The 72089-nt window shown below is 40.1% G+C and overlaps 3 protein-coding genes across 3 annotated transcripts in view; all 3 read left to right on the forward strand.

Moving 5' to 3' along the window:
- Positions 1-2598: 2598 nt before the first annotated feature.
- On the forward strand, positions 2599-3771 carry T265_00459 (hypothetical protein; the record flags this gene model as incomplete). Its single annotated transcript, XM_009164232.1, has 1 exon — positions 2599-3771. One exon carries the CDS (start codon positions 2599-2601, stop codon positions 3769-3771), a length of 1173 nt encoding a protein of 390 aa, XP_009162496.1.
- A 19553-nt stretch (positions 3772-23324) lies between these two features.
- Positions 23325-54516, forward strand: T265_00460 (hypothetical protein; the record flags this gene model as incomplete). The annotated part of the gene is made up of 8 exons (XM_009164233.1): positions 23325-23427; positions 32956-33062; positions 42248-42484; positions 43725-43793; positions 47478-47614; positions 52052-52155; positions 53944-54126; positions 54365-54516. The coding sequence occupies 8 exons, from the start codon at positions 23325-23327 to the stop codon at positions 54514-54516; spliced, it is 1092 nt and encodes a 363-aa protein (XP_009162497.1).
- Positions 54517-66447: 11931 nt separating this feature from the next.
- Positions 66448-72089, forward strand: part of T265_12550 (hypothetical protein) — a gene marked incomplete at both ends in the record, with an annotated part of 14994 nt that continues 9352 nt past the window's right edge. The window contains one exon of the mRNA XM_009164274.1: positions 66448-66503. Within this exon, the coding sequence (XP_009162538.1) occupies positions 66448-66503 (56 nt within the window). The remainder of the gene's footprint in view (positions 66504-72089) is intronic.

The raw sequence follows: 72089 nt of genomic DNA on the forward strand, positions 1-72089 counted from the left end.
TGCCTGCTAGTTTGGGGCAAGCGGCGTCGATAGCACGTCGTAATAAGCTTCAACAGGACTGGTTAAAAAGATTACTTGGAATAATAAATGTTCACCTTTTATGGACAAGTGGGTGTGAGTGAATATCGACAGAGCATTCATTGTCACCGATCCTATCAACATTGGACTACGGCGGTTGATTTGATCAAGGATACTTTGTTCACCAGTAACACAAACCGGATTTGCGCGAACCGAAGTTTTTGTGTACCACCCTTGCTGTTATTTTGGCCTACAACACAGATTATTTGCCTAAGATAGATAGATATCCAATTTTGTTCTCTGATTCAACCAAGAATCAAACTTAAGTTGATCCTGTTCCTGTTACACCTGTTGGGTAAACATGCCTTCGAGGTCAAACCGAAGTGGACAGTTTTATTTGACAGCGAATCGATGACCGGTTTTATTATCAAAGTACATCCATGACAAACTAAGATGTTTTTCGGTCGATTTAGCTTATTTTACATACCTGTAAAATAGCTGCAGATAAATGAGAAATAATTAATTATTGCCATCATTATTATTAGGTGAGAAATTATTATACTTTATATTACCAACAATCGCATTGGATATCACACTTCCCGTCACATTGCTCGTTTTGTTTTCATTTTGTTGCATTCGTTGGTTGGCTTTCATTTCCAAAGCAGCTGGTGTTCACTTATCTGATTAACTAGGTACCGATATGGCAACATTTAAGTGGCCGTAAGGGAAGAGTAAAATAGTGGTTCATCCTCGCTGTCCTTGTCGATCGCAACAACCATATGAACAGCCAAACTGATTTCAGCGTTCTCTTGCTACTGAGGACACGTAGTCACTGGAGAAGTTTTTATTGTTTAATGAAACCACAAGCAGTTAGCTTGGCTACTGCTGGAGAATCGCGGCCACAGTTTCAACCTCTTAGGCATGCGCATTACCCATGCATTACCATTAATGTACACTACACTTCACTCACGTCTACTCGTTTGGGAATTTTTGTGGCAGTAGAAAACACTTGAGAACGACTCAAGCAGTATTTTTTAAACACAGTGGAAATAAGTTTGTACTTCAATATTTTCGAAGATGGAAGTTCGGAAACACTTGAAAAGTGGTGCAAAACACGAGAAGTGGCTTACAAAATGCTGGATTTGCGAATGATTTGTAAAGCATTTGAATTTTTAAGGTCGAGCTCTGGGTTCAAAATAAGACATTGCTAGCAGAACACCGAAGTAAAACTCATGTGAATCTCTTGTTTATAACATTTCTGAACCAAACACACTACACAAACGTCAGTGACCTGTCATTCAGGTTCGCGACACACGACTTTCAACAGCTTAATGGCAGTTAAAATCTGTTGCAATCCAAAGATTTCAAACCCCTTGTTTTTGTTCATGTGTTTACGAATCATTTCGATTATCAACTGCGTTACAAATCTAAGCTCTAAGGTCAACCTTGAACGATTGGTGGCCTTCCCAGCTTTCTTGTGCACATCGCAGCATTACAGTAAGGTGCCTGATGATATCATATTTTGGTTTCATTCAGGATGAACCGTCTGTTTACTTTCCATCAAAACACTTTCTACCAGCAGTAGAGAAGTGAGTGTTAAGCATCAACAACGTTTAAACTTTTTTGAAGGGAGATGTTGATCTGTGTAAATTTGTGTGTCTTGTAACTACTCAATAAACGCTGAAAGTGTAGCAGACCTTGACAAAGGCCATTTCCAATATCAGTCACCTGCAGTGGGAATAATTTTAGCTGCCACTGGTTTGTTGAAATTCCGTGCCGTTCGTTCGGCCTCTGTTGGGTTTTCTCCTCTAAAGGCAATTCAATGTAACTGTGATAGAATTGTTTTTTCGTCTTAATAATAAATGACTTGTGACAACAGAACCCCCGAGGTATTTAGTTCTGTTGTGTGCACGAAAACTAGTACTGCTAAGAACAAAATAGATCTCATGAAAGCCAACGACGTTAGCTATGATGAAGCGTTTGTCCTCTTTCTGTCACAATTTTCCGGTCCGCATGAGACATCAAAATGTCCATTCGTTCTTCAAATCTGTAAGTACTTCGGATGCCTTTCTTTGCAAACGCCTACATAATTACAATTAAATGTTTTCTAGTCCCGTTTCCACTATAGTTTTTGAAGGCCATCCGGGATACCACTTACTACAATAACAGGGGTTCTGAAAGCAAAATTATCATCCTTAATGGCTTAAAGAAGGTACACGTTTTTTTTGTTTTTATTCATGAGCTCAGCTCTTTTAGACAAAACATGTTTCAGTGCCAATGCGCGAGTTGACACTAACCGTTAAGCCAGCCAATCAAAATATCAACTTCTGTTAGCGAATCAGAGCACAGAGATTTTCAGTTTGTTTGCTTTTAGTGAGTATGGGAATATTTGGCCTGAGAGATTAAAATGACGCGTGCCCTGCGGGAGAGAATTACATACCAAACCGTTGCAATGAAGGTGATTCTTCGACGCTGTGATGAAACACATGAGGCTTCTTATTATTTGTATTGACAAACATGAAATACATTGAGAGAAATAGGTCACACTCACGCATTCCAGAGAGGTCCACTGAACGTTCGATGCAACCAGATTACTCCGGTCCCTCTTTGATGATGGCTAGCTCACAAATTCAAAATGGACTACTCAACACGGGAGTTCTGGGTAGACCATCGTTTTTTGCCCGGCCGTCAAGTGCAGCACTTGAACAGGATGGGGCAAAAACCTCGAACTGTGAATTGCCTCATCGGGATTCACTCACAGCGGAACGTGAGGATCACACTGAAAAAATGCGTGATTCCAAATATAAACCCTTCAGTAGCGTGCCACCCAGTGTCCCTATAGGTGGGGCTAATCAAATCCAAGTTTCCAATCAAAAAATTGGAATGCATTCAGCAAATGGTGAGAGTCAAACTGTGTGTGCATCAAGAGGCGTCGATTATTTGATTGAAAGCATAAAAACGTATCGCTGTGAGTGCTGTTCGAAATTCTGTCAGTTATTTGCTCATCCTATCGAACGAAAGCGTGCGTTGCTGATTATTTGTTTATTTTTTCTCTTTTTAATCAGTACAATCATATTTGTTGTTGCATTAATGTTGCGTCGAACAGAGTCTAAAAGCATCTTTGAAGATTCTGCCGCAGAGATCATAAAGCCAACTGATTTTCCCCACCAGAAAATTTCGTCGGTAAACGAAACGGTGCAGTCTGTGTGTATGAACGTTTCCTGTTTAAGGATGGCTTCTATTTTAACAGAACATCTTGGACAATTTAAAAACCCGGTATTATTTGAAGAGCTTCGTGGAGAGTGTGATCCCACTTCTTTGGGCAAACTGACAAGATTATTGGCTTTCGGTGAAAACCAGAGATCAACATCAAACACAAACAGTATTGTCACCCTAAAACAACGTTTGACAAATGCAGTTTGGACTTCTATTAGCGAAACATTGCAAAGTATTCCAACAGAACCTTGGGAGAGCAAATGGTTCCAGAAACTGGCGTTTATCTATCAACGACTGATATCAGCCAGTCCCAACTTTGGATTCAGGGATACTTCGACTGTAGGTCATTCTGGAGACGGGACGGTCCCAGACAAATCCCACATAGAATTTTCAGAACAGAGAGATGAATATTTTCTCCAAAATATGAGAGCACATTCTGATGAAGAGCGACTAAGACAACTGTTACAACGAGGAAACATCGCTTTCCATGGATTAGGTAAGTCCAAAGACGTTGCCTTATTCAGCGAAATACCGTAGATATAAAAGAATTATACTGTATACATAAACCGCTAATGATGTATATGACTGAAAATAGACTAAACTTAGCTAATTTTCGAGAAGAAACTGATGGCGTTTGTCATGAAACTGTCATTTAATTTCAGGATTAAGTTGAAACTGTCTGGGCTGATGATATGTCACGATAATTCGGTTTCACGCCTTTTTGTAAGATGCAGATAACATGCTAATGATTGTCGTCACAGTCATTAGAACAATTGGACCTGCTACAAAGAACGTAACTTTCCAGTGTGAAAAAAGCTTTGATCCAGCGATACATTTTTGGGTCTTTACAAAACTAAATCAGTCCAAATAAACTCAATTACTCTAAACAGCCGATGAAACAAATTGGAATTAATTCTGACGTGTAGAAATCTCTATTTACTAGCAGCGTTCTGTTGTTCGCGTCAAGGCATTTTAAAGCAAAGGGGTTTTCGTGAATCCGAATGTTTTGATTTAGAATATGCTTCAAGGTCAGCTAAGTTCTAGAAACCAGTTTGGTAATTTCTCCATCGCCGATGGCTTGTAGTCTTGCAAGCGGTAAATCTAAACCAGAAGTGGCTGCTGTTGCAAAGGCAACCACCTTACGCTTGGTCCTGACTAGGTCCTTCCCAGGCAAACGTAGTAAGATTCAATCAGTTGGATCAAAGGTCGCATTCGTAAGCTAAAAAATTCGCTTTGTAGACCCCAGTTGTCCGGATGACTATTAGAGGGTAATGTATGAAGAAAAAGTCTCTCCCTATGTTAGAAGCTTCTTTTCGCTTCCGAGGATTGTTTAAGCAATCTAATCATGTTGGTCAAAATTGCCACAAAATAACACTTTTAAGGTAAACATTGCATTAGCAAAAATATTTTTTGTGGGGGGGTTTCGTTAGGCAAAAGTTTAGCTCCCTGGTATTTTTTGCTTTCGTAAGTTTGGATGTCTGCCTAGACACCACTTTCCGACAGCTTATTATTCTCTGACAAATATGTGACGCAAGCTCTTTTCACCAAAATCAATCTAAGTTTAATTGTATACGGCGGCACACCTTAATTTGTGGTCATCACCGAAACCTGTTCAAATTGTGGCATGAGCTTTTCCCACAATTACCCAGCTAAAGTGTTACTATCTATAAAACTTTGGTTTCAAGGCTATTCCTGTTGAAATATCAGAGATTTTTTGTACAGTGTATCATTAATCATATCCTAAACAATCGTTTATCCCACAGGCCGTTACTGTGGCTCAAAGGTGACAAATAGTTTCATAAGTATGATCGGGAACCTTAAATCCGTAGTGATACCTATATTCAGCTAGCGAACAAAAAAATTTAACACAGATTGATGCTGGTATGGACAGTTTTTTTCAGAATAAGTGGACGATCAGCATAGAATTTAAGGTTGAGAAGGACAATGCTATATTTCCCTTCTCGTTGTTTTATTCACTATTTTCTGCAGTGTTGTCTATCTTCGTTCCAAGTGTTTGTTGACGCTTGTCAAATTCACATCGATCACACTTGATACGTGTCTATTCCGAAGAACTGGCAGCAAAAAAAACCCGACATATCATCCCTTCTGCTTACAAATGAAATATTAAAACAAAAACTGCTCTCTTGTCCCGAAGAGGCCTGAATGTATGAAATTGCACTGTCATGATACCAATTTTTTTACTCCCATTATTCCGTCGCATCGGAACTCGCTGTCTTCAGACACTAAATTGTTGATTTAATGCCCCGTTGACATGAGGGATTTCTTCACTTGTCTTTACAACAGGTAAGTCACTAGCATTTGCCACTAACCCAAGAATCCCATTCGTGCGGCAGGTCCAGCTTGCCGTAGGGGCCACGGACCGTTCATTCACCAAGGAAGTGGACGGCCCTCGGACTTCAGCCAAAAAAACATTAGGGACCGTTGAGTGAAAATTGACAGGTGAATGATAATTCAACATGAATTGCAAGGTACATTAACCTGTCACAGGGATGCCAGACTGAATAACATAAGCAATGTTTCAGGAGATTTAAGTCCAATTCATTCCAGTGAGGCTAAATTGAGTAGAATACTCCTTTATTCTTTAGCGTTGTTCACAAAGCTCTACCCGCCTAGTGAAGATTAGGGTCAATCTTTGATAACGATTTCAATTTCTGACCTTTAACCCGATTTTTCGCCACACATTGAGGCTGGTCGCATAAAAGGACAATCCGTTCAAGGAGAATTTACAAAATTTCCCATGAGCGAGAGAGTTACAAAAACAAAACTGAGTTTCAGGCAACTTGAAACGCATCATATATCCAAATGTTCCCGCAATTATTGTGAAAGTTTGCATACAAGCAATCAATTTGACCTTTGACGCCGTAGTTATGTTTGCTTGAATTCTCAAGTTACTCTAACGGGACAGGCGTTTGGGTAAGTGTTCCACCCTTTTCAATGCGCGGTAATGGGCATTGTGCGCGTCTATAGTGCTAAAAACAGTATTTTTATCCAGGCGACATCTTGGGATATGTCATCAGGTAATCCTAGCAGCTACTTCACTGCACTTAAGCATTTGGCTTTCGAAAACTCTGCGTCAGTTTTGCATGCAAACTCAATCTCTTTCCATTAGCGCTGCACTATCAGCTTCATCAAGGTAGTTATTTTTTTGGGAATGGGTCGGCACAAATGAGAGAGGTATATTGTGCCCAGGAGCTGTTAAAAGCTTTTTTTAAATTTTCAATGTGGATGAGCAGTAGATTTTGTAGGAACGAATGACTTTGTAAGTGATCAAAAACAAAGCAGGACAGTTAAGATTGGGGGAGCGATTATGTCTGCTCACTGTCCCTAGGCTCACTGTCCCCTGCTCCCTGAACAAAGGCGTGAATGTCCCGCACGCTGACAGCGATGCACTTGTAACGCGTGGTTCTCAGAGCGTAGATGGCAATTTAAAATCGCTATGAAAACATGATGCCCACAGGATTTCAAGCGAAATTGAAAAAACTTCTAGTACTCAGTGTAGACATGAAGCTGAAAAATTTTTACTTAGAATGGCACCAGCCTTCCTGTTGGTAATCGTTGGGTTGTTCACTGATTAAGCATTTTTTCTTCCGATGAAGCAAACTGGTTTGTCATTTGACGGATACCACTTGAAAGCTACTAGATGTAAATTATCACTACTAGCGAAAACCAGGTAAAATAAAACCAATGTTGAACAACCTCCGTACACAAACCACCTAACATTGTGAATCAATAAAAAATTTACAAGGATCACAACTATCTACAATAAGCAATCAGTTGTTACGACTGATTTTCGTTGCGTCAGGTAGTTAAACGCATGTGTGATATCTGTAGCAGGTAGAACAAACGACATGGTTTGCTTGCTTTTCGATTATTTGGGTGTGAATTCCCAGATCTCGTCATTGATTAGCAGGTTTTAAACAGTTCCAAATATATCATAAGCCGTTTCCGGACCTGTTATTCTAATTGACTATCTTCAAATTGCTTATATTAGTTTGTATTCACATTTCTAAAATGGTACACATTAAACACTTGTGCGTGGAAGATAGCATGATATCACGCCTTTATGACATCAATGGCTTTGTTACCGTGCGACGGAGGACACTGTGGGTGACAGTATCGATTGATTCTCGGGCGTGACTTCTATCTATGAGGAGAAATTTTTTCCTGAGAATTTTCCCGACTGTTATTTGTTTCTGTTTTTGGGAGGCTCATATGAACTCACCTTGACAACTATCAGGTGCATCTAGATAAAACTTACATGCACAAGCAAGATTATCATGTAATCCAATAACAAGTCAAATTTCGACTGAACTTACTGATTAATCCTAACTGCCCGGTGGGTAAAATGGAATATTTGCGCCTTATTCTTTAGATGAACAGGTTTAATTCCAGACACTCTGGTGCACACCGGATGCACCGAACACTAAACCAATCGGCGTATCCACTCAACACTTGTGGTCTAATTGTTCAGTTCAAATAACTTTCCACAGAATTAACTGTGTGTAGCAATATCAGGAATAATCGGCGACTAATTTACACTGAATGTTCAAGTGTAAGAACCAACGTGCTTGATCAGTGATGTGGAGCTGACTTCGCAGAGGTGGAGCTTTTTTGACGCTAGGAACACTGTTGCAACAAAACTGTTACATTCTGAAAACTGACAGCCAAAGTCAGTAACAAAAAACTAAGCGATTACTCGCGGTCCATTTAAACCATTATGCTTGAACACGTGTCACAATTAATTCCGTTTAAGCAACCCTCTCCCCGCACTGGTTAGTCCACCAAAAAGCAGCTTAACGAAAATGTCACTTTTGGTCAGCTCATCAGTAGTGCATAACCGGAATTTAAACTTGGTTCATGTCGAATAAGTGCCAAAATATATTACCAATCACCCCGTCGCAATTTGGGGCAGCGAAATTTGAGTAAATACGTCGTTTGACACTAATATTTGATCGATGATCCTATGCTTCCCTTGATTACAGCAAATACGCAAGTTTATTAAATCTGTCTGATTTGTGACAGCGTTGGCGATTTCAGTTGCTCTGTACATTTTACTACTTATACGAAGTGACTAAGTTAGTTAGTTTGCATACCATCACTTCCAAATAGAGTGCCCACTAGCGCGCGTTGGCAAAGCAGAGTTAGCGCAACGATTTTCATGCGAACGAATGAAATTTAAATCCCAAAATGGCTCATGATATATACTACTCTTGAGGAAACGTCTTTTATTCAGTGGCTTGAAACGATTTGGCGTGTCAAATTAAGACGCACAGAGGTCAGCTGGAATAAGATAAATATATATAAAAGAGGAGGTTCGACAGTTTATTTACAAATAACCTTTAGTTACTTTTAAAAGCAACACACAAACGTACCACGAAGTCAGCCGATAAGTTTTTTGGAAGTAACCGCCAAACATTGATATACGCGGGAGTAGTTGGCTCAGCTCACGGTAGAAAATTAACAAAAAACCAGCCATAGACTGTGATGTTATTTTAGCCTGCACCCACAGAATAAACAAAACGTTTACTCCCAGCCATGACTGTGATGTTATTTTAGCCTGCACCCACAGAATAAACAAAACGTTTACTCGATGATATGTCCCAATTCACTAGATATACATACCCAAGATGGCTTAAGAAAAATGATAAATGAAGGTTGTTGAATTTTTATTACTAAGTGGTAGTTTACAATTTCAAGCTTCTTGATCAGTTTGTCTTTATAGTGCAGCATGCCAGATGATATATTTCAGAAAATTCGCTTTTGTCATTTAGGGCATTTCCTCCTGGTAGTGCTGCCATGGTCAGAATGACTTTCTACAATGGAGTTCGATTAGTCGGAAGAACGCTGCTTATTTTTGCGAATGGGACTCATCTGGGGAACATTGAAACTTGCAGCATGACACCTACTGCGCCTTTTAACAGAACTGTCAGCCACTTCAAACTACTGTTGTTATCATTTCAGGTCATTGCTTTGCATGGTTTCAATGAAGTAGAAAAATCTGCTAAGCAAGTGGCACAATAATATCCACACTGGAATATTAGTTTGTTTTCAACCAAAGATTAAAATGCAACTTGCCTTGGGAATAGCAATAAATGTTGCTTTCAACAAGCCAAAAGTAGTCTGATAAACATTTATGTAAAAATTTCAACGCAATAGGGTATTTTGTAAAAGACTCCAAATTTTCCAGCAGCAAAAATCTACTGCTAGGAGACAGTGTCTCCCAAGAAAAAGTCATTAAAAATTGTCTGTCTGTCTCAAAAGATTACAATTCATCCACAACCCAGTATACAGCAGCAAAAAATTATGGGTTGATATTTTCAAACAGGCCAGAAGTTCCACGTTGCTTATCAATATAGTTCATCAAATTTGAATATCATGAAGCAATCGAAGGTTGGTGTGCAATAAAAAGACGGACTTACACGCCAGAATTTAACACCAGAGAATGGTTTTTATACTATAGGCAGAGTAAGACACAAGTGAACAGCAACGAACTGAAGGATACTGATGGCTCGCTTTGTGCCACCGCATTTTGTTTTATGTTAGAAGGCTATAGTAAAAGATCAATAAAAACATGTTGAGTACCGTCGCATCATTTTTAGTTGTACACTGGTACAGAGTTACACAGCGTGAGAGTATTAGGCGATATAGCAAAACAACCTTGACATAAGGCATTTTCGTGTTTATTCTTGTTTAACCAACATCTGCCTTAATTGGTTGAATTTTCAAAATTTTGGTCGCCTGGACTGTGATCCATAAAACGGGTTATATAATTTTACACTCATTGGTTCAAGAGAATTGTAAATTAGTGCGCCTGCTGCTTACCCACATTAAGTCTATACACTACTGGGGGTGCTGGTATATTTCGAATATTCTTTCAATCTAGCCCACCAGAAATGGGTCTTTCAGTTGCAAGCGATATGTTCAGGAAGGATTTCTGTGACTTTATCCCAAGTGCTGTAGGATAACCAGACCCTTGGTAAAATGCTTCTTGAAAGCTAAGTAAAAGAAGAATACTTTAGGGATATCAACTCATCTCAAGTAACTTCTTGGTGATCGGTTGTGAACTTAATACGGAACGTTTTGAGACCCTAAAGCGAACAGCACTGAACATATGATCTCTGGGTTATCAGGTCGTCAATGTGTTTATACTTCCCCATTTTCCGAATAAAGTACTCCATTTTTTCCACATAGAGAAAACACTGGTGAATTTTATAATGTAATCTTATAGTTATACTCACCTGCCGAGAGTGCCTAGAGTGAACTCCGCGGCATGTTTCCTGCATTAATTTAATGCAATTTCAATTGTACTTGAGTCGTCTTGAGAGCATGGTGGTTTTTATCCAAATTTACTTCGAAGTGATCCACGCACGCGAGCGTCACACAATAGATTCTTATAATGGATTCGCTCTCCCCATCTTTCATTTGAACAAATCAGAATAGGGATCACTTAAACTTCATTACAGAGAAGTGCACTGACATAACGCTGAAGACGGTGGTATTTAACGGCGATTGTGACCGAACCCTTAGCTCTTCATTTAGTTGGTTCCACATCTGTACTAATGGATATATTTGTAGTTAAATCACCGATTAAATCAATGTAATTTTAACCGCAAAAGGTTTACATATCTGCTTATAACGAAGTGTTGAACCAGTACCCTACTAACAGAATACAGCACTTTCCATGCACTTCCTTCAGGGAGAAGCCGAAACGATCTTTGTTTTGCTTTTTCGGGTTTGCTTCTTTAAGAGCTGAATACAATAGAAAAATCCCTTCTTAAATCTTTCCTCTCTTAGAGTTCTGAACAAATATCTGACCGTATTCTCTGCTTCTGTGTAGACTGTATTTCCGGGTTATCTTCCTATGCGACAATCTTCGAATAAGTAATTTACTGTGCTTATGCGAAACATTGCAAATGGGAGGTTTTACAGCGCACCATTGGTAAATATTCTGTGTACGGGGGAGCAGCGCAACGAAATCTGCTTCATCACAGCTAAAAAATGAAGTGAAATACCTATTGTGTACCTCCGAAACACATTTGAACTTTGAACTGTTACTCAGTTTACCTTTTTCAGCGTCAGCGGAAACTTTCAAACGATCCCCCTCCATTGTAACACTCATACAGTGATCTTATGGACTTTATCCCTTCCAAAGATTTTGGCTACAATTAGGGACTGATCTTGCATTCCTTGATAAACGACAGCTAAAAAACTCGCCTTCGATTAGCCAACCGTGTTGTTTCATCCAAAGGTTGGGGTGATATTTTTGGTGTTTTATAGCAAAATTTTTGAGTTACAAACAGACAACAGTTGAACAAATGCAACACGGAATCCGTCAGGTTAAACTAACCGTTTTCAACAGGTACATTACTAGGTGGTATACAGAAGTCTCAAAGCATATCCAGATTAACTAAAAATTCACCAAGTATGTGACCTATAATTTTTATTATGACAAAAACCATGTTGACTTCTGGACGGACCTTTTGAGTTTTTTCCCATTAAATGACATACTGGATACGTTTTATGATGTTGCCTTCCACCTTTAACTGTTAAAACAAGCAAGTAGCGGACTTTTTATTAACTACAGTTGCAACAGATTTTACTTGTGGTTTTTATGCTTAATTTTATTGGCTGGCTCGATACGGCGACTTGTCTTACCCGCTTCGAGAGTATTAACTGGATTATTTTGTTTATACTCAAGTTTGAGATTGTATAAGCCGGAATCTTCATGGGTACCCATAGTGAGTCAATTTTCACTATAAAATGAAGACTCAAAGTTTCCAAACTCTTAGTCAATAAGATTTTTCCACACCTCTTCTTTTTGACTGAGTAAAAGAGGATGTATTGATCGTTTGATGCTTAACAGTTTATGCATGCATATCCCACGATAGATTATTTTTGCCGTGAGAATTAAACCATGCAGAATTACACAAGGGCTGGATGTTTAAATTACAAAACAAATTATAGAGAACGTTTACGATGACTGCCCATTTCAAAATGCCTTAAAATGCTTGACGAAAGTTGTTTTTTACCATCCAAACGTCTCATAAATTGCTGTAAGAGCAAAAGCGTGATTTATAATGCTTACAGTAGAATGAGCATTGATGATCTAATGATAAGGAGTAATATTTGTCGGTAACGGGATGGAAGTCGAGTGAATATTCCGTAGCGAGTGAACACGGTATGACGAACTAGTCTAGTAGATGGTAATTTAATCAGTGTTGTCTGCGCTCTAGGAATATTAACGCAGTAAGAAGAATAGCCCTTTACTCTGTATCCCTTACGGTTGACTTGTTGATAGGTCAGTCAAACAGAAGTGACTTGTCGGTAAATCAACTAACCACTTGGTTTTGTAGTCTGTTTTAATCAATGATAACACCTAAGTAGATAACAGTACCTGGTAACAATTAGTTGTCGTTACAATGTGGTTACAATCTCCTCATGAAACCAGCTCTGGTACCCATTCTATCCAAATTTAAAACTTGAATTTGATTTACCGTTCATAGTACCATTTTGGCCGGGTAAAAATCTCAAATTTTTGCATTCTATGATAAACTCCTAATTTTCTGATTTTTCTAGAAACTCCGTCCCCTTCAATTACTACCTCGTCGAAACTGCAATGTGATGCCTAGTCTTTATTTGCACCAAATCATTTCATCGTACACTGTAAACGTCTGCATTTACTACCCAATAGTGAATAAACATGGAGTGTATATTATTCAGCGATAAGCATTCGCCTGCAACGTTATGAGATATAAACCTAGATGTTCACCGCTGGAAGCAGCTGAGTGTCCTGGGAAATGATATTAAAAAGGCGATAAACGGGTACCTAAAGAGAGAGGGAGAGAGATAGAAAAGGAACCCGTTTTGTCTAAACTTGTTAGGGATGGTACAAGACTCTGATAACAGTTCATTAGGACATGTTTATATTGAAAGGTTAATACTTTCAAAAAGAGTGCTGCCCGCACTGGTTAAAATTGCTCTTGTATAAGGAGAGTTTTCCTATTTATGCGAATATAAGATACAAACCAACGATGTAACCACTGAATACTCAAAAGATTTTAGTAGGATTTATTCCAAGTCCAGGTGATCTATTCAGCTATGCTGACCGAAATCTGCCTCAAATAATCAAACTGCTCCGGAAAAACACAAGACCAGACGCAAATCAAAATACGGCCTTTGTCCTGGAAGTGAAGCAGATCAACTCTAAAAGACTAGAATTTGCCATCTTTTAAAAGCTTATGGCCATTCAGATTTCCGACCTTCTGTTTAGTAGCTGTGCAGCAGTCACTGACCAGAAGTGTGGCAAACGTACGTTTGGACGAGACGTAGTAGCGCCGTCAATCAACCACTCAGTTCACGTCACATAATCCAGTGTCAACTGGCATTTCGAATGACGGCCTATTGGATGGAACAGTCAAGTGACCCGAGGGATTTGCGTCTTAGCAACGCACTTGGAGTTTTCATCCATGTCTGAAAACCAAACAGCCATTGGTCCATATACCCTACTTCGGGTGACCAGGGGCAAAGTCGCCGAGACCGAAAAATAATGAAAATTACACAAGAGGATAACGAGCATCCTAACGCAATTCTGACCGGAGATATGATACATCTACATAAATGCTTCGTCCAGGCGAAATTATGGACGGTCGGGGACAAAAACAGGATTGAGATGAGTTTAATTAGTTCACCATTAAAACGGGTTAAATTTACCCAGCACGGTAGCCGGTTTTGTTTGTACTAGTTGACAGACTGGTTATATCGTAACTGTTTGCGATAGAAACATGACATGACCCACGGTCTCAAAGAGCACAATTGAGTGAATATAATGGCGTTAAGAAGTAGAAAAAGTAAAGAGCATATATTTTTATGTGTAGTTCTTTCGTTTTGCTGCTCTTAATGACTCAGTTAATGATGTAGCAAATGAGCAGTTCACCGTAGCCACCTCACGCATAGCTCAAACAGCTGTTAGGAGGCCAGACATGTAAAATTCATTCAAACTAAATTATTCTCCTGCTTCTGACCGACAAAAGTTTCACATGGTTATTTTTAAAAATGTATTTTCATAACTGGTATATTGTACATTGATGTAAGGGAATAGTCTAAACCCATTGAACAATGAATATATTCTGTAAACACTGTTTACGGATTTACATATAAAAAAAACCAGTGATTCCGTATGTTTCACTATCCTTGTTCTTAATTCTCGTGCTATGTACAATCGCCTTAAGTCCCGTTTGACTGTCGAATGTATTGTATCATACATTATTATCGTCCTCGTACAACCAAGCTTGTCTGCATTCACCATTCTGAAACGCAAAATCCTGTCAAAAATGGTTTTGGTAATAAGGTAATCAAAACAAACAGATAACAAGTTTAAAAACCGTCACATGTTCACTGATTTAGTTGTTTCGGTTGACTGTAGCTGACAGTAGTCTACTCTTCCCCCGGCGTTCTCTCTAGATGAATCTGTCGAGAAAGTGTTTCAGTATGCGCTTAGGACTCAGCAACTCAGCAACTGATAACCCTCTGGTGCTTTAAGCAAATGTTTAAAATTCAGCAATTTTATCACCGAACGCTTTGAAACGCTGTTTTATTACGTGTCGTACAAGATTTCCTCATGTTGGGCCACCATGCTTGCTTCAGTTTAGGTGATGTTGTTGTGCATGACATCTGAAAATGAGGTGCAGTTCTGAGAATGTGGACACTGTATCCAGCACGACTGAACTTGAGTGCAGCTTGCGCTAGGTGTGGTGTTAATCAAACTAGAATCCATTTTTATTTACCGTGTCTCCACATATTGTTTATTTGTTCTTCTGACCATGACTTTTATTTCCGATTTCGACCTAGCAATAAAAGCGTTTCTTGGTTTGTAACAACCACATTGCTGTAAACATTTGGAGCACAAGATGAGCAAATTTATTTGAACAGGTGCCTGACGATTCATTTATTCGACAAACTCCTGAACTTGTGGATGGCGTTTGACACACGGCATGGACTGATCCAAAAGTAAACATGCTCTTTATTGAAAAGCAATTTATTTCAAAGAAACAAAGATTAATTCTTATAAAAGCATCGTTATTACCAGATTTGTATTAACTTGATCATGGATGAGAAAATTATGGGATCAGGTAAACAACTTCAAAAGAGGATGGAAATAATTCATTCTCGTTACTTAACACAGTAAAATGAACCGAACTGTGCAAAACCAGGGCAGGCTTCACAAGATTAAATAGGAGATTAAAGAGACCAACTTAGATGTTTCATGGTGTGATTACCTGATGAACAGATAAATCGCACGAAAAAGTTAAAATCTGGTATCTATTTCAGGAAATGTAAGAAACCACATGAGCTGCGTTCGTCCATAGAAAATGTGTACTCAAAAAATTAGTAAGTAGAAGTTTCCGAGGTGAGTCAGAAAAGAAGGAAAGTAATTGTTCTGTTTGGTAGTAAAACTGAGACATGAATAAGGATTGCAAGATCAGTTTTGATTGCCGGGTGATTGAGAGCAGTAAGAAGAACGTCGGGACAACCGAGCTAACTTGGAAATATCCTGACTATCACAAGAAATACACCGACTATTAACTGTGTGAGAGCAACTCATGAGGGGCAAAGATTTTTACTGGTTATTTCGCATGAGTCTGCCTGCAAACGTAACAATGAACTCCAGGGTTGATGTTGATCGGGAGCTTATACCAGGGCATTTGGGACAGGTAAATATTAATGGTAGCAAAACTGGTAACTACGTTACCTAAAATTTTAGAAAGCAATACGTTGTTCACCCGAAAACAACGGAAGTTGTCTGAAACGATAGACTGGAACGAGTAGTTTGATCCCCGACGGTATCAGGATAGAAATGATGCAAAAATATAAAAGCACGGATGGATTTTCTGGAAAATAATGTTGATATGCTCAACTAGCCTAGAACATGAATATTCATGAATTTGTTTGAATGCATATTGATTTGGCAGGCAAACGGTCGTTTGGGTAAGTGAACATCCCCTATTTTAAGGGTTTTTAATATCCGCAAACTTTTAACTGAAACGAGAAACAAAAGGAAGATGGTAGTGCTCCGAGAAACATACCGTTTTCCTGGTAGGACATGAAGAAATCGGGTTGCCTGATTTCTGGGTTGACAGTTGACACTTAATTCCGATACAAATGACCATCGATCTCTCTTCAGCATATAGCGTGTAAGAAAGGAGTTGGTTTTCTTGATTTGAAGGGGATGCCGAAACTCGTCAGGAATCGAACGTCTGGCAAACAACCAGATAATTGTACACGAGTTATCCAAACCCTCCAACAGACCGTAAGCTTTCAGCTACATGCTTTACTAATGACAGTCATAAAGCATGTATGGTTATTTCTGAGAAAACAGTGTACCGTGAATTTTTCTCCATCGAGGCTTCAGTATTCTTCGTACATCCGTTCATGAGAATGCAGCATTTTGCTTGTCTCAAACACTTTGTTGATATTTAACTGAAGTTGCACTTCTGCGACAGTCATGTTGATGCTGTCATGTCTAATAGTTTTGCACCTGACGTAATAAGTTTACTGTCACTGTTTGAATCGTTTGATTATTAGGCAAGTCCGCGATGGATGGTGATCATTTTCCTCCTTGCCGTAAGTTGGCAATTTTCGGACAGACCTCAGACAAAAACGATAATTTTCCGGAGACTGGTGCGGTTGTCGTATCGAATCAAATTTTCTCAGAAGCGTCAGATTAAATTATCTGAGCCGTCGCAAGTAAGAATGGATTGGTGATACATGGAGAAAAAATGATGAGCGTAGTGGGCGAATTGTTTGAGGGTTGGTGCTCAGTCAGGTGAATACTTTCAATAATAAGCAGAAATTTTGGGATTTTGAATGAAGAGAGTGCAACTGGTTTGGCAGGTGTATGAGTTGTAGACATATAACCAGTGTGACGTGTGCGGTGATTTCCTTTTTTTTGATAGCCTAAGAAGACTTAAGAAGGTGTTGTTGATGTTCCGAAATGGGTGATGGTATACTGTGCAAAGATATCGTAACTGAGCGGATTTACTTGTTCTGTAGATACTTTAGAATAGAGCAGAGATACTAATTCCATTTTGAAAAACAGGATCAGCAACGCGCTTTGTCCCCAAGGAATCACCACCATCTAAAGTGGTTCTCTACGGACTCATTTCTTGATAAAGTTTTTGTTGTTCAAGCGCTTGATCGATCCAAAGGAGTGTACGGACAAACGGCCTGCTTTATAATAATTGGAATGGTTGATCAGCCGAGCTTGAACCAATAACGTAGCAGTTTGATTTGATTCGCGGATGGCATTTCGAACGTTTGCAACCTAGGTTAACTGTGGTCAATGGTAAATTCAAATCTTCGCAGCTCAAACAGAACTGTTGACTATTAGCTTTACATCTATTCCCGTCGCTGAGATTTATTGTCCACCCAAGTTAATGATATACAGGAGTTGTGTTACTGTTTTCATGTGTTTAGAAAATGTAGCACATACATCCACATCCCAAGAGATTTATCCAGTTTTAACCGGCTTAAAGAAAAAATGACCATACCTCAAAATGAGCATATTTTAGATCCACAGATTCGAATATGTAAATTCATTTACATTAGATAGAAATTTTTTACTCTTATGTCATTAGGTCAAATGATGATGAATTCGTTCCCATGTTTGTGAATCCACTCTTCATTCACGGCCACCACAGTTTCTGGGTTCATTCAGAATGAGCACCAGGGTACAAGATATCCGCAGAAGTTCATGCAGTATTCTATTGATAGACTACATGCGAGACTCAGCTGCAAGGCACAGATTCCTGCTGACCAGCTTGAAACACGAAAAAAAGCTTTCCTGTTGGTTGACTGCGAATGACTTTCTGATACCTATTCTTCTACCTACCAGCAACGTAAACAATAGGTACTGACGTTCTAGCAGTTTTCGTGGCAAATGAGAATAATCAGACAGCCGCGGAAATGGTAAAGGAATAGTGTGAGCACATGTGTCGCAANAAAAAGCTTTCTGTTGGTTGACTGCGAATGACTTTCTGATACCTATTCTTCTACCTACCAGCAACGTAAACAATAGGTACTGACGTTCTAGCAGTTTTCGTGGCAAATGAGAATAATCAGACAGCCGCGGAAATGGTAAAGGAATAGTGTGAGCACATGTGTCGCAAATGTTCGTGGGCTGAGATTTCAACACATAATCAGGTCAGCAAGCCGCGAACTGTGAAAATAAAGTTCTGCCTATACTTAATCGGTAGCTGCGTCCAGAAACAACAACTTCTGATCACCCGTTCCTTGTCAAGGTTCAAGTGGCGATATTGGAGACTGACGTTTATCACGTTTTTAACATTCGCCACAATGTGTTTTCCAGCTTTTTATTCTTCCCTTCTTGTTTTCTTAGATGTTTTCCGTTGATACATCAAAATTGACTTGATGTACCATGAACCCTGCGAAATTTCCAATTACAGATTTTCCAAAATCCAAGTTTGATGATGATGGAACTTCCGGCGGAAATTAAGATATTTGAAACAGACGTCGTTTATAAATGTGAAAGCCAAATCAGTTTTACTAGGATATTTCGGCCGTTGTGTTTGCAGAAACTTGATTTCCAGTTGAGCACAACTAAAATTCGCGACACTCCATAGGGCTATTACTCACGAGTTTCTCTGAAAACGTATGCTTCTCTACTCTCAACAGATACATCATTCCTTCTGGGTAAGAAAAAGGTAGCGTCCACCGAAATTTTCACGAGAACTGTTTCAGTATTTTTTGCAGTATTGATTATATGGTAATCTCTATACAAAGAGGCTCTTGTGAGAGCAGTATCCGAGGTAAGAATGACTTGGAGACAATCTCACACTAGGGCAAGAGGTAATCAACGCCACTTATCAGTTTGGATAAACATCAAGCTCAGAAACTAATGAATAGGAAACCACTAACCAAAGGAGGGAACCAAACGCATTGTGTTACCTAGCAACCGATACGTTTAGATTCCAAACACAGTTCACTTCTGGCGTACGAAACGCCCGGGTGCGCCGAGAATATAAGTGGATAGGTAGTCGTGACCAAAAACTGGCATAGTGATTTGTTTCTAAGACGCATGCATTGCATCATCTAGAACAATGGAAACTGGTTGGTCAGTTTCGACCCGAGATTGTGAAATAAGTTAATACAGTGAAGCGGGTTCGTAAGCATTTATTTTAAGACTTGCAAGGAATAGTGATTTAGTATGTATTTCACTTCCATGCTAAACACATACGAATACTTGCGTAAGTTCATGTGTTTTCACGGAAAAACAAGAGACACACGAGATATGCAATAACTTATATACTGTAAATATATATATACACTAATCAAAAATACCATTATTCATGCCCGATCTGAAAATACCTTCTGTTTGCTTAGTAAATGCCTTCGCGTACCTGTCGACAAACCACAATGCTCTAGCAGGTAATGCAACTAGTTTGAAGCCTACATAACGGATGTGAAAAATGAACGTTTTGTACAGTACCGAAGTGCAATTCGTTGAATTTTACAGAAACGTTTTCAACCAATATGCGTCTCAAAATTTCAGAAGAACGAACAAATCGGGCGACGTTAGATATAATCATAACGTACTATCAAGATAAAATAAAATGTGTGAAGGACTAGAGAGAATATCCCGCGATATTGCTGAAGAAATCGAAGAAATTCGCTGAATTTGGTGTTAACTTGGTCTACTTTCGGTATTCTGTAGCTGTTCTCCGTTCCAACAACCAAACACGCAACATCTGGAATGCTGTTTTTTCAATGGGGCCCCCTGATATATCTGTTGTAATTTTGGAGTAAAAAAACCCGCCACTATACTTTCGCGTGTTCCTGAATAATTGAAATAACATGGGCAGAATCCAATAGTGAAACTGGAGTGACTAACATCTTTACAACGGATGATCAAGTTACGAGGAATGTTTCTGTTCACCTGACTTTTCGGTGCTCTATGGGATGATGAACATACATTTGATACACCGGTGACAACGTGGTAGCAGGATGACGACCGAACTATTTGTTTCGCTTTCATTATTAATGGATCATTTCCTGAAAAATGTGTGCTTGAAAATGGGGACTCCTTAGGCTTCCTCAACGTCAATCAATATAAATTGGTAAAATATTCAACACTGTCCGTGAAGAAAGAACAGTCTTTCGATGTACCCGTTAAAGGTTTTCTCATATCAGTGCAAAGGTTGAATGTTTTTAAAAGAGGAATGCTGCAGAGAATCTAACAATTCCGTGCGGACTCCGAAAAATTTGCGCTGTAAAAGGTCTCATTTTTTTGTAGATGCATGTATTCACTTGTGACTCCTTTCCCTTACTTTTCAATCTATCCTATCTATCCATAAAATCATCAGGGTCATCGGCCGATGGCCAAAGTATGGAGATGTTTGAAATCCTATGAAAATGTTTGGGGCCCTACAAGTTACGTGAATGTTTCACTAAGTACTTGAAGTGTCCACAAAACTTCAGGTAACCGTGCATTTGAATTACGATGCTGGCCACAAGCCGAAAGAGCCAAAAACTATTCTCTTGTCGATCGTTCTAACCCACTGTTTGCATTCCCCACAAAACTTCAGGTAACCGTGCATTTGAATTACGATGCTGGCCACAAGCCGAAAGAGCCAAAAACTATTCTCTTGTCGATCGTTCTAACCCACTGTTTGCATTCCCGGTTTTTCGCTCAACTTTGACTGAGATCAGCGTTTCACGTCGTTTCACTGAAGGATCCCACGTACATATATTCATTCGAAGCATCTATTTCAGCGGCCATAGAAATGAGCTTAGAAATACAGAAAGTCTGTTTAGTTCCAGCGCTGAATACCATTAACCTACAGTGAAAAATGAAACTTTATCCACACTGTATATTTTTATAGCACACAGTGTCTCACAGTCATGCTACATTCTGCACAGTCTATTCCCTACCGTCTTCTGCAAAAACTTCAGATGTCTACTCTATTTTATTACTCTATCCCATTACTTTATCACTCTGATAAGCTTTTGCTTACCTAGCAAACAGCAGTTTACTGAAAACATTGAGCTGTATCTGTATTCGTATTCCTGACAGATATATACCCACGGAATGACATCTAGGTACAATTTTGCTCGAAACTTCATCCGTTGTGATGATAGTTACTGTATCAGCGAAACAGACTGTATAATTTTCAAACGCAGTTTGAAAGTATTTGTCCATTTTTCCTGCAGATTTTCTTCCCCTTGGCTCTGCAGTTTTTTGTAACAAACCGTTTATCGTACACGATATGGTCACGTGATGCGCATTCCGTGTAAAACAGTTAGTAGGATTGGCATTTAAACGTGAACCGGAAATGCATTTTGTGATGTGCTACACCCCAACCTATAAAGGTGAATTTTACTTAGAACTGTACTCTGTGTTAGCCAGACAGTACTGATCAGAAATCGAAGCAAGCCAAGTTAGAATTATACAAAAGAATACCAACCCACACGCGAAGAAAGCCTCTAGGTACTTGCTTGAGTCAATATACATGAGAAAATTAATCACGGACAACATTCGCCTTATTGACTGCTATTTTCCTTTCGGATCGAACTTCCTATATGGCTTGTGTGGCTTAAGATCCTGCTCTATGTGAAAGCAGTCCATGAATTTCCTCTAACATTGTCCGACACACTACTTACAAGAGGAAGGACGTATTTTCACGAACGGTGTTTTGCGACGTATTTTACCAAGCCAACGCATCTAATTCACATGTTTTAACACGCTGTTTTAGGGCCCTTAGAGATAGTTCTTAGTCGTTGCGGCAGCTTACATTTTCTTGCAACAAATAACGCAGAATCCATAGAAGCCGATCCGATTCCGCTGCTGAAAATAACTTCTGTCACTGAGAAGTTAGTTTTCTGGAAAACGAGTGATTGGTGACGATATGTGCAAATTTTGCGATGTGCTTTTTAATGTTTCTCTTATGGCTACGTTCAAGTGGAGAATGCTGAATGGATTACTTTTGTTCCTGGTGTTTTCAGAGTTGGAGTCAGTCAACCTAGCACAAAGGCGCAAAAAATCCAAGTTTCTAGTGGCCCGGTTCAGTAACGCAAGCCATGAAATCTCCTGAGAATAGTCTTTTTCCTATTTAACAACTTCCAAGATGGCTGACACTTATGTGCATTCTCTCATTATCCAGTGCGTCGTGAATGATGCAACTTATCTGCTTTCACCTGACCGATTTCGCAGTATAATGTCTGCTTAGGTCAATCAACTCAGTGTAAATGAAGCAAGACTAATTACGTTACACTTGACAAGCGCTAACAAATTGTTTTACCACATCATTATTTCCGCTGCCAAGGAACTGATGGGGCTACCCTTGGATTGCGGGAAGGTGTTAAGGAAGCCACACCAAACACTCGTAACGGTTTAGCCCCCCTCCACACTTCACTGTGTTTCGATGGGATTGATCGATTCTGCTGAGTAAGAAATTCCAAGCCACAGCTAGTGTTTTCTCATCGCTTTTCCACTGCACTGATTAATGGATTACTGAATGTGAAAGGCAACGGAGGTAGTGGCAGTAACTGTAATGTCTACGAAAGCTGTGTAAGACGAGTTATTATTGATCAAGCGCCTGCTTACAGAAATAGACGTGCTTATGGATTTTGTACTTCTTATTAGACATTCAGCTCCATTAATATTTTTATCGGCTCCACTCTATTACTTACTGCCATCATTCCCTCATAGATCATTGCGGTAAGATCTGTCTCGAGAATTTGCATCCTCGTGTCACTAGTGAATTTGGATTCTTTATGTTTCCTGCCTGTTCCCGTCAGAGTAAAATAATGTTTGTATGAAACCTGAATGAACCCAAACCTGAGGCCTGAATTGGAACTGCAATTAATCAACAGATTCTTTGTGAACAAAAATGTGTGTATATTGCAATCACAGATCGTTGGAACAGCATCATTCCATTCAGAAAAAGGATATTTTTCCGACCACTTCTAAAGAATTTCGTCAAGCACGATTTACACAACCATGCATTCAGTTCTTTCATAGCTCAGTTGCAAACCGGATTACTGTTTAAAGTCAAATGTATTTCCTGCCTAGAATTAGTGGCAATCTTCTTCCAACTGGTCAAGTTGGGCCTTTCGGTAAAATCACGCCTCCTGTTGGAGTTGACGCGCTTCATGCTGGTAATTATCGGTTGCACTTGATGTGTAATTTCAACAAAATATGCAGAACAAGCCGAAACAAAAGTAACGGATTCCCACGAATCTGAAAATGTTTTTCCAAAGCGTCATTTGCAGGGCAGTTTTGTGACCTGGATATCATTCAGAAATCTTTCAGCTGCGATAAGACGTACAATTCAGGCGGCTAAACTTTGGTGTTTGGTTTGGAGTCAAACCACAATTGGATTGTATTTCACCCAGTCGACAGGGGCACATCGTTGATTGGGATACTTTATGTTATTCCATTCACTGGGTGCAGAAAACCCATCCAAGGCGATCATAATAGTTTCGTGATCGCCATTAGCATCCGACTCCCCACTCCCGAACTTTGTGCACAGGAGAGTGTCCTCTAGTCATTCCTTCTTGTTTGCAAGGAGCCCACACCAAACCTGTCAACTTGCTGTTAGATGACCCATGTTCTTACGTAGGAGCAGATTTTCCTATCTCAATAGTTTTCTTACCACGAAAGGTTCATTTCAACTATACATGATCTTATATATCGTCTGTTCAGTCAGTTGACTCATCGTAAACCTGTGTTCGCATAGCTTCGCTTTTCTGGCACCAGTGTGGCAATTTTTCATTATTGAAAAAGTGCCAGTTTGGCTCTGTCGCGTAGTTTTCCAAGATCAAAGTCTTTGTGAAGTTATGCTAGAGGTATCCATGAAGAATTTAAAGTCTCAGCTGAAATTCGACGTGACGATCTGATGACGTTTTCTGCGTCAAAATGTCGTTCTGTGTAGGCTTGGCTGATTTTGTGGTGAACAGTTCTATTAAAGAACCCGAAATTCCTACGGCAGTATTTTTCTAAGGATGTACTGCGTCAGTTTCCCTTGTTGTCATGGTTTTCACTGGGAGACGAGTAAAGTATGGGGAATTAATTCGTTCCTTTGGTTGGATGTCCGCTCATTGGCCGTGGCGGACTGTAGAAACAGCGGAAATGGCCAGTGGTTGTGGCACTTTAATTTTTCAATCAACAAAGATCTATTCGTCTGAGGATAAGCACCAACGTCTCAACGTTGGTGACAGGTAATCCAATGACATGGTCCCGCCAGAGCTGTATTTGCCACTGATGATTTTTCGGAATTTTTTATGGAGAATTTGCAATCATTTCAACTTCCCATGCGTTATATAATGTTGCTGATTTAAAACGCTATTTGTCAGACGGGTGAATTTAGCCACACGAGTGCATTACAAGCCTAAACTTGGAACGCAAAATTCATTAGTCACTTGTCCATCTGTTTGTTATTGGTAATGTGGTCTCGTGGTGGCAGATAGGAAGGTCGCATTCACACCCGGTAGCATTACTGGGATTCATGAGGTTCCTTATACCGCACTCCACACACAAATGGCGCTCTTATACACCGTGGTGACTCACCTACTATTTCATCATTCGTTCATGTATAAAATTGAGAAATTTTGTCGTATTTTTACTGAAGTGGCGGACGCTTTTCAATGACCAGTTAAGATTAAACACACACTTCAGTTAGCGGGAGCTGGTATTTACCAAGTGCCAAGTATGCTAACCTTAAAAGAAGTAGTCTTAATCGTAGAGGCACTACATCGTCACACAGTGTGCTCGTATCAGTCAGCGGTCGCCTTTCAATTCCTTCCTTTTATTAACACCAATGAGATACATTGGTGAACATGCTTTGTAGATTTTCAAAAAGTCAGTTTCACTAATTTTCTGAAACAGGACTTGCAAATCTTCAGTCGAACATCTTTGCTTTGCTGAACAAATGTTTCTACGCATAAAATTGATGGATATGCGGTTAGTAGTTTATGACTAGGGTTTGGTTTGATCCCGTCTTTAGGACCTGATATAAGGGAGATTGCATAATCTCAATAAGTCCAACAGTCAACAATACAATGAATTGTATCAGCTAACCAATTCATTCAATAACAAAAAGTTTCACTCTTGATATCGTAAAAACCCTAGATCTAAATATCAGAGACATTTCTGGTGATGCAATAAAAAACGTATACATAAGTGTTATCAACCATTTTGAGAGGAAAGAACCATCTTGTGTTATGGTGCCGCAAGGTGTTTTCGTATTTCCCATTTTCAAAACAAATTCCTGCTCACATGTTGAGGTACACATTCATCTCGATTCACTCAGTTGACAATATAGTGACGACAAGAGTGAGTCCGTTTAATATCGGAAACGTTCCGAGGCAAAGTCATGCATCCAGCACACCGCAATTCAATTGTAACGTGTGGTTTCCGTCATTTCTGGATACGTTTCAGAAGGTTTACCAGTGTTGGTGGCCCGGCCAGTTTCGTGCAGGCACACATTTTCCTTTTCACCATACTCCACACAATACAATGTAGAGTGCTTCATGTTTTCAGCCACAGAAACAATGAAGTTGAAAGCACAATAGGACAAGCGTAACAATGAATTCCAGACAAGTATTCGTGAAGCAACCTAGGCAATAGTCCCAGATGTATCAAACACAGCTTGTTTTGCTCAGGTCATCTGTATCAGAAGTACAGGTGAGCAGCAGCGGTGAACAAAGCCGTCACACAAAAGCGCATACACTGAATTACTTTTTTGAAATTTCTCGAACACATTCAAACAGTGAAATAAATGGAAAGTATTCAAGAATAAATAACCGCCAGTAAACGGTAGCTAAGGGAAGCAAACCCTCCATGCAGAAGTGCTGAAACCTTCCATATGAGAGGAGAAAATGCCCTAGGATAAGATTAGCATGTTGACTACCATGTATGCGGTGGCTTGAGATAATGTTTGAGGATGCCACCTGCACACACAGACAGACAACTTCCAAAGGTACATAGCTTACTTTGGTTTGAATAGTGATCCTTCATGCTCTTTTAAGGAAACTCTCTGAAAATTCTAGAAGATGGAAAGAATTCGATGTTGTATTGATGAATTCAGTGGTTTTGCGCGTGGTGCTTTAACAAACTTCTGGAGATGCGAATGCCAAAAGTGTTACACGGTCTCCGATGCTGAGGAATTGTCAATTAACTTGGAAGACTGGGGGCTGGCAATGCCGTAGTAATCGAACTCTATTATTACTGAATAAACTGTGATAAACTGATAAACTGAATAATTCAAAAAATGTGTAGAAAATGAAATATATATATGTGGACAAGCGTTTCAAAGATGCGTTCTGGTGGTTAAAATTTGATCACCATGGCTTGTGCGAAGGAAACTTGTTAATCAAATTACGGCTTGTAGACAATTTTTAGTTTTGGAAGTGCCTGGGTGTACTGGCAAACGGTCCAAATTCAGCACCCCTGAACATTTCACTTCTATTTCATACTTGGGTTGGCTTTCCTAAATGCACTAAATGAACAAAAACAGGACCAACAATTATGACACTGAGAACCTTTAGGCTATGTGAGGTCAATTCTACTGCAGCCGCCTATGGGACCATTCGAAAATGATATCATCATACAGTTCCAGACTATAAAGAGTACGCTTTCGAAGGTTTTCGCCCAACAAAATCGGTGTTTACATGTTAGCCCAGTAGCTTTGTAATACCCAGTATGCCGAGCGTGTCTGAATGTTGGTATATGGGTATTGTTTTCGGCTGCTAATCAGTTGTCAGTTCATCTGATCACCAAGATTAGCGTTAGGACTACGAACGTTAGGTCACCATGGTGGGGCACATCGTCAGCGCGTTTTTGAGACGATAAGACCTCCAAATCGACTCGCAGTGATACTGGTCTCCAAACGGTGCAACATGTTGCTAGTTACATCTTTGGAACAAGCAGAACTATGGGAATTACTCATCCAACCACGCACCGAACTTGCTCTCCAGATTGGTGACAAAAAATTAGCAAGACAGTTGTCAAAATCGTCGACAGCGCAGACGCTGCCTGATGTAAGCAGACAACAATCACTGTGTGCAGTTTACTTGATAAAATGAAGCACCTAGTGAGATAAATTTGTCAGATACCATGAAAAAGGGCCCATGGGGACTCATTCTTTGGATCAAGTCGTTATGGTAACTCTCTTCAAAATCGTCTATTAACGGTCGAATCTCGCATACATCTGTAGGGATGAAAATCCGAACGAACCGGGGTTGTCACATGGTCCCTTTAGACACGCATTTTTGCCTATTATGTTGCTCTGTATTATCTACTGAAATTTTGATTTGCGTCAATGCAACTACCATGCGTTTGCATAAAAAATTGCCTACAAGGTAGTTGAAAATTGTTCGACATCTCACTACCGGCGTAACGGTGAGACTACTGACGGGAAAGCACGCGAGTAGTATGTGTTGTTCGTAGAATTTCGCTTTGCGTGTATTGAAAAAGGGAGATGTGTTGAGGAATTCGTGGAGCCGCTTTGTAACATTTGCTTGGATTTGGCCAACGAATGAGTGGAGTCAATGAATCTCCAGGAAAGTTCAAGAGGACTCGTTCGGGAGAAGATCGGTGTCCAGTTTTTGTAACTAAGATGCAGATTAGAGTTTTGCTTCCCTGTTCAATGGTCTGTAACCGGTCAAGTTGGCATTCCGAATAAATAACTCTGCAGTGAAAGCCCTCTTCCTTTCACCGGTTGTACTCCTCTTAGGGCTCATCAGGGGGTCGCAGCCACCGAGTTTGTGTCAACCTTATGTTCCAAGTGAGTCCTTATTGCAGCACACTAATTGGAAGAAGATCATAAACAAAAGACACAATAGATTCCTTCCTGAAGACCCAGCCGAGATCATGCGTTTGCCTTCAATGATTTGATACTTGTAGTGCAGCATACCGACTACTACACTACTACTCATCTCTAGGGAAGTCAGGGCTGGCGTGACTTGGCAGGGGATCTACATTCTTATGTGTCGACATACACCAACGCATGCTTCGCCGAACGCGGACAACGTGGACATTTTAAGTATCCGGTAAATAATGAGTACAGATACTGGAAATTGAAGGCATATTTTAGGCAAAAATAATGCAGCCCTTTTGACGACATTCGCCAGTAAATTGCAATCGCTTGCCCGCATGTGTACAGACAAATTGGTGGAACATTTGTTTATAAGCTCTTTGTACGTTTGTTGTCAATTTTTCCCGTCAATGCATACAGTCATGTCGTTCATTTGACACAATCAGGTCTTACAATCCTTGTTTTGCTAATACTTCAAATAGGTCACAAACTAGTGTTGTCTTCCGTCTCTCTGAACACAGTGTGTCTAGGCATAAGATTTCTGATGAGGCGGATACGTTGATGCTTGGTTGTGTTTTCTTTACAATGTTTATTAATACCCTAGGCTTTTAAAATTTGTTTTGTGGCAATTTGCTATTGGACGTGTAATGCAAGGAGGAACTCCGTTCATATAATATTGCCATGGCTCGGATGTTCGTTGATTGTGTTTGACATTTCCATGTAGTCATATTTGTTATACCATAATCGAATCAACACAACAGAGTTTCACACATCAACACGTTTTCTGGCGAAAAGAACGCTGTTGATTGGTAGATGAGGTTAAATTGTTTTCCGATGGCATGAGCTTGCTTTTCGATGGAAAGCTTACGAGTCAGTTGCTTTTTCTATGCTTTACGGTGTGTTTGTAGTTCCCCCCGTTGTTCCCCGTTGTTTGACTGAGGACTACACACTTCTGAAGAAGTCAAGTAAATCGCCATGAATCTTGTACTTAGAACTTACCAGTATATTGTGTTATGGTGTAGTAAAATATGGCCTAGTATGGTTCAATAGCTTGGCCTGAAATCTGCTCCAATTTTGTTTGTATTCAGGCGACGCAGCTGCAGAAAACTCCTGTCAAATGTTACCGATGAACTATTCATTCAGCTTACGTTTAGGCCACTGACTTATCTGATAACCTATCGTCGTATCTTAACAGGAACTGAAATTGCTGTATTAACTAGCTCTGTTAATTTAAGCATTTCCCAAATGGAAGAAACAGAGTTTGAACTGCTAATTTTTTTATTTTGCGCTTATCGTATGTTTTATTTCGTCGCGATAACATACCGACAAAGTTCAATGCGTAATTCAGAAATCACGAAGTGTGAACCACCATAATCACATGGTGTAATGAAAACAGGAGAGTCTACAGGTTACCTAACATGATTTAAATTTTATTTACTCAATATAGTGAGCAACTGTACGACGGCCGGATGGTTTACCAGTCAACCTGCGGACACTAAAAAGGATAAAACTACAAACGACCGTCCAATTTGTATTTTACGACTGAAAAATGGTTCATGTGCTCAAGAGAACGAGAAGTTTTATGTCCGCTTCCTTGTTTACGAGCCCAAAAACGCTTCTTAAAACCGGCAAAAATAACATTGAATGTGGCAAACTCACAATCATTGCGTGATAATTCAGCTCAGCCAGAGAAACAAACTATACTCACACAAGCTGGGTTTTCTTTTGACGCTAACTTAGTGGCAGATTTCTTTCGACTTCCCAGAGGTGAAGTGGTCTTACCAATTCAAGTGTGTTTAACTAATGAATTTGCATCTCAGGATTGGCATTTCGATCTAAATATGGTAGTGTGCAGTTGTCCTGAAAAGCTGATGACTTTATACGATAAATGAGTAACTCTGAGTTAACTAGGACTCTCTTTACATTCCGGAGTACTACCACGAATATCGTATCGGAATGCATAACAAAAATCGATACTGGTTACAGAGTTACCAGTTAGGGAATAATCTGTCAAAACGTGTAGTTTGTACAAGTATTCTTCTGTTTCATTAGATCAAATACTGAAACATACAAAAATTGCACAAAAATAAGTCACTTCAGAAAACAAACAAAAAATAACCAAGAAGAGGGAGTAAACTGACGAAATTTGTTTCATGAATTTCCAACAATGCATCTGACCCAGCATTTGACTTGATCAGTTGTCAGGTTTCAACGACTATTTCAGGATTCCTACAAATTTTCCAAGCAATCTAATAGAAGCCGTTAACATTATGTTTGTTTCGCGCATATTCTGGTGATATAATTGGATGTGGAAATCCGTCTAATCCAGAACTTTGGCTGTGACAGTTTCACTTGTCTGGGTATAAGGTCCAAACAACAAATCACATGGCTGCGAAAGGGTAAGGAAATGGATTAGGAAAGCTTCCAATTGGAGTCCTTCGTCCAAAACGATTATATCTTTTTGTGTTCTTTGTATGCAACGTTTTTTCCGCTGGACAAAAATGTGTTCATCCCCTATTAATTATTCAAACATACATTCTATCCAAGACTGTCCAAACGTGTTGATAAATACTGGTGCATACAAATGTTGCAGGCAATTGTGCTGAGATTCTGGTGAAAGGAGCAACATGAAGACAGGCAACTCTTTGGCATTCTTGGTTTCCAAGGGACAACGACGTCTTCTTGTTTGCAAATGGTTTCGTATAATTTATCCTCGGTAATGTTGGCTGGGACACCTGCCAATTTACATCATGAGTAAAATTTGGGAATTTTTCCCGAAACCAGGATTGAACCGATTAGACATCACCTGTTTTGCACTAGCTTACAAGAAATAGCTGAAAAGTTATTCTTTCCAGTAAGAATATGTTTATAGATTATCTTGATACACGTCGGTGCTTTGGAAAAAAGCGTCTGCAAATGAATGTAAAATTGTTTCTGAATACTGAAATGAGACATCAACTGACAATCCACAATCTCTGTAATTCAGCATCCTGAGTGGGTTGTTTATTTTGGTGTTCTTATTAAGCCATTCAAAACCCTTACCCCAGTTTTTGACAAGCTCCTACTTTCAGGCGTTTCACCTGATTGTATACAAAGTTCTTTTACTGACTTTTGTGTGGTCTTCAATTCTGGAAGCTAACTGTACATTTTCCAGCGGGTTACTAATTTATCCCGTCATTTTTTGAAACCAGCAACATAATATGCTTTCTTTGAAATGTTACTAGTTGAGCGGCTAATAAAAAAAACTTTGACGGTGAACCGCTATTTCCCCTATAATGGTCTTACCAGATGGCATAATTCGCGGACTGCGTCTCTCATCTGAACACATTCAGTCATGCATCCAACCAAAGAATTTCTCATTGGTACCAGTTAACGAAAACCAAATAAAGAGGCGAAGATCACCGTTAGAATGAAGATCCAAGCCCAAATAAGCTAGGTTCAGCAGAATGAAACGGAGTTCAGATATGCCAGCGAAATACTAACCTGCAATATGTATTCGAATTGCAGTCCACTGATGCGTTTCACATGCTGTATCCTACATTCCTCCACACATAACTCGTGTCCAGAGCCCTTACAAATCATGTGTTAAGCGATCGGTTTGATGTGAGTGGGCCAGCTTTATGCTTCTCTCCATCATGTAATTTAAAAGAACAGTAAACAAACTAACGCAGCCCCCACAGCAATCAACTCAGCTGGTTAACCGCCCAATAAGCACTACCATACTTCCATGGCGACCCAAAAAGCGACACATAGGCCAGTCCAAATTGTTGCCTGGTCGTCTAATCTTTCATGGACACACTTAAAATTCAAGGTTGACCAAACATAGTGAACAATCAAACGGCTCCTGAAGTAATGGGTGGACGTAGCAGAGACAGATGACTGGCAGTGAAACAATGGCTCAAGACAAGGAGTGACTGTTGCATTTGTTAGCTGCATCTTCCTACACAATTGGGCACCCACAGGAAAAAACTTACGCATTCTTATCATTCGGCATGCGCACCGAAAGCCCGAAAAGTGCTCTGACGTCGACACTTAACAAAATTGGGAAAACTGAATAGAAATAGGGTTTGCAGGATGGTTTAAGAATTATGTGGTGCGCTTTGAGTCGGTCACATAGTGCTGTTACAGATTTAGTTTACTAACGATGCAGTGACCATAAAACAGTTGGTTTAAAATACAGAAATCACCCACACTCATATTAAAGAAGGTTTTTGTTTCAATCCTCTCATGTGAAGCACAAAATAATAGGTAAAGTTATAATCAGAAGCCTTAGGGATTAGGTTGATTTCTTATACGACGGGATTCTAAATTGTAAGAGTTTAAATTTCGAGTTGATCAGGCCAAAGAATCCTCTCATAATCAAAATCTATGTCTCAACCCATGTTGAACATGGTATAAATTTTTCAACCATAGTTCGCCCATATTTGGCTGGCATTTCCTTCGACTGCAGGAAAATTAGCCAATCAGCGAAATCATCGAGTGTTTTTGGCCTCACTCAACAGCATGAACACGTTTCAACAAATATATACTGATGAACCATTCGATTGCGGCGCTGATTCTGCTCCCTTATTTCGATCAGATCAGTGATTCCTACAGCAAATAAGTAGGGTACACCTTCTTTATCAGCTTCTGTTGCCTTTAACGGATACATGTGTGATCATGAGACCTTAATTTGAGCAAGTTCAATGGAAATCAATGCGAGCAAAGTAGATAACAGACATTCCGCACTAGATTTTGACTTCCTTTCTTGAGCGAATCTTTACTTGGTTTCAATACTAATGAGCAATCATCCTTATCCCATTTTACACATTAGATCACACTTAGTAAAACTAAATACTAACATCAATATCCTCTCATCATTGTTCTTCAGATAATGTTCTTATCAATGTACAACTGGAGTTACGTGTTCCACTGTTCTTCAGCGCCTGGATAAAGAAAACGTACAACCCCGGTGTACTGGAAACACGGATGCCGTATGTGAGTTATGCACTTTAGACAACTTTCAGTGGAATTGCGCCGCAATGATTTGACATGACTGCTATGGGGTTGGCAATAACAACAATCAACTAACTAATATCACAAACGAGGGATTTACTGGCTAACTTGGTTATCATCAATGTGATTTTCAAATGTCTATATCACGGTACTTGTTACAATTCGCAGACGGCGCCCGCCTGATGTATCCCAAGAACAGGTAGTCTTATGTCAGTGGTTTTGTCGACCTTATTGATGGTATGCCTTGTCAAGCAAGGATGTTTTAATATCTTCAATTTCACGCCAAAATAAGCATGCGGCTGCCCTTGCGCTGCAAATTTATTTGAAGAATATCTTAAAAGATAGACCAATTTTAACTGCCATTTCTAGTCAGTTATCGTGTGGGATGAGACCGGTATAAAACACCAGATTACGTAGCGGGCCCTCCCAAGCCGAAGAGAAACTTGTTTCATGAAGATCCAACGATACGGATGAAATCCCACTTTTTAGTGGCATATGTCAACGGTGCTGGAAAGCCCAATCGATAAATCAGTCTTCTGGGAATTATTTTCTACAAGAACAAGATAAGACGAATGAAAGGTACCTTTCTCACATCCACTAGTCATAGTTATGCATATATATATGTGACTATAAATAGAAATATATTGGGCACTGCTAAATCCCTGAGGTTCAAGAAAAACTCATTCAGAAGGTGCCTGAAAAATAGCACAAGCTCAATGGTGTGTGATCCTGTTGAATTGACTGACCGGCAAAGTGCATGTCGGCATCTTAGTTAAGGTTTCGTTATAATATTCGGGTTGGCGATTCCTTGTAGGATCGTGTTCTGCAGTAATTAGTATCTTCGTAGACTTTGGCAAGTGTCCCGGAGCAAAGTTTTTGCACCCGTTGTTTCGTGTCCAGGAAATGGGCCAAAATGGGACTGTGGATATCACACCGGTGTTCGTTCTGGGAGCTAGTTCGGAGACTTTCGGATATTTGGTTGGACAGTTACTTCGTTCAACCAATATATGTGACACCAAATAGGCAACCAAACTGATACGCACACACCAATACGGCTGAACGAAGTAACATATTCTTCACTATTTCTGTGGCTACTGTGTCTTGTAAAAGACACGTCTGATGAAGCTAAGAGGTGTGGTCTTAAAAAGGCTTTTTAAAATTTCAACGGATACTTTGTTGGTCAAGTCGCATTTGAGAGACAGGCGTAAGTGAAAAATTTGCAGCTTTGAAGGCTTGAAGGCCACCCACACTTTGACAAATTGATCTAAACATGCGTTATCCAGGAAACACGTTTATTAGAAATCTTGGCACCTCTTTGAGTGCCTCGAGAGAAAATATTTCTACATCCGTCGAATGAACATCTCACCATGTTACCTTTATTGTATAGTGGCAGAAGGGTACAAGCTGTGTTTAGAGGGAAAGTGACGGCCTTGTTGACCGCCAACTCGGGCTCACTTGCGATCCAAATAGGACGCTATCTCAGCGAAATATACCCGTTTGCAAACAAACTTCGTAGGATGTTATGAAATGTAGGTAGCTTGGGTGCGATGCTAGGATGTTGGTCTGTTCGCCGAGCTCGGCAGTTGGACTGCAAACGTTTCATCACCAATCAGGGGGACATCGTCAGGGTGACAACAACCAAACCAATTTGATTTTGCGAGAGACTCAAGTGAAACCAGTTTAATCTCTTCTTTATGATGTCGAAGCATATTCAGCAACCCTATTACTGGTGAGAACGCTATCTCCAATTTCGTTCAAACCCATTTTCGAAATATTCCATCAAAAACCTTGCTTTACAGCCCATTTCACATCCCAAAAAACGATGCAACCCACCCATGAAAAATAATCAAAAAGAAGGGCATTAATCTTAGGTGGAAATGCAGCAAATTTGCTCATGCGAAAATTCACGGGCTGCAGGTGTTTCGCGAACGGGCAATTCTCATGAATCTGATCATTACATTCATCATTCACACAACTTTCGACAACAGACAACCGTTTTAGCGGCGTAGCATGCGTGAGTTGGAGCTCGCAATCTGGCCTTAGTTGTGGTTCCACTTGTCATCTCCGTCAGTATTGTAACATCTTGTTCACAGAGACAAACGCAATGATACTAATTCCCTTCGGTTTTACACTGTTTTCCAAACGATTTTTACCAATTCCTTATGACCTCGATTACATCTCTCAAACTACACATGACCATATTGGTTTAAATTTAGTCTGGAACTCTGGTAGTGAAAACATGTTTATTCATCCCAGGATGTGGATAAATTCCCGTTTACTACCTGGTTTTATCGCCTATCCGTGGTGGGGCATCCGACCGTGAGCTTTACATATAAGATGCATTAGATGTTTAACAACATTTGTGAAATCTCGCGATCCGATCTGCCACCGGACAGGGGTACACTGTTCAGCCACATGTATGAGTCTACCGCCGAAGTGGATGTCTAGAAACCTCCACTCCACAGGTTGCAGTTGTTCGCGGACTGACAATTTTCATGAATCTGGTCATTACATTCCTTATTTACACAACTTTCGAAAACAGACAAACTTTAGACCAACCATTTTAGCAGCGTAGCATGAGTAAGTTGGAGCTCGCAATCTGGCCTTAGTTGTGGTTCCACTCCATCAATATTATCACATCTTGTTCACAGAACCAAACGTAACGATACCAATTCCCTTCGGTTTTACTCAGATTAGCCCGTATGGTCAGTCGAAATACACCGTTTTCCAGATGATCGCTACCAAATCCTCGAATGCATCTGTCGGAATACTCACGACATATTGATTTAAATTTAATCAAGAACTCTGGTAGAGAAAACATGTTTATTCTTCCCGGAATGCCAGGCCTTTTTTATGTGTAGTCGTCTGTTTTCAGGGTGACTGTGTTCAGTGTCGTAGAGTCATGTTAATTTTCGGCCACGATATTTACTGCGGAAATGGACGCAACTGTGACTGCAACCTCGTTAGGAGCTTAGTACATTTATTAAACGTCATGCTAATAAAAGTGAACATTTTCTGTAATTACTTCTTAAATTTTCAGGCGAATATCTCACTCAGAAAGATGAGACAACGAATCAATGTTCAAAAAATTATTCGGACACTCAAATGCACGGAAGGCTGGTTGGGCTGAGTATCCTAGAGAACCTCGATTGTTGATTCAAGTAATTTCATGGAAACTGCCATGAAAATAGAATAAAATGGAATCTTGCACCGATCGTGGTTCTCCTACATACCACAGACTTATTCCTACTGTAAATTTTGGCAAGGTGCTGGCAACAGTTGAGCGAAGCATTGTACTTGAAATTATTCCACAGGTTTCCTGGAAATCCGAATTTACGTTGGACTCAAAAAAACAGTGAGGCATGAGATTCACTGGTGAGGATATATTGAATCAGCTCTCTTCAAAAAACATTACAAGTAAATTGTGCACTCTTATCGTAACCGCAAACGTAGGTTAATTTTAGTTCTGAAAATAATGTTGGAAGATTCACTTGACTGTCACAGTGGAGGTTTTTAGACATCCACTTCGGCGGTAGACTCATACATGTGGCTGAACAGTGTACCCCTGTCCGGTGGCAGATCGGATCGCGAGATTTCACAAATGTTGTTAAACATCTAATGCATCTTATATGTAAAGCTCACGGTCGGATGCCCCACCACGGATAGGCGATAAAACCAGGTAGTAAACGGGAATTTATCCACATCCTGGGATGAATAAACATGTTCTCACTACCAGAGTTCCAGACTAAATTTAAACCAATATGGTCATGTGTAGTTTGAGAGATGTAATCGAGGTCATAAGGAATTGGTAAAAATCGTTTGGAAAACAGTATAAAACCGAAGGGAATTAGTATCATTGCGTTTGTCTCTGTGAACAAGATGTTACAATACTGACGGAGATGACAAGTGGAACCACAACTAAGGCCAGATTGCGAGCTCCAACTCACGCATGCTACGCCGCTAAAACGGTTGTCTGTTGTCGAAAGTTGTGTGAATGATGAATGTAATGATCAGATTCATGAGAATTGCCCGTTCGCGAAACACCTGCAGCCCGTGAATTTTCGCATGAGCAAATTTGCTGCATTTCCACCTAAGATTAATGCCCTTCTTTTTGATTATTTTTCATGGGTGGGTTGCATCGTCTTTTAGGGGTGTGAAACGGACATGTACATCGTGATGTTAGGGAATCTCAACCTTTTGATTTTTAACTTTTATGGTCATCTGCATGTCATAAAACCAGCGTGCCTTCGGATGGCCGAGTTCAGGCTTCGCGCAATTGTTCTGAGTCGCTTTCATTTCCCGCATAATCACTAAACTGAAAATCAGTTCTTTGCTTCTGTTTCGAGTGTATGGGCTACACTATAGTTGGGATTACGTCCGATCCTGACCAGAATTCAGAAGGAAGCTTTTTGTAACTGATGCCAAACAGTAATGTCGATGTCGGTATTGAAAGCCTCATGTGAACCCGTGTGCACTGCAGTTTCTTCAGTCAAACGCTTCTCACCTGTCTAGGACGTTAGGCTTTTTTCTCATCGGATGTACCTTGTTGAACATGATGATGATAGGAGATGATTTTACTTTCTCGGCTGTTGTCATGTATTTGAGCTATCATTCGGCTTTTGCCAGCATTTCTTCTTGGTTGAATAAATCGTACACCAGCAGAATAAGTGTCACTAGAATCAGCCTACAAAGTAATTGCGTTTTGATTAAATAAATTTAAAATCTTTGTAACTTTGAAGTAATTGAATTCAACTGATCGAGTGCAGCGATATCCCCTTTGATACTGTTCGCCGGTCAGTTATTTTTTTAATTTTCGAAGTTATTGATCTCGGGTGATGTCTAAGGCACCTCGGGTATGCTTAAACTCTATTTTTACCAAAAAAAGTAATCATGGAGGCACAAAATTGAGTGCTCGGTGATGTGACCACAGTCTTACTGCTCTACTGGCGCCTTCTTGTAATTGATCGCAAGCGTTTTTGTGCTTCGTTCTTTGTCTATGTCAAACACGAGAATTTGAGAGTTTGAATAAATAAAGCCTTGCTAATTTTCAGTAGTGATTACACCAGGGAGGACCCAGCTGTGCAGGTCATCTTAGCATACGGCAGAAGTAATAAAAAAACAATGATAAATCGTTCAGCTGTGGCACCCTTTTGGTGTCCTAGCTGCCATGCCACCCGAAGGAAGCACAAGGGCTGCAAACCTGCAAGTTGCCCAAACCTAGACAGGGGAAGTTGAAACGTACAGGTCGGGTTCGAACCCTCAACTTTTCGGACATTAAGTTCGCGTTATAACAACTGAGCCATCTTCAAGCATTAGAAATAAGGTTCACTAGCAAGAAAGACTAATGTTTTATGGATAAAACAGACCCAGTGCATAACCAATCTATTTTCCAACTGATATTTAAAGTAAGATAAGGAATCCCCCCCCCCAAATGTTTCACCGAGGCAAAAAATGAGGAAGCCGAGTAAGATAAGAATCCCCCCCCCCAGATGTTTCACCGAGGCAATAAATGAGGAAGCCGCAAACATTTCTAGCAAGTGGGGAACTTCCTCACCGTAACGAGCGCCGTGTGGATATAACTGTTCACATCAGAGCATAGTATGCATACGTACAATTACTGTACCACATAGAAAGTTGCCGGAGGGCAATACTAGGGAGATTTTCGGTAAAACAGATCCAGCCATTTTCAAACAGCTTTGGTTATAACGCCGAAGTTAGTTGATGCATTCTATTGTCTGTTAGGGACCGGTTGATAAAACGGACAGGTCGATCGTAGAACATTTGGATAACGGCAGGCAAATTGAGTAAACTGCAATCGACAAACGCTTTGTATTGAACATTATGTTTTTGTTACACAGACGTCGGCGCGGAAACGACAATTGGATGTATCAGACATGTCCATTTAGGGCGTGTTACAACAAGAACAGCGGCAGTGAATTTCCATGCGACATAAATTGGAAAACAAGCAATAGACGTATGTGTTTAATCAACTTTTCAAATAAAGCTCTCACCGCAATATTGATATAAAATTCTGCATGAATTGCAAGTTCAGGGCAGTAAAAATTATGCGTTGGAATAGATTAACATTAGTGACCAGCGTAAATTCTGGGTCGCAAATTGAGTTGTCACTACCCGTGCTACAAATACACTGCGGGGTTTGGAACCTGAGTAGTGGATAGAAAGTTCTCTGACATTAGTAAAAAGCCTAAATAGGGGAAGTGGCCACAAACCGCATTTATGGGCTGCCCATGCACCTGTCTTCAGATATATACTCGCTAAATTGCTATAGCCGTTCGCAGCCGGCGGAAATTTCTTCATATCAAGGGTTAATATAAAATAGAGGGACAACAGCAAAGCACGTCAGGATTTACCAAAAGCCTTCCCAACTTTCATACAACATGGGGGAGTTTCTGCATCTTGGGGGAGAACTGAGTTCTTCTTTCTGCTTCAGCTACAGCACAGTTTTAATACGACCAGCGACATATCTCTAAGTTTTCATCAGTCCTCTGAAAAAGGAAAGTTTTGCCAATACGCATTCTGATTTGTAGTATGCATTCTAGTTTACCTTGATTTTCTCTTCCACAACCGTAAAGTGACTTGGCATTAGGCATGGTCATGCTCACGCCAAATAAGTAAATCACACCAGTATAACAACGGCAATATATTAAAAGGGAACAAAAACGCAGGCTATTTATGAGTGGACTTCGTTATTTCCAGAAGACATAAGGTCTCTTTGTCTCCGGGTCCACCCTCTTATATGTCACACCTATGAAGTGTTTAACTTAGGTTCCACGAAGGTCATATTAAGCTGCCTCAGAAAGCTTTTGAAGTCACTCCGAGATTACTTTTGAATTCAACCAAATAAGGCTTTAAAATATTTTCGTGGATACGAAACGAACGATAACGACCAAACCAACTACAGGACCTAGTAAACAGAAGAATGCTTTTTTGATCTTTGATGAAGTTTCGCGCACATTTCACGGAATATGTCAGAAGCGTGATTTAAGTTAGCAAAGAAGAAACAAGAATGGAATAGTCCTGGTCAAGCGTCACATAGAATCCAACTTCCCGGAGGACTTGAACAGATACGGGGGCGGCAGTTGACAAACTGTGTCAGACGTTTTAGCAGTTGACGCCACTTATGACGTATATAGAGATGACAAACCCTAGATATGGAAAATTATTTTGAACTCATGTTTTTTCAAACACGTGACCGGAAAATCAGTTCTGATGACGTACAGAACAGAGTAAATTCGGATCTAGCCAACATTTGCTACCATTACAAATGAGGTAAACAGCAATGGAACAGCGCATCTATCAGAAAACACTGTAAGTTATATAAACGGGCAGGAAATAATAACAGCAATGCTCTCACGAAACCAGCTATTTGATCTGTTTTTTAACTTCGAAAGGAAGGGACTGCATCAGGAGAATGAAAAGCCATTATAAACGAAAAAATCTACTGTTTACAATATAGAACATAATATTAAATTGGTATAAAGATGTATAAAAAAATCCTGAATGACTCGAAAAATTGTGGCCTTGTCACCCGACAAGATTGGGAGCAAAACTAAGGGCCTACAGGGACTGAATTTCCCATTTAGTTGAGCTACTCCGGTGTTTGTTGGCACCCAATTTTAGATAGGTTCAATTCACCACACCAAAAGGCAGGAAGGTGGTCGAGTAACGCGTTAGGTTCAGTCTGAGTCGACCTAGTCAAACGCAGTACGCACGAAACGTTTATTTCTATTGGTCAAACTGAAGATTCGGACAATTTAAAAACACTTTATTTCTGGAGATTTTACTACTTTTGTAGATCATGAAATATGTATGTGATGTCGTTGAAGGCCTTAAAAAGTGAGTGTTCTACGTCCAGTGAAATTAAAGAACCGATTCTAGGTTATGCAATGAATATTTAGCTTCCACGTATTCGACATCTGGACAAGATAGACATAGACCTTCCACTTTTTATTGCTTTCAGGTGTATTCATTTCCAAACCGGAAGTTACGACCAATTCCCGCCAGTGTAGTACAAGATTTTGATTATTGTGGCAGCTAAGTTGATTATTCTTAAGAAGGAACAGTCCGCCAAACCAAACGATTCTTTATCATGGTTGACAAGCTCACCAATAAGTTTTTTGACTTGAAACTGCTTTCGACTTAAATTTTATGGAGGGATTTCAAAACTTACTTATTCAAGTCTTGCGGTTTCCGGCTTCCGTTCTTTCTACTGCAGCATCAGCTTACTTGGCCACCACTCTTGCAAAAGTAGGGGTTGGCTCTTATGTTAACCCGTCTGGCACGCAGCCAGTTGAAAGCTAAAAGGGAAGCCAATCCTGCACCAAAAATGAACTACATATATGCCCCTGGGATGCACCCATTGGATGTCCCAGTAACTGAAGATGGGGATTGAATTCATCGAAGAAACGCATACATATATGCCCTGGGATGCACCCATTGGATGGCCCAGTAACTGAAGATGGGGATTGAATTCATCGAAGAAACGCATAGTTTTGAGCAGAAGCAGGTTAATTTTGTCGCATTGGGTGTCTTGATTTTTGAATAGAGGGCGATGAAACTGCGGCGGAGATACCTCTAAATTGAATTTGACTAATTTTGGGATTAACCCCAAGAAGGATTTAGAATATCCCTAGAATGTTTTAACCCTACTCCAAAAGACCTTTGTGCAAGTGGACATCGTTCAACTAACCTACTATGGGTTTTTGGGCTGCAAGGTGGAAGAACAAATGGAATCTGACTAATCGGAGAGAACGCTGCTAATCATCTGGTGGATTTAATTACCTCAATATTACGCCAAAAGTTTATCTTTGAGTTGTCTTAATGTGTCAAGTATTGATTTCTGCAACGTCGCCTTGAAATCACTTTCCCGCAGACAAATGTCCTCCTAATTCCTGGATCGAAAAGGCCAACAAAGTTATTGAGAATACGATTTGGAGTCACTCATCGATACCTCTATTTACTAGTAAACATTCAAAATCTTTGACGAATCAATATATTTTTGTTATTGCATTTACGGGTCACTCAGATTTGCTTGGGGCTACTTTCATATCCCGTCTGCCAACTCATCGAATCACTGATAATTCCTTTAGCAAACGCAAATCAGCAAACGTGTCGTTAATAGAACATTTTTCCCCCACTTATACCAGCTTGATATGCTCATTCAACCAGAACTCCCAAGTCTTGAGGAACTGGAGGCAATGCAGCGCGATACACGGCATCGGAGGCCTGGACGCTGGACAGAGTTTCTCGTCTATGTAAATACACTCCTGAGCACTGTAGCGGGGATCCAGACGGAGGAACCAAACCTGTCATCAAAACTCCTAAAGTCAAAAAACATCAGTTACATTCCAAAAGCCATTTCAGTGTTGTATAAACTACGTTTGGTAAGTTTTTCTACCCAGCACAAGTGAGCCTACTTTCATTCATGAATGTTAGCAAATGACCATGCAGATCCACATAACGCTTTCTCTGCAACGGTTTCCCACATTCTACTGCTGATTTGCGAGACGAAATAATCGGATAGGTTTATCCAATATCTTAATGTCTTCCTCAACTCTTTTAAATGTTCTCACGCAAGGTTATTTGTGAAATAGCAGATCAACTTTTCTCGCACAGGAGAATATATTTGGAATCTATTGATTCTGAGTGAGACAAAGTTTAACGGCCACGCAAAAAAGCTCAATTATTCGCACTGAGAAAAATTCTGTTAAGTGTAAGTGGCTAGCGAGCAGCACACTATTCTCTTTGAGATGTTTATGGAACTACAGCAAGCAGCATATCCTGGCCTACATAACTACACTTGAGCCCAGCGAATTTGTTATAAATGATAACGATAGTGAAAACTTATTGCGTTTACTTCAGCACAGGAATACTAAGCGATATTTGACTAGTCCTTTTGACCTTTCTCAAAGAATTCAAAAAATTGGTGTTTAGTTTCTCAATCGTCCATTCTAAAAGTTTCCCGAATTTAACACACTACTTTGACATAATTTAAATTGCTTAAATTATGATAAACCAGGTTGGGGTCTCATGAACATTGAGTGAACACTGATATTATTGTGTAGAGCATCAAGCTTTGTGCAAACCATAATTCCTCCCAAAAGTACAGACATTCCCCCATTTGGTTGTCGAGGCTCATCCAGCTTGTACTCATAGAGTGAAAACAACACGTTCACCTCACATGACAGACTTTAAATGTCCAGGCACCAGTGCTTATAGACATATTTATCGCTGATGACGTCAGTTACAACAAAACTCGCGTCCACTGATTTTTGGCTTCGATCTGAACTGATCAGAATAATCGTGCGGGAACAGAAGAAGCGTTGTTCAAAAGAGTATGTACTAGATATGAAGTCATGTCATTGTCCCATTATGACTGCCGAACAGTCATTTTGGCAGCCGACTTTGTCAGCGAAACTTTATCTGATCTCGCTAATCACAATACCGGGCCACCCGGAGTATTCATGTGCAAAATGATAGGCTATTTCACCCCAACTGCTGAATTCACTGGAAAGAACCAGGTGGTGTTACTTTCTCCCAACATCTGCCATCACACTCAAAGTCCAAAATCCGTAGCTTTTGTCAATACTTTTCTGAATTTCTATCTCCCAGCTTGCAAGACAGAACCAGGAGTCAAAGATCACCCCTGTCCGGATGACTGTACGTGAACTGATGCAGAAAACACAACAATCAGTGAGTAAAATTCATGGCATTTAGCATAAATTCAAAATTAGGTCATATCACCAAGGCTACCTTGCTATTGTGTCCAAATATATTCTGTGTTTTCTGAAGTCTTCGCTTTCTTCCTCCTTGCCCTCCTCAAAAAGGTGACCCACTTTGTATCATGTTTCCATATCAACTACTAAGACTTCGAGAACCCTCATTTAAACCCTACGGTCTTTCACGCCAACTAATCACCAAAAATATCATTTGCTTCTTAAAATGTATCTGAACTGAGGAAAAACACGTCTTATGTAGGATTCAGCATCGCAGATAATGGATTTTCCTGGAGTAAACCATTACGTCCATCCTGTCTCTATCGCTCAAGTTGTAGCATCCAAAGTACCACGACGGACATGTGCACACAATGAACGATTAAAAAACTGCAACGAGAACCCAAACGTCACTTTTAGTTTTATTTTTGTCTTGTTCCGTGATTAGTTTGTCGTTATTTCCGACATTTTTCTAACACAGATCACCTATTTATCAGCTTAAACCTACAATGAACACCGTTTTCACCATGTGTGGTTTATAACTTATTTATTTTATCTGATTTCACATTAGCCAGAATAAATATTATACAATTAAAGTACATGGGACCGGTCTTATACTCACACGAGTACGACTATACTTGCATTACATAGTCCTTCACATGACACGCAGCACATCTATGGGCTGGAATTACCTTAGCTTCCGATTGTATACTGATTCCATGGGTGCATGGATAAATACACATAGGAAGGCTAGATGTCTCTGCCCTGGTAGACTCCCACTCAGGCGCTCATTTTCAAGATATGATCCAGTCAGTGAATATGCCCGAGGTAAGCACACGAAAAGTGTAGACTTATTGTGTGAAGAGAATGTGACTTGAATGGGGTGTTGATGATGGCTATTCAACCCTGAGACTCGAAACAAACTGAATTTAGAAGACTCAATACAATCAAGCAGATGCGTCGCGGAACTCGCCGGCGCAGTTGCAATATAAGTCAAGGAATTCAATTGCAGTTTAAGCGTAGGCGATCAATAAATGTACCATAAAACAAAACAAATACAGGTCGTTTAAAATGTGGGTTATTGGCACCAACTCCGAAATGTGACAAGTGATCCGACTACAACACCGATAGACCGGAAGATAGCTGTCTCCTCGCAATAGAGGAATCGTCAGCGAACCCAGTCAAAAAATGCCGCACTGTGCACAACCTAGAAGGGCGAAATCCAATAAATCACACAGGTAACAAACCTTCTCCAAAAGAGCACCCGATGCAAGCGCACTCAAAACAGCCAATAAAAGTGGACAAGTAACTACGACAAATCCATATGCCACAGCGCTCTGGAACCCGGTGAGCTTGTCAGGTGGAAAACACCGGACGATACTCTCAGTGTGCTCTTGTCTGCTTCAAAAAGTTGACGCAAGCACATTGTAATACACTGAAGACAGAAACCGGTACTCCAGTGTAGACACTACAGCATAAACCAACAATTCGGCACCATCGCGCACAAGTGTCATTCGGTGTCATTCTGTTCCGCCGCAAACAAAAGTGACGTTTGGTTTAATACTAAAAGTCCTCTCGTACGGCCCGAAACTGGCAGGTGGCGAACCACTGGTGGATGGGGCTGCAGCGGACTCCGAGAGGACAGAAGAAAAACTCCGTGCGGCGTCATTTGACGCAAAGCAATCCTCAGTCAACCGTCGGCGTAAAACTCTTGTCATTCTTGTCTTAGGTACCTTGATTGACCCATACCAATCAATGATAACGCATTGGCAATTTTTTTGCTGCATATATCTGACAGCTGTGCACGGCGTGGATGAATCTGAAAAGGCCAATCAGCTGATAGCCAAAGTAAAAGCGAGTCATGGTCTTCACATTGCATGACAGTAATACGTGCTCGTGATCGGAAGTCGCAAAATAAACAACCCTCACGCGCGTTCATGAGCAACAGAGATGTGAAATTGATGACACAGAAACAACCTTTTTTTTCCTAGATGCGTGTGACAATCGTGCTTTACAATACAGGGCTTTATTGAATGTGACGCACTAAGGCGGCCTCATTTTGCCGTGATTCACACGTTCAGAATGCCATCCAACGCTTCTCTTGGACAAGTACACACGCCCAGAGCAACTAATCATCATTTTCTCCAGAGTCGGTTGGATGATTTGGACTCGGTTTTAACGCTTTAGGTTTCCTTTAACTTGGAGGTACACTGCTCCAAATATTTCAGAGTAGCTAGTCCGTGGGTATGGACTTCGGTCGAGTAAGAGGAGTTCTTTTGTTGAACGCCCGGATTTCAAATGTTCACTTCTACAAAGATTTCTAATGTAGTGTGTTGGGGCTCACCCTCTTGAACCAAACAACTTTGGTTGAACTGTTCTTCATTGGCTATAGATTTACTTTGTGTCCAAACAGCTGATTACAGTGTAATAAACTTCTAACTTCAAATTTTGTTGTATGAGCTTGTAATGCATTCTGTTGGGTGTTACATCCTTCCAAATATCTAGCCCCCTTCATGTAGAATCTCGGATGATGAAAATGTTCGTCTGTAACAATGCCCAGCCTGTTGCCCGCTAGTCCATCGACATTCCGTCGACTGCATCTTTCTGACTATGCCAAACTGGTAATTTTATTAAAAAATGTTCAGCCTAATTGTTATCTTAAGCACCTTCACCATTCATTCCAGTGTCACAAATCTGGCTTATCTGGGGTTGTTAACACCGTCAACAAGTATTTTTAATAACTTTCATTCCCACTAGTCCCAGCAGGGAAGTGTCTGCATTTCATTTCGCAACACCCTTGTCTCGCCAAACCTCTGACTTGCACAGTGGGTGAGGTTTTGTTCCCGAAGCGTGCATGCGCTAATAATCAAATCCGGATAGTTTCCGCTGTCGCTCAAGTCCTCGAAAAAATGAGCTCGTTACAGTTAGATGACCTCGTTAATGGACTCGTCAGTATGCGTGCAACACGGACTTTCGCTGTCATTGAGAACTCTGGCCACCAGGTATTCTATTTATGTTCAGTATGTCAAAGGTGCGTTCAGTGAGGTGTATGTTTACCACACACTCGTGAATTTCAATTAGATACTTTCCCGCGCACGCGGTATTCCTCCGGCTTTTCGTATGCTTATTAGTCGAAGTCAGATAATTTACGCTAGGTTTGAATTTTTCCAGGACTATGCGTAGTCATTTTACTCTCAGTGAGATATAGACTAGCATGATAACGAGAAAATAGTCGTAAAATCTTGGCGCAGTTGTAAAATATCTGTGACAACTTTGTTACTTATTGTCACAGATATGTCGCAAATAATTCTAAGAATACACTTTCCGGTTTTAGACTTTCGATCCGTGTCTAGTCAGAATGTAAGGACTAATATATGTTCCACTGACATCAACAGTTGGACCCTTAAACTCACCGTGTTTCAACAGCGAGACGAAATTTTACACCAGAGGAAAAACGAACTGTGAGAAAATGTTTTGTTAAATGATTCAGATACTAAGAGCATTTTGGTCCTATATGGGTGGAGCGAGTATATGGCAAATATATATTGGTGCATTCATATGAACATATATAATGATTATTATACGTACACATATGATATTTGTTTCGTTTCAGCAAGCATATTTTCCATTTCTCCCGTTCTGTCCGCTCTCTCAAATACATTAGATTAGCTTCCCACGCTATCTGGGGGCAATTATGGCAGCAAATCGTTCAGGCGTGATCCCGAGGGATTTGGCTGTCTGGGTGGCCGATGTGGAGTACTACGAAAGACTAGGAAACTTGCTTTATCATACGTCATTTAAGTAAGTCCCGGGGTTTTGTTGCCTGCACAACAAAGTGAGAACGTTTACAATGCGCAGAACTGTGTGGAAAAGAATTCAAAAATTCGTATTCCCAGAGGAAAAAAACTTCAAAGAATCAATGTACTGCTTTTGAAAGTTTCTCGGAACCGATCGCAGATAAGTTGTCGCTTAGCGAAAGTTCTAACTAACTCACCTAATAGGATTTAGCAAAATGGTCTGGTTCCGCATCAAACTACATTTTTTCCTAATATCTGATGGGCTGGATTTCGGGGGCTCGACCTGATGGAGCCAGTGAACATGGCCAAATATAAAAACGGGTTGCACGTTTGAATTATAATAGCAAGATTCTAGGGGTTGCAAATCTACTACCAATAAGTATATAAAATTCTTCCTAATGACGTGCTTTTAGACATATATATTGCAGATGGCACACACAATCTAACTCAAATTGTTCCACTTGCCCAAAGGCACTTCTATCTAAGTGGCATGTTATCAGACCAGAGGAGTTAAACAAAATTTCAAGGGTTGTATTTTGTCCGTAATAGACAGTGAGTCTCCATTTGTTTCCGTCCACGAAGCACCCGTCTTTTCTATATCTGTTCACCCATCAGAGAGCAAAGTACACAAGATTTCTCCGGATAACTACCATCATGACTCCGATAGCGGAAGCGCAAATTCCGGAAGAGTTTTAACAGCATAGTTTGGGAATGTATTTAAAAGTTTTTATGAGGCAACCGGAGTAATAGCGAATGCTTAGCCATGCCCACGTTTGCACATGAAGCCTGCAATGTTCTGGGCAAATCCTTCTACAAGCCACCCTAGTAGGAGGTTGGCAGCTTCAATATGCGAACATTCTGAAAATAGTAAATCCTCATAGACATGATAACAAGTCTGATAGATGGTAGGTGATAATCCGTAGTCTCACACATTAGGAAAGCTATTAAGACGCATGCAATCAGCTTCATAAGAAAATGGTGGATATATCTTTCTATAGAAGACTCAATATTACTTAAGCATATTTACCGCGTGACTTAAGCCAACGTCCTTTGGGATTTACCCAATGGTAGAATATGAATTTAGGGTAGTAAATTACGTATCAAGACTTGGTGGATACTGTTTCCCTCAACAACGTTCCCCTTTATTTGTTCTTACGTCTATTTTACCTGGCCCGTGATTATTAATCGAGGAACCTCGTGAGTGACAAGTGGTGCATAATATTAATCATAACCGACGACTGTGTACATCAAAGCGGGGTGTGATTTCATGATAAACGATATCGATCAGGTTAGAACATTGGGCAATAAAAATGCTCTACTTTTAACGACCTAGTTTACAGGGGCACAGCGCCTTGCAAATAGACGCGGATATTTGACCCAAAGTGGTACACATCAGTTGTCTCGTAAGCAAAAGGCAGGTTGTTCCATGACGTGAAACCACATATGACCAAACGAGTATAGGAACTGAAGAAGGAAACTATCGAAGACTTATTTTTCCAGAAACATTTTGTTAAACATTCATTCATACTGTATACTGAATAGACACAGCATACTTACGGCGTGAATATTCCTGGTGATGGGCCTTCATTTGGACTGAGATGTGAATGGTAGGAGAATGTTAGAGAATTCATAAGTCACATATTGCCAAGAACCTTTCCGTCTTTTCAGTCTGTTGTCACCCATATAGGATAGCCGCTGGAATGATGCAGCTCATGGATGGCAGCAAAATGTTCTCCACACTCAACTAAATGTTTTTGGCAGAGGTGAAAAGGCTATTAAGCCTCACTTGAGTTGATTTCACAACTTCGCCTAAAACCGCGTCCAATTACATATAATTCCAGAAAACCAAGAGACACTATGTATCTCGTCATAAATTGGCCTCTTCTTGCATAAATTCCTTAAATACAAACCTGAAACTTAGTTTCACTAAGCTGTTGCGAGCCATGGAAGATTAACTCATCCTCTAGACAACACCAAAATAAGCAACTCAAATTGGTACTGTTGCATGGCCCAAAACAAACAGTCTCTAACTCAAATTGTACTGTTGCATGGCCCAAAACAAACAGTCTCTACTTCATCTCTGAAAGATTTAGGGGAATGATTTTGCGGACATAATGTTCATTTAAACTATGACGCTTACGGTGTCCCTAGAAATGGAATAACGCATGCAGAGCGTTGCATGTTCAGGTTGAGAGTGTAACTGCAGTGTGACGCACCATTTGCAGTTTTGTTACTTATGTATGGATGAAGAGACACAGGGCTTTCTGCGACCACATCGAGTGAAACGATAACTCGATCAGCCAAAACGTATCTACGGAGTCCGCTCACCAATCAAGAGGCCATTTTACAGTGTATAAGTGAAACTGAACGCAGACAAAACTAACCCAGCTAGCAACGTTCATTTGTTTTAATCAGTATCCCAGATAAACAGCTGTCAAAAATAGAACAAGCGACCACAAGCTTACGCATGCAGCTAAAGTATTAATCACGCGCTTGCCTATTCATGGAGAGGCAGTTCAGAATATTCACGCCCACGTCATGTTCATTTGAGCAGTCCGCCTGTTACAACTGTTTGCCGAGTCCACACCAAAGAGGACTTTACCCAAGTTTTGCTCAGAAATGCATACCTTTGTCGTGCCAGGATTTGCACTCCAGCTATCTGACACGCTGAGCGAGCTTGTTCCAGCTGCTTTATTGGAGTTTACTGGATGGACCCAAATTACGATACCTGAACAGAAGAACGTGTTCGCGCAAGAGCGATATGAGTTGCTTGTCCCACGACAACAAATGCGAAGTTTTAGACGGCAGTGAGTAAAAGCACTTCCACACAAATTAAAACCCAGTGATTTTACCTAACAAACTGACACTTTTCAAACAGCGGATCAAGATCTTTACTTTGATTGATTTGTCAAAGAAATGACAACCATCGTTTACTGTCACCTAAATTAGGCGACCGAAAATTTAATGCTAGTCAAGCGAAAAAAATTCATCCTCGCAAATGTATTCACTTGTAGTTTTCTACTTAAAGTTTTGCTCAAACAAACATTAATGAGTGTCTTCTTTAGCATATGAGTGCGCCGCAATACGAGATACGGACAAGGGTCGGGAATAATTCAATCACGATATCGTGGTTTGCGCAATTTCAATTTCACACAGACGCACTTGGTTATAAATTCATCTTCGTTCTGAAAGAGCAAGACAATAATAAAATACAGTTACCAAGAGCGCACAGGACTCTGACGTCATTTTGTGACGACGCTCCTAGAGAATGCGCCACTCAGTCAGTTGTTAGGTTTGCAGTTTGCGAAGAGAAGGACGTGGTAATTTCAAGTTTTGATCCGTTTGATGGAAATTGGGGAGGCTTCATACGTCCAACTATAAAGTAGCAAACATTAGCTCGGAAAGCATTAGGACACTACTGTGTACTGGCAAGGAGTTGTGGTACTTACTGTTAACGGTCCGATAATTCAATCTTCTGAATATCTGGTTAGGTGGTTAGGTAACTGGTACAACCAAAGGCTTGCCACGGTACTTGAATACTCAGGATGCAGAACCTCACTGGAATCTCGTCAAAATCTGCATTTCCTTGGGTTTCTCATGTCCAAACCATTTTGGTAGTAGTAGCCACAGGTGCTTTATTCTGTTTTTAATTTATAACCTCGGAATATATGATCCCTCACCAAAGTCTCTAAACTAAGCCTACTGCGTTCTCTTTTCTGTTCGCCCGACACCAGTCACTGAGCGCCGAAAATGTATCCTCTGTTCTATGGAAAACCGAAGTTATCACAGACGTCGACACTTTTGACGAGGCACGAAACGAGATCCTTTAATATGATACAAACCTCTCGACTTAGCTGAAAAAATCGCTCTGAAGATATCAGTTGCCTTACATTGAAAACTGTTGGATGCGGCCAAGAATAAAACTAATTCTTCATCTCAAAAAGTAGTATTCCAGTAGTGTGATAGCTTCTTTGTTTGAGTGAACGCGGTTATCAAAACAATACGGCCCGTGTGCCGTGAAAAACGAGAAAATTCGAAAATTTGGGAAGGTGAAAATGTTTATGAAAGTTTGACAACGAGCTTGATAATATTAGGTTGTTTCACGGCAAGTGTAACATACAGAAATTTGCTACCCATATTGTGCGCACGTTTTGCGAAGAAATGAAGTTTCTAATTAAATAGGATCCATACCTTACTGTGCCACAAAAATTCACTGATCTAACCAGGATTTCTTCATTGACTTTCGAATGGGTGCATAAACTATTCACTGATAAACATTCACCTTCAGACAATGGGTACTTATATTCTATCAGGACACTGGTCTCTGGAGCAGTGAAAAAATGTAATTTCTGCACTGACAACATGCTACCTTCTTTCACCGATCACATTCGCTCAGCGATTTCCGGTAACGAATTATTACAAGTTTTTTCCACCATTTCAGTGAACTGCAGGAATACATCACCTTTTGTATTTTGCACAAATATGCTCCGTATGTGTACAGACCATTGGCCATATTGAAGCGCAAATTACTAGAACCACTTGCTGGTAAGTTGAGTATTATTCTCGCATTTCTTTTAAACCGGACAGACTCAAGAAGCATGTATACACAAGGCGTTATCCATTATCATCGCACTGATAGAGCAGCAAATCCTTACAAACTTCGGATTTTAAAGCTACTGTATTTAGGGAGAATAACCCAAAATTTGTAGTCTTCCTAGCAATAAGTTGACAAAAACAGTCCCTGGTAACAATTTGAATAAGGTGCTCAGCCGCCGGCGAGGAGCTCGCTGTTGGTGGAAATCTTAATGACCCATTTCGCACATTTATATACACACAGTAACACCACCAAGTGAGTTTGCGGGCTTTGTCTGCGACTGATCTTGTTACTTTTATAAAGAGAACTGACATCACTTTTGGTCGTGGCTTATCGACTTTCCTCAATGAGCTTCCTAAAACTGCACATTATCCCCGGTTAATGACACAATCTCAGACGAGGACACTTGGATTAGTTGTTGGTTCTTTCGTAAAACAATGCCTTTAATCTGGAATTACATTACCGCGTGCTGTCTACATAGTTCGATTACCCGGTTAGGTTTTGTGACGGGGATCAAAAACAAAGTTAGACTTCCTCTTATTTTGTAATCTTTGTGGTGTCGCCCCCGGGATAAGCCATGTTGTAGAAACAATCCCGAGTAACTTTTTTGCGACTTCTTGGACCCGGATTGGCTGGAATATTAGTTATCGAACCACGTGGATGGTGGGATGATATGGCCATTGCTATTGGACCGTTAAACAGAAGTTAAAATTCTGAACCCAACCACAGAGAATGATATCAATGACGGATCTAATCTTTGATTAACGGAAGGATGATAGAATCCTGATTGACACACACAATTGAACTTCATTGAACGAAAGACAACAGTTTTACGTTCTCATGGACGGAAATACCAAAAACTTTGGTCCACGCCATAATCAAATTTCCTACACTTTCTTGAACCCACTTTGTATAATCAATAAGACAATCAAGATAATAAAACATCATATGACACTTAACAATCTGGGTACCTGATTGCTGGCTAGTGTTGGTAGGGTGAGGAAATTTGAAGTTTCCAGAAAAGAACTTGACTTTCAAGTGGAGCTATGCTGAAAAGCGTAGTAATAATACAAAGCTGTTACATCCTTATCGGGTATCAGCAACAGCATGCATCTTACTAAACTCACTGACACTTATCTCAAGACTTCCGGCTTATACAAAAACCTGACCGTTCAAGAACAAACGACTGAATACTGATGTGCCCGGCTTGCTATTAGACAAGACATAGAGCCTCTCATCCTTAATTCATAGAAACCACATTATGTGATCGAGTATTCGCTGATTCTTTTGTGGCGACTTCTCAGATGGATGCCTCACTCATACTGTGAAATTTTTCTTCCCCCAACCCACTTATAGACTGATGGTACTACGATAAGATTTAGAATTTCATGATGCCTAAAGGTTTTTGAAACTGTTACCTTCCGATCAGGGTATGGACACTCTAGCGTTTCGCTATGAGCGACAGCACGAGTAGTTTATATTCCAATAGTTCATTCGACGTTTGATTTGCTACGACACGAGCTAGCAGTAAGAATCTTCCGAGAAACGTCTCAGTTCAATTGTGGACGGCTACGAGTATACCGTTCGGTTTCGCCTGAGTTCACCACCTCCAGTAGTGTAAGACATGGCTGACGCCTCTCGCCTTTACTCTTCAAATTGTTACCAATGGTTTGTTCAAAATTTCTCTGCCCGCCACTGAAACCCCGGGATCCAAATGCACTTGTGACGTTCGCTCACAGGCACTGAGCATTCGACCGCTGATGCTCTCCTAGGTTCAGATACTTTAATAATAAATTTAAATAACCTAAGTAATTTTGCCGCAAGGATTTGCACGCACTTCACACCTGCAAAATGTAATAATCTTCTACGAGACTGGATGGGATTCAATCCAAACCCCATGTTTGCGGACAGACCAATCGATGGTGAGTAGTTTTGTTTGCATAGGTAATAGCTTAATTTCCGACGGCTGGGCTAGACATGAGATCACTTCGCGAATCGGGAAGACTGGTGCAGTTTTCACCAACCTCTGACTCTCATGGTGCCAGCGCGACGTCAGTTTGTTTGTCAAGAGCAGATTCCACACTGCAGCAGTGCGATCCCTCCTGCATGCCGCCTCCCTGGATGGGGACACCGGGATCCAATTCACCAATGTTTAGTAAGAATGGCAGACAAGGTCCACTCGCGCAGCCACTAGAACTCAGGCATCAAAACTGTCGCCTTCAGAGAGTAGCTATCCAGTTCCCAAACTAACTGAACATGTCAGCACCTCCAATGCTTGGCTGCGTTTCCCACCATCTCCCATTCCTCAATGACCGAAACTGTCACAGATAGAATCAACTTACTCAAAGTAAACGGATTTATAGCTGGTGAATTCAAGCGATTTGCGGGTCCTGCTAAAGGACTGTATGAACATACATCGGTAGCATAAATGATACATCTGGATATGGTAGGTGATGACAACCACTAATGTTGAGAGTGCTTTGGTCTTTTTGAGTTGAAGCTGGTGACACGCACTAAAATGTTGTTTTGGATGAGCAGCCGCCAAGTTAATTTCAAAGAGGAGTGTTCATTTAACTTTTGCTTCTATCATTTTTTTGATTTTTCTCAGATGTATACTTGTTATGGATTTTAGGAAGCCATATTGCGGAAACAGATGAACTCGGGCGTTTTCAGTACGTGCATCACTAAAGCCAGCCGAGGATCGTGTTCTAAATACAGGGTCTTTTTATTACAATTCAGCCGTGGACGATCCCCCTACTGACATTTGGAACTGAAGATGCCATACCGAAAATGAATTCTTGAATACACATGTTCCTCCACTCTTATAGGAAATGATCGCACAGTGAACAGTACGGTGCTTGGAGGTGTTGGAAATGATGTTTAGAAACAGGTCTTACGAATAAGTATTATTCACTCTAAGTCGGGTTGTTATGTTGATCTTCAATTTTGTGGACCATAAATTAATTTTCATATTGAGTTATCCATTTCTGAGGGTCAGTGCAGAGTTTGGCCCAGAGAGTTTTGTGAAAAGATGGGCATTTCGTAAGACAGTCGGAGACAGAGAGTAAGTTGACGCAATCTCATCCTATGGAAGCCCCAAATTTAACACGCCTAAGCAAACTTTCACCATACATCTCCTCTCATCCAGAATTCAGGCGACTTCACTTGTTCGATATCGGATCACCAACAACTCACCTCCCATTCTACGATCCACGTAAATCGTGCCTGACAACTTCTACTTCGCAAGCTAAGGTTTGCATGCATACTAGTTGAAAATACTCCACATTATTCAACAACATACCTAATTTCAGTACGATTATGAAAGTACCATCAGAGGTTGTCTTAGACGAGTGTATCTAGTAGTGTTTGACCGCGGCTGAGAAGGATTGGACCAGGCATATTATTTAGCACTCACCCTTTATCATTATCAGGCTGTTTTCGAATAATCTGGGCAGACGCGCCAATGAAAGTTGAAATGACAACAATAGAAACACAAGTCTTTGCGAACGGGAAATAGCCACCGCTTGAAGCAATCGATTTCTATACAGGAGTTTGACCATTTCTAGGAGGCCTCAGTGTCTTTACTGATAAGCTCAATAGATTGTATACTGTCAACCCAATAAAACTAAGGCACAGTTTTGACCCTATCTACCGCATAAATTGTAGTTAGTAGGCCCAGTAGAAGATAGCACTGGCGCCACGCAAGCGCACAAGGTAAAATAGATAGAGGGAGCTGATCTCTGGCTCTTTTGGGCATTAAATAGTGCACTTCTATTTAATCCGTTTTAACTTTCGTCCCTGAGTCTTACACAGACTAACTCACCACATTCTCTTATTCTGTGATGTTTGTTAACGTTCGTGATTACCACATCCTGTATATAAATTATCAACTGTACATTTTGGAAGGCCGAACTGAAGGTAGTTAGCACGCTCCCGGTTGGTAGAACCTGGGACCATGTACACAAAATCAAACGGAGCAAATGTAACAGAATGTCAGAGATCAAAACAAAATCAGTGAACACGGGAGAAGATAAACGGGACTCCAAATGACCCTAAAGATGAATACCTAACGTCAGTGGAGGACTCATCAACTGCGTATTATGTACCAGATAAGAAAGACAAAATAAATTTTGGAATTGTTGACATTTTGATGAGGATAACACGACTGCCTAAGCAGCGTCAGATGGGTGAGGTGGTGGAAATCGCCAAATTTCCAAATGTGAATATACAGATGTAGAACTAGCGAGCGCGCGAACGGCAGTTCAAGATCATACAAACAGTCGCGAGGGGGTGCTTTTTTGAAGAGGAACCATCAGGTCTGAAATACAGGTCTGAAATGGCCCAGGTCTGAAATACATGGCCCAAGCCGACCAGAAGTTTACGTGATCTTAGTCCTTGGCAGAATTATCTTTAAGCTTACTAGTTCCCACAGACAAAAGAAAATCTGCAAAATACACAACAGGAAGCACTTATTGCAATGCCATAAACCAAATAATACTAGACGCAAAGGGGAGGTCATAAATTTAGTCCTCTGCACAAAACCACCAGCCATAAGGCCTGGGCACATTCACAAGCGGACAAATTTTTTACCGATATTCATAAATAATCTAGTTTGCTAGTCGAAATGTTTGTTCCCCATTTGCCCTAAATCCTGGTCTAACGAAAATTCTGGGCCAAAATATAAAACATACGCAGCTTTAAATCTGTCGAGTGTTGACTTAACCTTACCGGCATGATGGTAGAAAGCTATTCATTTAAGTGGTCTCATCTTGGACAAATTCTTTTTCTTATTAACGGAATTAAAGATGTGTGAGTACGTAAATTCTTGATGAACTAGGCATACTGGTAATGATGGCGCTCCACTGCGCTTGAAGAAACTTGACAAAAATCATGGAAATGGTCTTTGGAAATCATTAGGAAATCGCTGATGCGCTTTGCGTTTTCTCTCCTTCCCCATTGTACCCAGAATTATATGGAATGAGCAAAGTGACCCACTGGCCTTTTCTGCTTGAAACTGCCTCGCCAGGACTACGTCTGCTCATTTTGAAGCAATGGAGTTGGAGATACTTCGAAAAAGCCACAAATATGGTTTGTCAGCAGTTTTTGTTCATTTCCATTTATCATAATGTGAAACTTAATTGGTTTCTTGTCAAAAATGGTAAAAGTATTTTGCCACATTGCTAAATAGAGGATACCTGGGTGTCGAAAATCAACCTGAGCCAAACTTTATTGTTGGGAATATACTGCAATACCAATTTCCCAAATGATTATATCTTCATAACTGAGGTCGTAAAATTATATATAGAAATAAGATTAGGCGTAACTTCCTTATCAAAATATTATAGATGATAACGAGCTAAAACATGATGACTGGCCTCTGGTACAAAAAGGCATGTGCATTTACGTGACCAAGTGCATTTTTTGTCTGTTTTTGTGGCCAGTATTTTTAACTTGAGAGGGTAATATCAATCAGGTTAAATGCCTCGAGAGGTTAGAAGAAACTTTCAGAACGACTTTTGGAGAAGATATTAGTAAATCACGTGAATCATGTATGTCTTCTGTCACGTTTTCGATGAAAGTCCTTATTGTGAGATGGAGGAAAAACAACGAGCAAACCTCACAAAAGGGCTTGGATAGATTGCCCAAACATTTTCGGTTTAAAATCAGGGTGATTTCCTACAGGATCACAATGAAGAACGATGGAGTGAGAGTAAACAGTTGGACAACACAAACGGTGCTTTGATCGTAGGTACACTGAGGAGAGCAAGTGTTGGAATGGAACAAGTCTAGTGTACTGACATATGCGTGGTGGAGCTAGGCACTTATTTTTGTTCACTCATTTGTCGATGAGTACAATGCTCATAGGGGTGCCAGGTACTCGGTTGAAAACGGTTCATTCATGAATCCACATACCGTACGTTTGACAGGACTTAAGACAGACTTGGTACAGTGAACCCTACCAGTGTTATGTAAGACGAGGAAATTATTTATGCCCCCACGAGAGAAAGAAAATGACACTTGGAACAGGACGTCTGGTTAAAATGGAAAAATGTAAGAAGACACGACCTTTTCTATTCTTTTTTATTGCTTTGTTCAAACAAAAGCATCTTAAGGAAGAGAATTTTATTAACCTAGGCCACGCCCGTTATATAGCTATAAAATTGCTAACTCAAATATGGCTGTCTGTGATCGTTATTCACCAGATATGTAATCTGTACGTTTATACAATTTAACTGAATTATTTTCCACACAGAAAAATCGTATTTGTTTGTTGCCAGTTTGGGCGGTTTAAAGAATGAGGAATATTGAAACACGTTTTTTTTGAAACCAAGCGTGCATAAGGGACCAGTTTTTAAGTTATAAATGCAGAATATTTTTTACTGTGTCTTATTTTGACACGAAGAACAAGTATGACTTGGTCAGCCTTTTACCGGAGAGCATCGCATAAATACTTATATCTTACCGGATGACTATCGATTTGTAAATGGAAATGATCTGCTTTGCTGGCCGACTGTTGGTTTATACAATTTAACTGAATTATTTTCCACACAGAAAAATCGTATTTGTTTGTTGCCAGTTTGGGCGGTTTTAAAGAATGAGAATATTGAAACACGTTTTTTTTGAAACCAAGCGTGCATAAGGGACCAGTTTTTAAGTTATAAATGCAGAATATTTTTTACTGTGTCTTATTTTGACACGAAGAACAAGTATGACTTGGTCAGCCTTTTACCGGAGAGCATCGCATAAATACTTATATCTTACCGGATGACTATCGATTTGTAAATGGAAATGATCTGCTTTGCTGGCCGACTGTTGCATTGACGGCTTGATGGCAAAGTTGTGTATTTTGACGGCAATCGCATCTACCATAGTATAAGCGGTATAAGCTTGTATTCACCAACGAGTTGTCTTTTTTGAAAGCGCATGTATAATCTATAATCATTCACAACTTGTCTCATGGCCGCTCAGCGCATATTGTATAGAGTTCAATCTCACCTGTTTGTTCACATATTTCTCATCTTTATACGCGTTAGTTTGGTGCAAAATTCTTAACCGCTTACCTAATTAGTATTGGTTATGCGAAAAGATTTGGACATGTTCTTTGGAGAATTTGTCCTCTAAGCAGGGAAAACATATGCCGATACGCTCAAAATGATTTTATGATACTTCTCTCCTATTTAGAACCAGTTCATGAATCATTTTGAGGAGCATTACGCAAATTGCGAAACTTCAGAGAGTTTAGCTTCCGGAAACTTTAGGCCATCAATTGAAGAACAAAACGTCCTGCCGCGTACAACATCGATGTGATTAGTTCACCTGGACGGTTTATAACGTTACTTAGCCTTCATTCACAAAATTCGAGCGCGAAGCTAACATCATATTTCAGTCGTCGCATAAAATGCACTCCGTTCCGAGCTACCTTGATTTGTATGTCTCCGTGTCTTTCAGTGTCAAATTCGTTGTTAAAATACCCACGCACTAGCAAACAAGGGCATCTATAAACATGTCGTGTGCAGACTTGAGTAGCTGGTAATCTCCTAAATGACTGGGATATATCGATTTTAGTTTCATGGCAAATACTCTGACCGCTCATTATCAACATTTCTGATTGAAATGCTGTCCAGCTCATCTGAGGATCTGCGTAACATAAGTAGTCCATGCTGTCACTTTATTTTTCCAAGAGAAACGTGAGTGGTCTCTGCAACTCGACAATCGGCAACGTGTGTAATATCGTATTATAAAGCTTACGAAATTAAGTTCACTTGTTCTGTAGTTTCGTCAATATTGGCCCTGCTTTCATAATGTCTCAAGCAGTTGCAGTTGAAAGATGAAATTCACTAGGCTCATGGGTTTCTCCCAAAAGCAACTCAATCCGGCCTATTTCAGGAGCAACACCTGCATATCTACAATTTGCCCCCACTAAAGTGGTACATGGAATACTCGTCCTAAGTATTCCATTGGTGCAATCAGCCTTTTTGTGCTTTGAAATATCGAGGTGCTGGTCCCGAAATTTACATCAGCGATTTTTTGCGTTCACATTGCTGATAATTATTGGTAACAACTTTCTCTGGTAATCTAGGGCTACCCAATCACAAAACACGATGGAGCCTCCACAAATACGATGCAACGTAGCAGTCTGAGTAGAAAAAGATGGCAAACAAAATAATCGCTTCAGGCTTAAATCTTTAATTCTAGTCCCACAATATCGAATCTACTTTAGTAAATACAGCAGCATGTAGGATCCATTTAAAGCAATTGCTTATAGACAGAATACATTATTCCTTCTGCAGTTTACTGTTCGTTGTGGATTACCAACTAATACGCCTTCTTGAGGTCTATCTGTTACTGAGGCACGCAGAAATCGTATAAACTGTATGGATAGCTCATGTTCCTCATCTAATGTAGTGATCGACTATCTTCACTCTTGACGACGTGATCATCAGCAGTGAAATTATCTTCTGTCAACTCCTTACTGGTGTGAAACACCGTGAAGGCCATCGAGTTGAAGACAATAGAGTAAAACGTGGGAATTACCCATTCAGATATATTTGTCCCTCATTAGATTCCCACTACAGATTACAAAAAATTCTGAAACAAATAAATAACCACAGTATCAGCGCATTCTCCATATACTATACATAAGCTGATTAGCCAAGGTATAGAACTTGAATTCCTCGCGACTTTCCAGATGGTGACTACCGAAGCTTTGGAGCCATCCTGTTATATGCTGTAATTGTACGGTAGTTTGTAGCTTATTTGAATAAAAGAGATGTTTTTTCGTGTTTAACCAACCTGAAGAATATAAAAGGCAGTTTTGGTGAGAATATTAGGACCTGCAACAGTCCAGTGTGACAGGTGACGTGTCCCAACTAGACCAAAGAGCCAGCTTCAAAACACCGCTTTTGGTCATTTGCCATTGATGACGCACACCCGACTCAACGGGTTACAAATCTCAGCTTCCTAACCGAGGTTAGTTGAAATCTGTCCGCTCACGGGTCCAGTTATTTTAAGGGTTTTTGTCCCTCTGTCTACCTTTATCAAATTTTCTGTGAATGGATTGCATAATATCCAACCACACAAGCAACGGATATAGGAAGTGATTGGTGACGAAAGTCATCCATTCAACTAAGTATTCATGGAGAAGAGCTGTGCTTGCCTTCGAAAAAGAACAAATTAACTATAATGCACGTTGTGTAGATTTGCGTGACTATTATTCTACATGCGTGGTTCTATAAACCAATTTGCCTGCAAATGAAACGATTGTTGGAAGCAATAAAATGTGAGCAAAACATGTTCCGATTTTAGGATAGGCCATTTCAATCACTTGAACTTCGTCCATCTTATGCTTTTAGATAAACACGCACCTTTTCCAACCTCTGCTGCGTGAGATGAAGGAAATACTCGACGCCCTTGTTACTGAGCCAACAACTCGAAAGCTACTAATGTCAAAGGTAAACGCTAATGATTGTCAGTCGTGTAATTGTCAATTTACAGCTGCGAGCGCCGCTGTTGCTTAATAAGGTTTTGGAATGGCAGGTTACCGTATTCAGGTGAATAGAGATGTATTCTTTACTGTTGAGGTTTTAAATGATGAGTTGCGTTTCATGTCAAACATCAGCCCCGTATAGTGATGCCATCCAGACGTACATGCAGGATTTTTAAGGGAAAAACTGCATGTAACGTGTGCCTGGTTAATTGTGACTATTGAGTAAGCATGGTCGAATATCCAAATGTCATTATTTACCATCAAATTGACCCTCACCATATGATGAATCCGTCTTTCGGAAAGAGCTTGATAACGTCCCCCTGAAATTCGTAGAAGGGTCAGCTTCTCCGACATATAGGAAGAAAGGCACACCATCGGTTGACACCGTTCTTTCTGCTAGATCTTCTTGCAACTCTATAGGAAGACGTTTCATTTGGGCTATGAGGAGAAAAAGTAGTCCCAAAGGAAATTTCGTATTGTTATTACCGTCGACCTCTGTCGAAAAGTCGAGAAGCTGCGTACGACTGTTTCCGTCTTATTGAGAATCATCAGCAATGTGCAGCTCACGAATCTCCAGGAATATACCAGCTCGCATCCTCCAGACTAGTAGTGGAACACTGAACCATTCCGAGGCGAGTAATTGATCAGTGGCATGACTGCGGAGGATATGCTGCCACTCGTCATAAAATCACTGTGCAGTCAGTACGGTGAGGCTGTCTTGAGTTTCTCCTTTGATGCCTGTGACAAGGTCTGAGACGAAAATCGTGGCCAGTGCACTGCTTGCGGTACCAAGAAGAGTGTCACAAAATGCCTCTTTCAACATGTCATCTCTGGGCTGACACCTTTGAAATTTCTGACCTCAACCATGCTAATGCCTCGAAAACTACGGGTTTACTCGTCATTGGTTCGCCTATAATGTGAATGCCAAAATTTGAAGCAGATATTTTTATTGCACAGGCAACACGTTCTTAGAATATTCAGTTGAAGTGACACTTTACCCGAGCTAGTTAAATCATGCGTAGGGCTATTTTTTCATGAAAAAGAACGTGCGTGAACAAGGAATGAACACACACATGCAACATCAACTGGCACAGGCAACATGATTCCATGCCGGTCGTCGCCTATTTCTGGCCCTCACCTTAACTTCAGGAAAGTTGATGGAATAACAAATCGAGTGGGTACTAATACGAACCATGTCTCCAGGAATAAAAAAGACCGTACATTAAAAATTCACTCGTTTTTTCGTGGGAAGTTGGCCGTAGATGGACACGAACCGGAAAATAGCTAAACCCTTGATAGTCAAGCTGTTCCCTACTATGTTTGTTTCACTGTTGGGTCTCAACAATGCTACCAAAAACCTAAAAAGTATTCCCAAAATGAATGTGACAGATGACGTGTTGTGATTTCCTGAGTGAAGCCGAAAACCTGGCTACCGTCCAATAGCTTTAGGTAGCAATCAACATTAGTGAAATACAAATTGGCTGTTTATCCAGATGTCATTTGGAGAAAACGCAAGAAAAAGATCAGCACAAATCCATATAAAAAGGTGCATCTTTAACACATAGACCGTGAATTACCTACCTAACAGAAATACGAAAGCGTGACCATTGTCTACGCCAGAACATTCCTGCTGTTCAAAAGCGTTTTTTGTCACAAAATGTGGCCCGTAAGTGATCGAAATTGAAGGCGGGAGTCCACAATTACAGCCAGGGGGCAACCTTTAACACAAATAGTTGAGTCGTATTACTAGAGCACTTTAAGGAAAACTTTATATTCTCTAAGTTAAATGAAACACTATTCTGACATCTTTGTTGCATTTTTAATATTCAGNAAAGCGTTTTTGTCACAAAATGTGGCCCGTAAGTGATCGAAATTGAGGGCGGGAGTCCACAATTACAGCCAGGGGGCAACCTTTAACACAAATAGTTGAGTCGTATTACTAGAGCACTTTAAGGAACACTTTATATTCTCTAAGTTAAATGAAACACTATTCTGACATCTTTGTTGCATTTTTAATATTCAGAGGTGCGTAAAATGAGAAGGTGGACGAGAGCGATACAATTTTAATCAGTCCTAAGTTATTTGAGTCAATCTTGAAGGCCATCTTGATAATAAGTCTTCTAGTGTCTTACTGTATCATTTCTCAACAGATTTTCACGATGAAGATGTCCGTGATTGAAACAAGGGACGGAAAAGAAGTTGAAGAGTTCTATCAGAGCGTGAGTTTCTGAGATGATGTCATGTTCAAAGTTAAAAATTGTTGTTTCAGCATGATGCTACCTACTTTGACCAACTGAGCAAGATAAATAGTTTGCATGATTAGATTGCTTAAGATCTTTGAGGATATATCGAAACTTCATGTTGCTTAAGTACAGGCCTTCGAGGACTGCACAATATCGATCTTTATCTTGGGAGATTTAGCTCATCCTCTTCGTAAGTACACAGTGAATCTTTCAATTACCAAAGCCATCTTGCCCTCAAAATCCAATACCACTTTTTATCCAACATCAAGTTAATTCAGAGTGATAAGGCGCAACACCTTTCAGGATGAGTGCAGGTGAGTGTCCCTGCCTGCCCAAAGGAGGTTTCTGCATGAATGAGCATCAAAACGTATTCAAGTGTGTTAGGTAGTAAGATACATTCCATACAGACCTTTGCATCCAGTGGTCATACCAGTGCCCCTAATTCTACCGCCGACCTCAATTTTAAGTTTGTCGTTGGTAATAAATCCAAAGCAGGCCAACGAAAGACTCCGAAATATCTCAACTAATCAAAGGTTACATGATTGCTAACAGACCACAAAGTAGGGGCTCAACCAGTAAAAATGAAACATTTTCTTTGGGAGATGGGTGATGTCGTGAAACTTGAACTTGTACATCAAATTCTCAATCCCGCCAAAACGCGTCCTGGACTGCTTGTTTAGAACCACTCTTTACGTCTCTTTACGATTAACATGCTATAATAGGAGTTTATTTCAGAACTTCTGTCACCGCAAAGCGTTGAGGCCTTCTGAATGATGACACATTTGTGATGTTTAACGACGCTACGGAACACTAGCAAAGAACGTGAAACGACAGTGGTCAGTCGAAACCCAGCTTCTGATCTTAATCTACAAGGCCTCAGTAATTGACTTGAGCTTCCTACATGTTTCCAGACTTGAGGGTGCCATGTAAAAAGATCTAGTACCTAAAGGTGAAAAATGTTTTGTCCGCCCATGTGCACTTATCCATTGATTTGGGGGCAAATCATTGGAGCTTTCTTCTCGGTTTACCTGAAATCCCGCTGCATACTTCGTGCTGCTTTCCGTAATCTGTGAGCAAACTTTACTGACTCGTTACTTTTTTTCCCTTTTCCCTGAAAATTATGACAGCCGAATATATTCTGGCCATCTTGTGACCTTGTTCAAACTCAGGTGCATTGATCTATGTGCAGAGCATTGGGTCTGAATAAGCGATATCCTCGGCTTTATTAAACGAACTAGGAAGCAATCAAAATATACTACCGACTGACCAACAACACCGTAACCATTTGAGCTATAAGCTGGCAAATTCACTTCAGACTCCTGAAAATTGTGAGGGTTCCTGCACTCGCCGAACAGCTGGTTGGTTTGGCCACCTATGTGATTCTATCGGAAAATCACAACCTTTGAGCACGCTGTACTTAAACGATCAATTTTTATTCAGTCCAAACAAGAAACTGAACGTGCATCCCATATATCATAAGTTTGCTGAAATTCTTCTACAGCCGAAGACCGGTTCTACTCTTACTAGGGTAGGCGCTGTCTGCAAGTTTCTGTTGACCTGCGTTCTAAATGAAACTGAATTTTACGAACTGGGAGAAGTACTCTCATTTATAAACTTATTTGTTCTAACGGGAGACTTGACGGTATCACTGCTGAGCCCCTCTTTAATTATATAGTTCAAATACGTATGCGGCCTAGACGTCGCCCCATGTTCAATTTGATACGATATTCAACATACCGTAACATACATCCTCGACGGAACTTAGTTCATAAAATTAATAAAAAATCTTCATCAGCCTACGATCGGTCTTGCCTTCCTTGTACCTCATTACTTCAGTTATTTGACCGGCACGAATGTGAATATCTTGACGTAAAGGGATGAATACAACTTTTGAGAAACCAGGACTCAAAATACCGGTGACAAGTAAAGTGCATGAAAGTTTCATTAGAGAAAGATGTAAATTAAGTGAGGCAAGGACTAACTCTCTGCTAGTCCATCTTATTGGTTGGAACAGCCACCGAACTTGATTGATTCTGTAGAGAATTTTAACTCCTCATATACTCTGTCTCCGGTTTGACTCCGCCTAAAACATGTGTACAAAAACCTTCTCACAAGATGGCATATATCCTAACGTGGCACTTTACTTTGTTTTCTAAATAAACCTAGTGGCATCTTCAACGCAATGAAAGTTTGCTTGATCAGATCGTGAGTTTCAATACATTCCTCTCACTGAAGGCACTGCAACCAGATTATGCGGTCATCTTAAGAGATCCCGGGTAAGTTGCGTATATGTGATTAAAGTATCTCTAGCCTGATATATTGAGACCAAAATTACTACAAACCTGTTGTATGCCCCTAGCTAATATGACAACAATGAAAGTAACTTCCATAGCGCAAGATTATAAATCAAGAAGGAAATATCTCACGTACGATTTAACTAGCAAATTTCCAACAACAGTTACAAGTCTTTCAAAATCTTTCTGTCAAACTAAACTTTTTCACTGCAATTGTAGGTTGATATCGGGCGGCAGGGTAATCAGCCACTACCTCGAGGACCAGAACACAATTGGTGAGTTATCACCCAATTTCGCTTGATAAAACTCTAACAAGATCTTTCAAATTTCCGTGACACTAAGTCATAATACCGAACATATACATAGGTCTATATACATGTTTATATACATATATATGACTACTGGAGTCCGATACACCAGATTCACCTAGCAAGATGTAGGCAATTTCTGTAAAGACAGGGATCGATAATTCACGTCGAGGTGCCCACGAGCCATGTCCGACTGAGCCTGCTATGCAAGAGCAAACTATAATTAGAGAGACTCGACACATTTTATGAAAAAGGTAATAGCTTGTTATAGATTAAATGATGGCGCAATAGACAGTTGAGCAGCATCAACACTTACAACCAAGCTAGGAATCGCCGTACGGCCATTTCGTCTTGACAATTAGTCAGTGAGGAATCCCCGAATGTTTGCATGTGTTTCAAAACAGCTTCGCTCATTGCCGGACCTTACTTCTTTAGAAGTGATTGATTGATTATTACGTGTGTTATTTGCGACTAGAAAAGGCGCAGGTAAATGGTAATCGTGTTTTACGGTTTTCGGTGTATCTTCCAAAATGATAACATAATAATCGATATGTTACAGGCATAACCAAATAGAGTCCGCTGTAAGAGCAGCAAACAAAACCCTCACTGGAAAACAATATTACCATAAAAGGCACTTAAAATATGGATTCACAGCTTAGTGTACTTGCGGCAAACGTTGAATGACCGGAGTAAAGTCGATCTCGTCTAGCCCTGATCTTAGTGCACCTACTAGTACTACTCCAGGTGCTACTTTTCACTTTGACAGACACACAGGTACTTGCGTCCCTGAGCCTAGATAACGGAGATGGGAAAAGGATGCCAAATACATAATCCACAAGGAAATAAAAAGCCGACATGTTAAAGCACAAAAACAGATTCGCAAATCTAGTTCTGTCTGGATGATCATTGTTGAGGGAAAATTTGATAAAAAAATAATTTTTTCATCTTCCTTACCTCTTATCTCAGAAACGTCTCAAATGCATTTAAAGGTATTCATGGAATAACTTGGTATACTGGACAATAAAGACAAAATTTCTTCATATTGACACTTTTACTAAATTTGACCAGTTTTATATGTCATTCATTTGCTTCCAGAAATGGTGTTTAGAATGCATTTATGGGCTAAAACTCCAAGTAATTTTATTTTTTTAAATTACATAGCCAAAAACTTGGAAGAACATAAGATAAAAAAACAGGGTAAAAAGAACGAACATCTGTAGGGCGGGTGTATGATAGCTTGGCTCAGTATCAAGTATACTTCAAGAACCTTTTGCACCAAGTGATACTAAGGAATTTTTTGTAAAAAACGAACAGTATACGCACTAACTCAACTAAAAGCCCCACTGTATTGCTAGGAACTTGTGCATTTAATGTTTTCAATAGGGTAAAATACCTCCTTAGAAAGTTTTGGCGTTCAAGGGGGTTAAAGGAAAACAAAACAATAGTTTGTTATGAAATCCCTCTTTTACGAGCAGTTTTTTTTTCAAATATTACTTATTTCTTATCTAAAACGACTCACAAACGGTGGGATGATAAGCTTTATACCGTTGGCGCATTAACAATCATGATAGACATGATTCCATAAAAAGTGTAAAGTCGGGCTTTCCAAAGTGCACCAAATGTACAAGTTTAGCGGCAGGCGATATCTATTCATTGCCATTTTCAATCCTGTTATGCATAAATAGGGTGTGTTTTAGGCATTTTTGAACTGCATATGTTGGAGACGCTATTTGTAGCATTCTTATGTGCGCGAAAAATGATTTCACTGTGAACCGGGTCAACTGGAGAGCATTTTTGGTTTGGTAGCTAATGAGTAGAATCTGGGTAGCGTAAACATTGCTGAGAATGTTTTTTTCAGGACATTACGAAGAAAAATACTGCTACAAATGGATACCAACCATCTCACAAGTGCTGGAGAGTTATCCAAACTTGGCCGAGTTATAGTATGACTGTTCATTGGAGTCCCGCAAGGTGTGAGACAAAGGACTCAAAGTATTTGAGCAGCTGCGACATCTAAAGCTACTTAAATGCAGCAGCTATCTGGAGCGAAAATAGATTAAAATTAGTGCTGTATATCTGAAAAATATCCAAAATATTCGAACAGTTAAATGACAATAAACAAGTACTGCGTCCGTCTTACGGAGTATACATTTAAACCTGATGGAATATTTAAATGGAAAAAGCGGGTAAAGTAAAACAACTACAACAAAAATGATGAACTTAGTTTAATTAGGCTAACCATTGGGAGTGAAAATGTACAAACGACAAATATATGTCACTTTCATGGCCACTGTTGTTTTCTCCCATTCCTTGGGAGTTAAATGGATTGTACGGTCTTATTTTATAAATAAGTATACATGACTCAAGTGAAGGAATGTGAACGTGAATCCAACAAATCTACGTGGAGACTAGCGATTGCTGCGAGCAGAAAGCTTATGGAAATTTCAAACTGAACCAAGCATTATGACCGGTTTCGGTGTTATGCCAACACCCAACCCATTCTGCAGTTGCGCTGTTTGCATCTGGATTTATTCTCTGAAGATCTTTCAATCAGTGCACTTAATCTCTGATGCACGAACTGTTTACAACAGCTGCCTTAGGCAGGCAATGAGAAAATTCAGAAACTGGTAACAAATCTGTTTATAATCAGCTTTCAGGTCTCCAGAATAATGCTTAGATGGAGTTCTAAGTGAGTATAACATTACACAGGACTTATCAAGCGTTCACAGGTATATTTGCCATTTAATTGTTTCTATTAATATCATCGTCACAAAGAAATATTTTGTACAACTTGGCTGTTTTCTGAAGCAGTAATAAAAAATCGGTCATGCTTGTTTGGGATTCAAGCAAGTATGAAAAAGGAAGGAAAGTCGGGGTGGTGTGCCGATTGGTCATTTAGATAACCGAAGATAAGTTCACAAAGCTATAATTCAGTGTTACTATTTACAAGTAACAGCAGCCAGAAATTCTTACTAAAACAACATCCGGATTGAAAAATTTCCCGTAACCAGTTCTTCAAAGCTCAGTGTAAAATAATATAGACAACCAGACAGAACAGTCGTCATCTCGGCAGTTACAATATTTGGTGCTGGAATCAAGGCAACAAAATATTTTTTAGCTAGTGCTTGCAACTCATTTGTGATTAACTAATAGCGAGAATTCGTTTATTTTCACCAGACTAATCACTTACTACTCATCATCTTCACCTGCAATTCGGTCCCTGCTCGGGTTAATTTACTTCTATTTCTCACCTCTAAACTGTATTGGACTCCGCTAGAACAAACTTTGGTATACTAGATAAGCTGGAGAGACAGAGTTTCCCATGATGCCTTAAATTCGTATTCCTTAAAGGAGTGAGTCAGGTATTCCCCGAAACGTCAGAAAATTCCTGTAAACAGTGAGTATCATCCATCAATTTTCCACGTGAGAACATGTTTGCATAGTTTCAGGGTCCGATTTTCAGGAAAGAAAGAACAATCGCACACCTAAAGTTTAGAAAGGAATGAGAAACGTGTGCCTGCTTATTCAAGCACACAGTAGCTCATCAGAGTGTTTCCAACGGGGGAGTGTTTCCAATGGAGTTAATAGTTTTTTGCAATGGTAGCTACAGAGTCCAGTTTTTTCAGATAAAATCTCACAGGATGTACCAATAATGAGGCACAGTGACAACAGTAACAGTGCGTAGCCTTACGCAAATATGCTTCTGTTCTGGAACCACAATCAACTCATCGTTTTGATCTTCGGTGCCTAGTGCGACGGGCTACCATAGAGATTCTTCCGCAAATTCAAACCTATATGAGCATTTGTACATTTATCTCCCATGACGTCAAAAACTTCGAAATTAATGCAACTTAATTCTACCATTCAACCATCATCTATTTTTCCTATCCTTTAAAAACGAGTTAACTTCTGTAAACGTTACACAGCAATTGAATTAGACAAGCATCGCTCCTATCCAACTGAAATTGTTATAGGCGAGAAGCATTTTCTTCGTTCAGTGTTCTCATTCTCCTCTAACCGACAATGGGGTTTCTCTTTTCGCATTCAAAGATTCACCTGGTAAGTGGGAAACAGATTGCTTCACCGGACGCGATCCAGTGCTTTGTCCTTCGGGAGAGTCCCACTAACTTCTTCACTCGCTGCGATCCGTCGTATTATACAAACTTACTAATAAAATAAGCCTGACATAATATCGCTACTTGCAATATTACACATTATACCAACGATCTGTGGAACAAAAATGTTTACATTTTGCCTGGCACGTTTTCACCCAACTTTAAAACTACTGTTCCTATTTTCTCCGACTTGCCAGTAAAGTCAACCACTGTTCTGAAAATTACTTATCAAACATTAGTGTTACCACCAAATGTTAACCAACCACATCGACTTAGGTGCATTCTACTTGCCGGTTGGTTAATATGATGATTTTGCTTTGTTTACAAGTGTAAACCAACCTGGAATCTATGTGGTGAATGTCTATTCGGGCGTCTTGCTCTAACTGAATCCCGTTGACTATATTTTGCATTTCCCCTCAAAACGTTGTGGTTAGAATAAGTGATGGACTATGACTAATGCCTATCAATTTGATTTGTCAGTATGGTTCAGTATTAGAACTCAAAGCGGACCCCTTCAACAAAATTATCGCCGTTATCATTTTGTCCAATGATTGTTAATGCGTCTTTTTGTTTATGCAAAATATTCTATGAATGTTAAAATGTAAATCTTTGTTCAACTCTGCAATTTTAGAATTGTCTGTCTTGTCACTTAACTGGCCGTATTTGGAAACAGACATGAGTGTTCCCAGGTGAGTGGGTTTGATTTATATGGTACGCACAAATGCAAAACGATAAATGACACGCTACTGTCAAGCTATATATACATAGCAAGGAAACTAAGCCCGTGACTTGTTCACGCCTACGGCAGATGTAAGCTACGATTGACTGGCCATATCCCGCAATTTCATCTGATGCCAACCAACCAAACATGATTCGTTTTTTAATGTGAGACCTCTATTTAAGGAAGCTGGAAACGGCTAAAAGTATCACAAATTCTGCTTTTGGTGGCTTATTTAGTTAGTCCTTTATTTCAAAAGACCAGCCTCTTCCTGTATCTGGGGTAAGCTCAGACATCAACCCAAAGCTCGCGTTTCAGGAAAAGAGCCCTCACTTATCAGCTAAACTTTGTAACTTTGTTATAACATGCAGGTTTTAAGAAAAAATATCACATATAAGAAAGAGGGGTATCTTGATCGGTAGTGACCGTAGCATTCGCTTTTCCCCCTTTGAATGGTTCTTTCATGCTATGTGCAGAGAATTTTGCCAACTTTAACCAATCTCGAATTTATACTGCTGCCTATACTTTCAAGGTTGGAAGATAGGCAGTATCAAATGTGAACTCAAATCCATTAGGTTGTTATTCACTTAGTACCCCAATTAAGTTCCTGAAGGTAATGTTGAGATTCATCATAGGACCTTCTGACTCAAAATTCCTTACCACTGTACAATACGGTTTACGTGTAAAGTTCAGTGATGAGGAAGAACAATCACTAATACA

This window comes from Opisthorchis viverrini, assembly GCF_000715545.1.
Source record: "Opisthorchis viverrini unplaced genomic scaffold opera_v5_4, whole genome shotgun sequence".
Classification (NCBI taxonomy): domain Eukaryota; kingdom Metazoa; phylum Platyhelminthes; class Trematoda; order Opisthorchiida; family Opisthorchiidae; genus Opisthorchis; species Opisthorchis viverrini.